The sequence below is a fragment of the Malaclemys terrapin genome, chromosome 6 (genome assembly GCF_027887155.1).
Source record: "Malaclemys terrapin pileata isolate rMalTer1 chromosome 6, rMalTer1.hap1, whole genome shotgun sequence".
Lineage (NCBI taxonomy): Eukaryota > Metazoa > Chordata > Testudines > Emydidae > Malaclemys > Malaclemys terrapin.
The window spans coordinates 80617832-80689920 of record NC_071510.1 but is presented as its reverse complement, the minus strand read 5'-3'; positions in this window follow the sequence as shown (position 1 = coordinate 80689920).

Here is a 72089-nt window from a genome sequence, read left to right as displayed (position 1 = left end):
TGCCAGTGAGCTCCTGGTTCTTGAATATATCATAATAATACCTCCTTATTAGGAACACCAGGTGGTTTCCTCATAAACTGTACAAAAAAATGGAAAGATAAGTAGTTAGGTGGCTAATAGAGAGAGAAAAATAAAGTTGAACCCGATTTGATGATGGGCTCATCCCAAACTTACTTTATACATTATACTACTGAGACATAGCTTGTGCTTTCCAGATACTTATCCTACAGTGGTACTCAATGAAGAATCCTAATTTAATATAAGAAGCCTCCTCCATGCTGTTTCAGTTTCCTCTCACAGCATGCTGGAAGCTGTACAAGAGAATCAAATGCAAAAAATAAAACTCTTAACAACTTTTACCTTCTCACTTCTGGGGATTTTTGTTGCAGGGGGAAACCTGCTTTTATGGCATTCATCCTGCATACTAGGCTGGGGGTTGTTGTTTGGACCCACAGAGGACTAGCTGATCAAACTGAGTACCAAATTGTGTTACTATAGTCTGTGGTATGCTAAATAACTATGCAGCCTCCCCTGCCCTTACAGAGTGGCTTTTTGTTCCTGACTCATGGCTAGTCCATATATACAAGTCTGCTACTGCTTCTGAGCTAACAGATCTAGTCCCTTAGCTCATGTGTTCAAATTCAGAGTCATGGGATCAAGCCTAGCTGACAGCATTGTTACCTGGGGTTTTCAGAACCCCCAACAGGGGCAACTTAACTATTTCATTCCAAGCGGTGCAAGGAATTAATCAACAGGAACTCAACAATCCTGTCTGATCAAGGAGAAATGCAAGTAAGCATGCTTTTGTCTAACACTGCAGTTTACTAGATTTAAGCACGCACAGACATAAGCAATAGGTTTAGAACATCCCGGATATTTCCCTATATTCTGAGACAGTATTGAGTAATCAATAACAAATCAGCGCTGGCCAAACACCTTCTTTCTGGGGAGTAAAGATGTCAGGAAAACATCTCTCCCAGGATAGCTCCTGAGGACTGCTCCCCAAAACACTCTATTAGCTGAACTTTTTATAACTAACTTCTACTAAACACACAGGTCATAATGACCCCTAGTAAGTCATCACTTTTGCTAACTTTCAATAAACTTACTATCAGAGGTGTCCATACTCAAGGCTGTCCATCCACATATTTTCTTTCACTCGCAGTTATTTACTCTTCTCCTCCCCTCCTCCCACACTGATTAGTAGTTATGACCTTACTTCTGAAGGCGTGTCTCCAAATTAACCCTCAACTATGTGGTGTTCTATTTCATTAATTCATAGTGGCTGAATACACATAATAAGATTGCAATTAGTTTGATCACATTCTGGGGTATATATACTCCTCAAATCCAGGGCAAAAGCATAACTAATGGTATGGCTCCCCTGCATATTGCTTTTAGTGGCATGTAGAGTACCTACACAGCTCAATCCCCCCAAACATGGGTATAAATAGTAGGGTAGATGGTAAGTCACTGCTTAGGTGAGTAAAGACAGTCCTGAACCCAGTGGATTTGCACTTGGGTAGGTACCCTACATGTCTTTCTCTTCTTGCCCAAGCTGTGCCTCCCGCACCTACACTGCTATTTTTAGCAGTGTACTGTCCCACTGCCTCACAGCTGCTGGAGCCTTTCCCCACTGCAGGGAAAGGCTCTAACAGCAGGGAAAGACTCCAGGAGCGGAGAGGTAGTTGGGAAAGGCTCCAGCAGCACCTTCCTGCCCAAGCTTTTTCTTGACGCAGTGAAAAGCTCTGGGAGCGGGGAGCTGCAGAAGCCTTTCCCCATTGCCACCCCTCTGCCAGAGCCTTTCACTGGACAGATGTAGCATGACACTGCACACCTGCATGAACACAGCCTGCTTTTTCACTGCGGCATGTAATTACACATACCCTAATACCACTGCAAGTGCAGTGGAGATGCATCTGAAGGGAGCTGTATACATAAGAAGAATCAAAAGTGCCTTAATAAAAACGGCTTTTTAACAGGCCATGTTTAAAATAATGCTGTACAATGAATGACTGTTCTGTAAATTAGATATGTTGACATTTAATCAAGATGACTTGTAATTCTTTATTCTCCCAATTCTTTTTCATTTTTTCCTGTTTCTTTTCTCACACACTGATTTTTTTTCAGTTAAATTGTGTTCCTTTTCAGTTGTCCCTTGTTTCACTTGATTTTTCATTTGCAGCACTGTTGTCTTATTAGTTCTCCTTTCATTGGAAATAATAAACATGGACAGTCTGTCTAAATCTGATATAAATTAGCCACTGAGAAGCTGTGCAGTTGTGTGCAGACCCGCATGTTAATTTATCTGTCATTGCTTTAAACAGAAGTGTGATAACTTTTAGGTGTGGCTTTAAGATACTGGATGAATGCCATTCTAAAGATCCACACATGAAAAAAGGGTTTGGCTGTATCCTCCGCTGTCACAAGTGGGAAGAGACCAGTAGAGTGCATGAAGGGTGGGATGCTATAGAAGAGGGGGAGCAGCATTCTACAACATGCTATATTTCTGAGATCCTGCAGAAATTCATCTACAGACTTGATTAGGGCTCTGTAGGACAGTGAGAATGCAGCTGGTGACAGGGCCAAGAAGATAGCTGTTTCCCAAAGCTGAGTACAACTGATGGAAACATTTTGGGGGACATATCTATGTGTAATTGATGAGTGTTGAGAAGGTTTTGTACATGTTTGCTACTTCTTTTCATGTAATCTGAAAAATTAGTCCCTCCGTCTGTTTTTCAGTCTACATATTCTCTGCTCCATTTTTCATCCAAACTTTTTTCTATTGATTTTTTTCTCTCTCACACAGTACCTTATATGCAGATCACCACCCAAAAGATCTTGAGGCAAACTTTCAAATCCATGATGCTTCAGTGGCTTTGAATTTAGGCAAAATGAGTTTGTCAATCCTTAAAATTGTGGGGGGGGTTGAAAATTTCAAAAATAGTGCTTAATTTGTGCCAGGGATTGCCGGGACTGATCCCCGGCATCTCTAGGCTTGGCAGTTCATAACATGAACACCTCTGTGCTTGCCAAGTCAGTTATGAAAGTAAAAACATTGCTTGAGCCCCGGCACCTCTTTCATTACAAATTAAACACAGAGGAAAAATGATATCTAGAAAGATGGACATAGGTCTACAGGTTAGCCTGGAGAAACGCAAACATTAGAAATTAAAAAGAACAGAAACAGTACCATTGGGGCCAAGAGAAACAACAGTAAGAAAGCAGGAATTCTTTCTCAGGTGCCTGGCCAGTGAGTCTTGCCCACATGCTAAGGGTCTAACTGATCACCATATATAGGATTGGTAAGGATTTTTCCTCCAGGTCAGATTGGCAAAGATGCTGGATTTTTGTCCCCCTGCTTCTGCAACATTGGCACAGGTCACTTCCCAGTTTGAAGTAGAGTAAATGGTGGATTATTCGTCACCTGAAGTCTTGAAATCTAGTTTTGAGGACTTCAATAACTCAGTCAGAGGTGATGGGCCTATTGCTGGAGTGGGTTGGTGGGGTTCTTTGGCCTGCAATGTGCCTTAAAATCCATGAGTCTAAGTCAGAAACTTAGATTGTGCCAGAAAATAAAGGTCAAAACTTTTTTGGATTCTCCTGTACAGTGCATTCAAGAACAAATTCAATAAAATCAATGTGACATGTATCTCATGTCTGAATATATTAAATTCTTCCTTACATGAGGGAATACACAACAAATTGTAAAAAAGGAATAATTTTTAATCAGATTGTACATGATCTATCACGACACATTTTCATCTGAGATATACAAAATAAATCCCAGTTTCTGCCAGAATCAATCAATTTGGAGTGTGCATGATGAATCATCGGATACATTCAATGACACGTAAACAAATTCTGGACTCTGTCAGTGTGCCAGTATACTGCTGTACACTGACGAAAATCAACAGCTGTTGAAGCAATTGATGCCAATGATCCAGAAATGGAAGTTGTTCAGTTGTTTCATTTGTAACTTATTAATACTAGGTTGGTCTTAACTCAGAGGGGAAAAGATCTTATAACAATTTTAGCTTCAGAGAGAATCTATGGCGATTAAGAATATCACACATTGTAAGGCACACCTGTACAGATCTTACACTTTTATGTGGCTAGATCATTCATTATAGACAGTGAAGTCAGTGATGGTAATAATTGCATTTATGCATGACCGTATCCTAGTGGTTTTGCATTCATGATCTCAGTATTTGCCTCTTTCAAATAATTGAAACACTGGTGCAAGCAATGCATGATTCATCTTCTACCTGTCCTCAAAGGACTGATAAATGTAGTTAAAATCCACAGACTATCACACATGTAAGTAGTGCCAACAGCCAACACTCCTTTGTCATGGTTAGACAAAAATAGGCTATGGAGAACTTTGCTGGTTCTGAAGGCAAGTTATACAATATTATTTGTGACTTCATTTGACCTCCATTGAGAGCCTATCTTTCAATCCTCTTAATATAAACATTAACAAAGTGTTTTAGAGGAGGGTCCAGTGACAAAACACGTTCTTCCTGTCAAACAGGTTATCAGGTGGTTTAATAAGGTAACTGAAAAAGCATTTCATTCTGTAGCTACAATGTCATTGTACTGCTTATTTTATCTGTGAACTATGTCTGCTGCTTTACATTGTATTCTCCATATGTAGGGTTATTTCTTCTCCAAATCATGCCTAAATAAACTATTAATTGTGTTTTTGTTCTGGTACAATATGCTTTATCAGCCTTATCCAAAACTAATTGAACTAGGATAGTGAAAAGGTCTCTTGTGGTCGGAAAGGGAAGAGGGCTTTGTTGTAATGAATACCAAGGTTATTATGTATTGAGGTTACCGGACACAGATAGACTGTCTTTTTCTTCTGGCTCCCCTGGCTTCCAGACTGACTAATACGGTATTGTCTAATGTCATCATGGATGATCTCCCTAAAGCCCTGCCTGGACTAAGCAATTTTGGTATGAATGTCTGTCTACACTAAACATGTAGTTTCATTTTCCATTCTTTTCTGAGGTTCCAATTTTCAGCCTGTTTGTATCAAAAGCATGATCTGGTTCTATGATGTTAGCCGAGCAATTGCTCCAGCACAAAAAAGAATGCTTTAAACAGTGTTGAAACATCTTGAATCAGACAATGCCAGGAAGCATTGTTTTCACATTGAAAACATCTCCAGTTATCATTGGTATTACTAACAGAACAAACATGAACAATTGGCATTTTGTTCTGGTGGCCACAGGCTTGCCTGTGCTAAATGGAGCTGAACAGATACGCTGCCTATAAATGATGTAGCTTTGTTTCCAAATTACTTTTGGGTCTGTGGTAGCGGCAGCATTTTGTGCCACTTTACGTGGCCTTTTGAACCAAGCACTTGTCCTAAAATAAGTGCTTGTGTGCATGTGCAGATATAAGTAATTTTTTTATATGTGGTTTTGTGAAGCCTTTGGGCTTCTTAAAACAAGCAAACTTGGGGCCTCATCTGATATTGTACTGAGTGCCCTCACCTTACATTGAAATCAATGAGAATAGAGGGTGCTCAGTCAGTTGTAGAATCAAATCCTTAGCCAGGTTTTCACCACATGCTTCTGTGAATATCTGTTTGTTACCCCTTCTTTTTTAACCCAATCTTCCTGCTCACTTTTTTCTTCTGTTATTTCTTTTCCTCTTTTTTTCATTTTCTCCTAATGTAAATACAGATTAGAACACTAAATCTATATTGTCAAGCCATGAGTGTGATGGTTTTAGTTATTCATCGGATTGTCTTAGATACTCATCACCACTGAGTACTACAGTTGGTGGGGAATTCTTCAACAAAGCAGTTTTTCATTGGGAAATGACAATTCCTCGAAACCAAAACAGTTCACATGAAAGGGTCAATTTCAATGAATTTCTCATGTTTGTAAGTATGTATTTATTTTATGTTTTGAAACTGTTGAAATGTTAAATGACTTGTGCAAGGCCAAATGGTCCATCCTTCTCTGATCAAATAACATGAGTCAGAACAAGAGTGAAAATACAGGCATCCACTAATTGTTTTTAGCTATTCAAAATAATTAGCAATACAGGACATGCACACTTAATAGCAACTACATTATTATTATTTGACATAGATGCAGAACATTCAATAAGCACATTTATTGTATTTGTAGGGGCACAGACATTAATCCTACCCTCCCGCACCAAAAAAATAACTCTGATCGTATAATAGGGATCTAGCTGTTTATTGACTTTAAGGCCAGAAGGGACCATCATAGTCTGACTTCCTGCACATTGCAGGCCACAGAAACTTGCCCACCCATTGTTTAGTATGCTGTGGGAGAGGGTTTTAGAGTCACAATGCTCAGACACATGGGGATAAATTCATCTATCATGTATTCGCTTCATTGGAATTACACAAAGGGGAAAACTGGCTTATGGTTGGTGTTCAACCAATTAGAATTCCATACCTTGGTTAAATTTTTTTGTGGTGCTAGTTCAAGGCACCGTGTTGAATGTGCCTAATACCCAACAGACACAATTATCCTTTAACATGAAGTCAGTGACATTTGAAGTACATTTATATTTCTGCTGGAAAGAACAGTCCAAACAAATAGACTGAAAGATGTTTCATGATGGATTATCACACACAATGTTTTTCACTAATGTCAAATATTCCATAAAGGACAAAACCATATAATGCAGGGTCAAGTGTCAAATCAATCTTACTATCACTAAGAATTTGGTTCCTTAAAGGGAAGCAGTAGGGAATGTAGCCCTTCTGAGGCTAGTGTATACATGAGAAGGAAATTAAAGATTTAACACACACTCATGAAGGGGTAACAACATGCCATCTAGGCTGTGCCATAGCACAATTTGAAGAATGTCACAGTCTATATTAGATGAGGTATGACAGTAAGAAAGTCCATGAAAGAAAAAGGCTGCTGCAACAGCATTCTTATCTAGATCTAATTCTAGATTCTGCCAATGAAAAGTCCTGGTTCAGATTTCATTCTAATCTCCACCAGTGATCATGGACTGAAGTGGGATGTGAACCTAAATATTCGAAATCTTAAAAGTACAAGTACTATAACACGATTTCATCAATGCCCAAATCTGCATATATCCCCCAGAGGAGGAGGAGTCTGTTTTTACATTGCATAGGTCCAACATCTTAGATCTTACCATGACACTCCCTAGCCACTTCTCCCTTCCCAAGGTATTGGTCTGGACAAAATGCTTCCTCCCTTTACACCCTGACAGATCAATTTTTTCTCAGTAACGATTGAAGCCATCTTTGCAAATGACATTTTCAGGTATACAAATGTGTTTTATTTAATATTTTTCCATTTTCAATGTATTTGATATTAGTTTGTTTTTGGAATTTATGAGAATAGATAGGATGAAATGACCTTAATATAAGATTAGTCACTGAACCTGCAAAAGGCAATACAATTTTAGACTTGGGTGTTGGTAAGTACTGAGGAAGGCTTAGAAGATACCAGATGTAGTTAATAAACTTGGATCAAGTGAACACAAGTTGATTTAGTTTAAATTAAATGGAAAGATAAAAAAAAATCAAGTATTTTTTTTTTTAAAGGCAGACTTTGGGAAATTAAGGAACGTAGAGAAATCAACTGGTCAGGAGAGCTCAAGTCTTCAATGTGGAAGAAGCTTGGGATTTCTTTAAATCAAGTGTACAAAAACTATCTGCAATTTGCATCCAAAACATTTAATTGTAGAGAGAGGCTCCAGACCCAGTAGGATGAATAACCCCCTCAAAAAGGTTGTTAGGACTAAGCAGAGAGCCTAGAGGAAATAGAAAAAAGGATTGATCAGCAAAGACAGCCAAATTTTGGAGGTCAGAAAATGTAGGAATAAACTGAGACTTGCTAATAGTCAAGTTGAATTAGATCTTGCCAAGGACATTAACATAAATAAGGAGAGGCTTTTTAATTGTTTAAATAAAAAGAGAATAAGGAAGAATGAGGTTGGACCACTATGCAGTAAGGATAGGGAGACCTTAAAGATAATCTAGGTCTGGCCCAAAATTAAATGAATACTTTGCTTCAATTTTTAGTAAGGTTGGTAATATAGAACGTGGGCATGAAGGCAGGATGGCTGATGGAAATGAGAGCATTGAAATGGAAATTCACATCTGACTGACATAGAAGAAAAATGTAGAGCTTAATCTGCTCAAATTGTAAGAACTAGATAAATCCCATCCCAGAATATTGAAAGCATATGTGATGGTTATTGCAGTGGCAAGGATTTTTAATCAATCTTTCTATATGGGAGTGGTACTATATGACTGAAGAATAGCTAAGATTGTACATTTATTTAAGAAAGGGAAAAAAGTGATCCGTGCAATTACAGACCTGTTTGGCTGACTTCAGCAGTATGCCAGGCTTTAGAACAAATTTTGAAGGAAACATAATTCAAACTCAAGAAAGAGATGTTGGAATCACCATGGATAGTTCTTTGAAATCTTCAGCTCAATGAGCAGCAGCAGTCAAAAAGGCTAACAGAACATTAGAAACTAATAGAAACAGGATAAAAATTAAGACAGAAAAATCATAATGAATCCATGGTGCTTACACATCTTGAACTCTGTGTGCAGTTATGGTCACCTGATTTCAGAAAGGATATAGTGGAACTGGAAAAGGTTCAGAGAAGGGTGGCAAAGGTGGCCAAACATATGGAATGGCTTCTGAGGAGCAACTAAAATGATTAGGGCTGTTCAGCTTAGAAAAGAGAGGACAAATGGGAGCTATGAATGAGGTTTTAAAATAATTAATTGTGAGGAAATAGTGAATAGAGAAGTGTTATTTACCCTTTTCCATATTACAAAAATCAGAGGTTACCCAATGAAATGAATAGGCAGCAAGTTTAATACTAACAAGAGAAAATGCTTTCACACAGAATGCACAATTAATCCGTGGAACCCATTGCCATGGGATGTTGTGATAGCCAGAAGTATAACTGGTTTAAAAAAAGAACTAGATAAGTTCATGGAGGATAGGTCCATCACTGGCTATTAGGCAAGATGATCAGGGATGCAACACAGTGCTTGGAGCAACGTTAAACCTCTGATTGCCAGAAGCCAGTAGGGGAAGATGGGATGGATCACTACAACTGCCCTATTATGTGCACTCCCGGTGAATTCTGTACTGGCCACTATTGGAGACAAGATCCTGGGCTAGATAGACCATTTGTCTGACCCAGTGTGGGAGTCTTTTATTGTGCTGAAAGTTGAACTATCAGACTAGAGGAGTTTCTCCAGGGTCAGTCTTGGGACTGATCTTATTTCACATTTTTATTATTGACCCTGGCAAAAAAGGTAGGAATGTGGTAAAGAAATTTGCTAATGATACAAAGTTGGAAGGCATTGTCAATACAGAGGAAGACTGGAATATTATATAGGAAGATCTGGATGACAGTGAAGACTGGAGTGTGAGAAATGGGATGAAATTTAATACAGTAACTCCTCACTTAAAGTCGTCCCGGTTAAAGTTGTTTCGTTGTTACGTTGCTGATCAATTAGAGAACATGCTCGTTTAAAGTTGTGCAATACTCCCTTCTAACGTCGTTTGGCAGCTTTGTCCACTGCTTGCAGGAAGAGCAGCCCGTTGCAGCTAGCTGCTAGGGGCTTGGAACCAGGGTGAACCGGCTGCCCCCTGTCAGCTCCCCACTCCCCTAAGTTCCCTGTGCAGCAGCTGCCCAGCAGGCTAGCAATTGCAGCTGTCCCTCTCCCCACTACCATGTGCTGCTCCTGCCCTTTGCCTTGGAGCTGCTCCCCAAGACTCCTGCTTGCTGTGCAGGGGGGAGGGGATGAAGAGGGGGGCTAATGTCAGGGTGTCCCCCTCCCCCCTGTTCCTGCTCCTCACTTACCCCATCTTCCATAGAGCAGGGGGACACATGACAGGGCTCAGGACAGAGGGAGCAGCAGCTGGGGTTTCAGCAAGCTGATCTAATTAACAAGGCAGTGTACTTAAAGGGGAAATGTTCATCTCTCTCTCACACACATACTAGGACTCTGAAGTAGTACAGAACATTCTTTCAGGTGCTTGGCTGGCTTACATGCTCAGGGTCTAACTGATACCTATAAGTGGGGTCAGGAAGGAATTTTGTCCCAGATTAGAATGATGGGGACCTTGTTTGTTTGTTTGTTTGTTTGCCTTCCTCTGCAGTGTGGGGGATGGGTCACTTGCCAGCATCAGCTGGGTATATCTCACTTAATCAATTCTCCGCCATAAAAGGAGTCTTGGGCATTGGTGTGCCTCGATCTCTCCTATTCTCTGCATGTGGCACATAATAGTTTAGTTTCCTGAGGGCTGTAATACCTTGATCTAATTTCAGTTGTGCAGTTTAGTATGTGTGCTGGATGGTCTTGGTGGTCTGTGATATACAGGAGGTCAGACTAAATGATCTGGTGGTCCTTGAATTCTATGACTCTGTGAGCTGATCTATTTAGTGATCTTTGAGATGACCCGAGCTTTTTGAATCTAAAAACCAGACATCTAAAATCAAATGTTCATATTCTCTCCCTAGAATATATTTCTGCTTTGAACAAAGAAGGAGGAATAATTCAATACAGCATTTCTCCTTAATCAACATAATGAAAACCAGAAACCCTCTTTGTTCTCCCTATCATTTGCTGTGGCAAACGCTGCACTGCTCATTTTTATCAGTGACTGTGTAAGTTGTGACTGAACAATTATGTACATAATTTCACACTGAAACTATCTTTTAGTGCCAGATCAAATAAACTTTTACCTTTTTTATACAGTGCACATTAAGAAGAATATGACCATTGTTTAAGAGTTTGGTTGTAAAAATAAAATGAACATTATTATTCAACGGGCTATACAAAGTGTACAGAGTAATAGAATGGTTTGTTATTAATAGAAAATGTATTAACACCGTGATTTATTTGTATATGAAAGCAATGCCTATTTTTTCCTAGTAATAGCTTCTTTTTATAATAGGCAAATGTGCATTGTATAGTTAGTGAATCCTCATAATTTAGGCTGGAATTTTCAAATTGGCCTAAGGAAGACAGGAACCCAGATCCAAGAGAGAGTCAATGATAAAGTTGAAATGAAATGTTCTGACCAACTCCACTTGAGGGTGTGGGTGTATTTTAAAAGGCAGACATTTCAGTTAGTATTTCCAAATCTTGAGTCAGACATTTTTCTGTCATCTTCTACAAATGAAAGTCCAACTTCTTGAAGGATTACTATACTAATTGTATTTACAGGTATGACAAACAATAATTATACTTACTTGTGCTTTGACACCAGTGTGAGACTTAGACTGAAATGCAGACCAGATAAAATATGTGTATTTATTTTATTTGAGAGCTATATAGTTTCGCAATAGGCCTGTATATGCCTGTGAGGCAGTTCTGATTTTTCCATAGAGGGAAATCTGTGTCTATATTCTAGTCTGGAAAAAAAGAAACCTATTTCTTTCTGTGTCCTCATTAGGAAAATCTCTGTTCTCTTGCACTTCACGTCTGTATCTAGTTGCCAAAGATGATATTATGGCCCCCAAAAACATAGGTTGTCACATAAATGACCTTTAAAAGCTCCTTCCAAAGTGCTCAATATTAAACCAAACATTTGCTGTTATAAGTCTTATCAAAGAAATCTAAATACTATTGAAAAGCTAATTCAAATCCTTAATTAAATCAGTTGAGATTCAGTTAAGTTGTCAGTCAACTGTGATGTCAGATACACACTGCACTGTTCCTATCAGCTCTTCTTGATTGAGGTACATCATTTATTTTATATCCAATTTGCCTCATCTTGCGTGCACAGCTGTTTCTCTGCTTACAGAAATCATTGTACGTGTAAAGAAAAGAGTGACCCAATTTCAAAGCAACCTCCTCTATCTTTGGTGTTGCACTTTTCCTTTTGGTTCTTTGTTATATGTGCAAATAGCCAGTGTCATTAAGTTTGTCCTTGAGAGTTTGGAAACTATGTTCAGGTAACTCCTTTAATCATCTGGACCAAAATCTGTGGAAGTCAGGAAATATACATTTGGAATAAAGGTGGTTATTCCTTTGATCAAAGAGACTTGATCCCATCTCTCATCACAAAACTATCTAGTTTATTTTTTTAGTTTTAATTAATTTTAGTTTTGTTCAGTTTAACGTCTGAAATGTATAATCTTAAAAAGAAATTACAGTGAAAAAATAAATTTAATTATTAAACTTTAGGAAACTTTTGCTGCAGTACAATGATGAACCAAAGAAGATGGCAGGAATACTTCACTTATTTCATTTGTCTCAACTTTATGTAAAACATGTAACTCACTCAGGCCCTAATCCTGTGAGGTTCTGAGTGCTGTGAAATGTTCAGCACACTCAAGTCTCAGTGGGAGTTTAGAGCCCACAACATTATCACAGAGGCTCTCCAGACCATGTAGGATTTGGCTTGTCTTACACTTCTATGAAAAAGCATTATCTTATTATAAGGCTATGCCTTGCTCAGAGTAGGAGTGAGTTCTAATGCTTTGCGAAAGCCGTTTCTTGCTCCTCCTTCTCACTAGCACATTTCTCTAATCTTTTTTTATTTATTCAGCTTTTAATAACAAGCACTAACCCAAAGCAGAAAAGCACATATCCATCATTTTGGACGGTAGTGAGGTAGAATGGCCTCCCTCCAGACTGGAGAGCGAGGGAGCACTACACTCCCCTTGGTGGGCAGAGCCGAACCTGCCCCATCACCCTCGTTGGAAGTACCAGGGCGGGGATGGAAGTATAAAGGAAGGGCTCTGCAGCTCAGTTGAGAAGGAGTCAGTAGAGGAGATGGACACCTCTGCCCTGCCACCGTACACAGGAGCTGAATCTATGCTCTGCCGCACTCTGCCATTGGAGGACACGGACCCAGATGAGGAGTTGCTGGGACTACCATCTGCTGTATACTCCGAGGACCGGTGGATGCCAGAGGTACCAAACCCTGGGGAGGTAGGAAGTAGTCCAGGGCATCTGATGACTGAATGGCTACAGGGCTGACCGCGTCTAAGTTGGAGCTGGATCCCCACCTACCCAGTGACAGACCATTCTGCCACTGTTAGGGCCCTGGGCTTGGACACGGTGGAGTAGGGTGGGCCCATGTAGCCCTGCCACACTAACTCCGGGGTGGCTGACTTCCCACCTTAGGCCAGGAGGCCTGTGCTCCATGAAACCCCTGCTAGCACCTTAGACTGCTTGCCAGGTGCACAAACCCCTTTCAGAGTCCCTAGACTGTGTAGGCGCTTCCTCTTACCTGAACCCCAAGACTGTGTGTATTTGCTGGCTGCCTGAGCCCACAAGCCCAGGCTGACGCCTGCCCCCTGCCCTGTCCCACCCAAGGGGCTAGAGCTTATTGACTGTGTTTGTTTGCTGGCTGCCTGAGCCCACAAGCCCAGCTAAAGCCTGCCCCCTGCTCTTCCCTGCCCAAAGAGCTAAAGCTAACTGATCACTGTATTTGCTGGCTGCCTGGGCCCGGAGGCTTAGACTACAGCCTGCTACCAGCCCGCCCCGCTCAAGGGCTAGGGCCCTAGACTGTTAAGTGCTCTCAGCCCCATTGAGGGGCTGTGAGCTAGAGACTACGCTGGATGCTACCCCACCCAGATGGAAGAGCCCCAGACTATTGTTGTCTACTTGCATCTGTCAGATGGGCCGAGAACTGCTTACGGCTCGGCCCCACCGATGCAACGCGAGCCTGAGGACTGAACCTGAACACAACGAGGCAGAGTGGCTTCCCTCCCCACTAGAGAGCAAGGGAGCACTACAAGCACTCATACAGGTGTTACATATCACTTTTTCTACTGTTAATTGTGTGTAGCCAGGCTATTCTCAAAGGGTGCCTAAGGGCTGATTTTTTTAAATTTTCTTCTTCTGTTAATCAACTGATATTCCCAAACTCAATTGTCCTATTCCATGATTGGGGGCCAATTCTTTTCTCTTACGATACATGCCTTCAATATAATGATCACTTTCCTATCCCGCTGCTCTTTGTCAAATTTCTTCACTTCACTCTCTCTTTCTTCATAGAGTTCAAGCTCTTCGTGCTCACTGCCCAGGTTCTACAACATTAGATCAATCCTTGCCTTGTTTCTGGTACAGTGCTTTGTGTGCTCTAAGTCAAATGTCTCCACCTTAACTCTTCCCAAAGTTGGGTTGAATCCTTCTTTAAGCCATGAGTGGTTTATATGCTTGCCCTCTTCTGTCAATCCTTAATGTATACATGAATCAATCCTGTTTGGTCATCACATTTTCCCTAGGCTAAAATCCATTCCCTAGTCCAGGTACTCTCCCTAACCAGTCTCTAGAAAGATGTGGGCATAGGGTAAGGCAAAGACAAATGTCTGAAGTACCCTTCATCATGCACTCCAGGCCAAATTCAACTCCAGGCTTTTCAGCTAGTTTAATGGAAGCTGGGTTTGGCCCTTATTCACTATCCTCACTTGGAGAAGGGATTAATGATAATATCATGGTCTCTGAATCCATGTAGTGGTGGCTCCCCAAATCCTTATAGGAGATACTCTTGCAGGGTTTATAATTCATCCCAAATACTGCAAATGGTAATATCTTATTAGAACTGCTTAAAACTCCATCTTTTCCATAGAAACAAATTTAAACTTTGACATAGAAATCTTCTGTTAGAATAATGTTACTTTAGAATAATTTTTGATGGCTCCTTGAGTAGTACAAAGTGTTGCACTGATTTTCAGTTTTATGCTGAACATTGCAATTTATTTCTGTTATTTAGGTTAAAATTACTCTAATATCTTATTTTTTAAAGTACTGGAATAATTTAGTTAATGGTAATCTATTGAACTTTAAGCTTACATTTTTAAATTATTAAAAATAAGAGGTGACATATATCCTACTGTACTGCATTTATATTTCTCGATGGATATGTTTTCCAGACATATACATATTTTTATATATTTGGTATACATTTTGGTGACTGGAATTCAGTGACTCAGTTTAAAGTAAATGCAAATTAATTTTGTCAGATCTCTTGAGTAAAAACAAATTGGGCCTGGTAAGTCCTTCATGGGAAAATTCCTACAAAAACCTAGATGCTTTTGGGAGTGCTATTCAAGTGCTTGCACCTCTTCTTGAATACTAGATTTACACTTGTTTTTTATGCCCAGACCTGCCTTATCTAAACCTGCTCTATAGAGCAAGAAATGAAGGATGAATGAATGAAGTAGCCTAAAATATAGCACCAAATATTATCCCTGTTGTGACATCTTCCCCTAAAAGATATCGCTATTATAGAATCATAGAGATATAGGACTGGAAGGGATCTCAAGAGGTCATCTAGTCCATCCACCTGTGCTGAGATAATACCAAGTATACTTAGACAATCCCTGACAGGTGTTTGCCTAACCTGGTTTTAAAAATTCTAATAATGGGGAATCTATAATCTCCCTTGGAAACCTATTCCAATACTTAAATATAGTTATAGAAAGTTTTTCTTAATATCTAATCCAGCTTGACTATATGGACCTTGGGTGTGGGCATGTAGGAGTAAGAGGTACAACCTGCCCATTTACTCTGTCCCCACAAATGGTGGGTAAGGAGGTGTGGGGGAATGGACAGAGCTTTGGTTCCATCCTTTCCCTTCTCAGTAGCCGGAGCTCAGCCAGTGCAGGAAAAAGAGAAATTTACTATTGATATAGTAAACTATACTATAGTAAACTTTACTATTGATATAAAGTAAACCTGTGGAGCAGGAGGGAATCTGTGATGGAATTGTGACTCAGAGAGATAGCTCAGAGTCACAGGATTTCTCAGGGTTACTTTTAGCATAGGCTCTGAGTTTCTAATCTGCCGTGGGTGCTCCAACCCCACTTCACCCCTTCTTCCCCCCCCCTCAATGCCCCACCCCCTGCCCTGCTTCTTCACGCCCCCACTCCTCCTCTTCCCCACCACTTCCTGCCCTGCCTTTTCCCCACCCAGTTCCTGCACCCTCGCTCCTCCCCTCCTTCCCCCCAGTGCTTCCTGATACTGTGAAACAGCTGATCCACAGCGGGTGCTAGGCGCTGAGAGGGAGCGGGAGAGGCTGATCGGTGGGGCCTGCCAGCGGGCAGGAGGCACTGGTGGGAGGGAGAGGTGTTGATGGGGGGCTGCTGGTGGGTGCTGAGCACCCACAATTTTTTTCCCGTGGGTGCTTCAGCCCTAGAGCACCCACAGAATTGGTGCCGATGACTTCTAGAGTGGTCACAGTTAGGCAGCACCCTTTGCTGAGGGCTCTGTATAAAGTCACAGTCTAGCCCTAAATGATTATATTATATCATTTCACTCACTCTATATACATTGGCTTCCTCTGAGGTCCACAGTAACACATTAGTAGGTTTCTATTGTTATATCTGTTTTCAGTTTCCTTATGGCTTTGATCTGAAAGGAGAGGGGTTGGAGAGGTGGGCATTTTATTTTCCTTGTTAATTAACTGAGGCCAAATCCTAAAAGTGGGAGCAAAGTCATAATAAAGGGGGTTTGTTCCAAGGCAACTGTACTGAAGCAGGATATAGGGAAGGAATGCTCAGTTTAATATGGACTCCAGGGCTGTTTAGCTGATTTACCCAGACAGCTACAATAACGTATGGAGAGGGAATAGCAAGTGAGATCCACTGCTCTCCTTGGACACATAATTTGACCTTTTGGACTCTCATCATGCATTAACCCACTGGATATGTGCTCTTATCCTCTTAATCCATGTCTTCAGTAAAGTATTTTATTCCTGTTTTCCCACAGTACTGCAGCTATACCAGGGCTAGCTATATGTCGATAGTAGGATAAACCAGGATCAGGTATTTTTACCCCATACTATGAAAATGCTTGAGCTACACTAGTGCTTACTCTGTTACTAGCACTAGTAAGCTATACGATTGCTAGAAAATAGGTACAACACTTTCAAATTTATACAGAGCCCTTTTGTAGGAAAAACCACCAGAGATTTCTCCTCCATGATGCACAGGAATATGTGAAGTCTCCCTCTATGTGCTTTCTTGTGTCTGGCTCTCAAGATGCACAGAAATATAACATTTTCATTGTGCTTGGGGCTTACGTCATACCACAGTCTTCTCAGAAGCTGGCCCAAAACACTGAATATCTCAGCAACAAACTCAGCTCAAACTAAAGTACATGTAAGGATGGCCAAGTATTTTTAGTAATGAGAACTTACAAAATGTGACTTCTGTCTGAAGACTAGCGCTAAAGAGATTGCCAGTTGGCCCATGCTGACAAACATGCCCGAAATTGAATCTCACTTAAATCAACAATTTTGAAATATTTTTTCCCAATTGCTCCAAAATATGAGCTGTGATATAAAAAAACCTCAATTTCTTAGTGCAGCAACTCAAGATCAGAACCAGTTCCCTGGGGCCAGTCCAGTTTGCAGTTATCCGTGATACAAATATGCACCATTACTCCTCTCTCTGTCTTCCTCTTCTATTCTACTGAGTACACAGAGAGTCAGAAATACAGATTAATTTATCCTTTATTATTATTATTATTATCATCATCATAATCCTTATTTATTAGTTGTATTGTGGTAGTTGTTTAGGGGCCTCAGCAGGTTTGAGGTCTCAACCTATCTGTGCATTGTAAAACAGGAAGGCAGACTAGATAGACAGTATAGCATATAAGCATGTATCTATACACCAAAACAAAGCTGTTTTTTGGGGGGACCAATTCTAGGTCTGCCAGCTCTAACAACATCCCATTAAGTAACAGGGCCGGCTGTAAAACAAGAATTCTGTTTCTTGAAAAAAAAAATTGAGGTTTTGGAATATGTTTTTGTTCTTCATCAGAATGAAATTAAGACCTTTTGAAATTTTTCATGGAGGTGGAGAGCACGATCCTCCCCACAATAGATCAGTGGTTAGGGCCACTAAGCTGACATGCGGGAGACATGGCTTCAACATTTAACTATTTTTATTTATTTATTTAAAAGGACTATGGCCCCAATTCCGCACTTAACTTGACTTCAGTAAACTTCAGTATATGTTTAAGTGCTTAGATTATCAGGGATGGATTTAGAAAGCCCTTTGCCTATATTTTCCACTCCTTTTCACCATGAAACCTATATTCATATAAGAGTGTTACTCTAATCTCTCCTGTGGGAACTGTTCCACTTTATATAAACAATAAAATATGTATTGGGTCACAGAGAGGAAGACAGCAACTCAATAGTCAGTATGGGATACTTAGGTTCAAGTTTGCTTGACTTAGAGCAGGAACTCGAACCTAGGTCTGCTGCATCTAGGGGAGTGCCCTAACTACTGGGCTATTCTGAACTTTCTCACTGTTGCTTTCTCATTCTGATCCCAAATTCCTTCCTGAACCTGAGAAATCTTTTCCAATGAAAGTTTTGTCAAAACCAGTTTGGTTGTGATGAAATTATTTCATCCTCTCCCTCCCACCCCAAAAAGAGCACCTCTAGAGTTGGTATTCGGATTTACTATGTATTGGTAGCATGTTGATTTCAAGAGTAGAAGAAAACTGGAAGTGTCTCTCTTTTTTTTTTTTTTTGACCTTACAGTAGTCATATGACACCATCTGGCACACTGGTCTCTGGCACAAGATGTCAAAAGTTCTTCTTATATAGATTGATTTGGCAACTGAGCTGATTCTCCAAGGCAGACATTTTCAGGTGTGTCTGGGCCACAAAACCAATACTTGGAGATTCCAGAAGAATGGAATTCTACAGAGCTTGATGCTGGCACTAACTTTATTTAATGTATTAACCAATGACCTGCTGAACAACATCTCTATGAATGCCAACCATATCTGCTTGGCATCAAGGGTCCGTGACTTCCAAAAGATTGAAGAGAACCTGAAGAGTGATAGTCATAGGTGACTACTGAAAGACATAGAGACTGAAACCAAATTCATCAAACACCATGTCAACATGCTTCCATTTATATACCATGCTCCAAGCCAAGTTGAGCTTAACATCTTTTTGAATGGTTAGTGATTGGCACACGATTCAAAGCCAAGGTATCTTGGGGTCACCCTAGATCACACACATATAAATGCCATCTTACTAAAGTAACTCAAAAGATCAAGAGCAGAAGCTGCCTCCTGAACAAACTAGTAGGTTTCACTTGATCAGGGATATATGGGATGCATCCCCCCACCAATCATGTTGCAGAAATCCTATGTGGATAGTGCTGCACAGTTTCCATCCATCTGATAACACGATCATTGTGGTGGACAGAACGGGAGACCTTCCGCCACTACTGGGAACACTCAGATCACCACCAGGCTGGTGTGATGCTGGCATGATCAAGTCAAGCATTATAAAAATGGAGGTTAGTTGTAAAGTTAATAAGAATGTGTTTAGTGTTTAGACTTTGTAAAAGTTTGTAGGATGCTGCATGTATTGATCTCACTTATAATCTCTGTAGCCCATGGTATATAGTTATATTCAGTATTTGCAATGTAAACCTCTGTAATTTTATAACTCAACAAACAGGTAGAAAGAAGCATTGATTAAGGTGCTCAAGATGGCCCATTGAAGGCAAATTATGATGTATTGTGTAGTATCAAAGGACAGAGACTTTGTTGAATGCATTCCTAACTTCCTCCAAGAATGAGACACCTACACATCCCATCAGTTTTGGACTGTGAAGTTGCATTGTTAAAAATCCCTGAGAAAGAGAAACTGAATCTTTTATGCTGTCTGGATTCTGAGGGCAAGGACTCCTACACGTAAGCATAGAGATCCACATGCGACTTGGCAGGGGTTAGTCCTGAAAATACATTCAGTACTCAGAGTGCTGTCATCTTTTGAAACTATAGACTGAACTCACTGCCGAGTACAGGTTGCCTGCTTTAACCTGTAAATAACTCTTATCTTTTTCCTAGTAAATAAACCTTTAGACTCATAGACTTTAAGGTCAGAAGGGACCATCATGATAATCTAATCTGACCTCCTGCACATTGCAGGGCTCAGAACTTTCACCTACCCAGTCCTGTAGTAGACCCCAAATCTCTGGCTGAGTTACTGAAGTCCTCAAATAATGATTTAAAGCCTTAAAGTTACAGAGAATCCACCATTTACGCTTCTTTAAACTTGCAAGTGTCCCATTACCCATGCTGCAGAGGAAAGCAAAATAAACCCAGGATCCCTGCAAATCTAACTTGGGGGGAAATTCCTTCCGGATCCCAAATATGGCGATCAATTTGACCCTGAGCTTGGTTACTAGAATTGTATTTGGTGTGAAATCTAAGGTACAAATTGATCTGAAGTAAGTGACTCTTGGGACTGGAAGCAACCTGAATATTTTGTGATTTTTTTGATGTAAGTGGTAATTTATCAAATAGTCCAGCTTGCCTGGGTGGCAAGACAGACTGGAGTGTCTAAAGGGAGTCTCTGAAATTCCATTACAAGACTACTCTAGTACTTTGGAAGTTCATATTTTTACTGGGTGGTGAAATCTAATTATGGAATATACCACCAGTTTGGTGTGTCTGGTCTGTTTTTTAACAATGTGCCCTGAGGTTGGCACTCTTGGTCATGAGCCACCCTGGACAGCATGACAGCTGGATGAATAGCTTCCTGGCTTTGGACACCATGCCTCCTCTGGAGCCAGCATACCAGGTTTAGGTTTGGCATGGTTCAGTGTGTCAAGTCTGATAAACAAATCTGACAGAAAATGTCTTGGAGGAAGCTGAGTTCATCTTTAAAAATACTGTATTATGTTGTATATAAAATTCTACTTCCCCTTGGAAATTAGAAGAATAATGTTGTCTTTATTTGATTAGCCATTTATTGGAGGGAGAAATACAAATAAAGACAGTCAAACTTTACAACAGATAAACAAGTCACAAATAGTTTTAGTGACCTAGTGGCAGCTTTGATATGGGGCACCTGCAGCACTGCCCCCTCCCAGAAGCAGTACAAAAATAACAATAAATGTACTTTCATCTGGGTTCATAAATATTCCAATTGTACAGGTGTAAGTTTCATTGTGAGGCAATTTCAGCAGTGTGGATATGTACATTCCAGTACAGGGCTCAAGGAAAAACACTTCAATATGAGAGCTGTGCTTAGTAAACACCCCTTACATTAAAGGCACTTTTTCAAAATATCTCTACACCTCCACAGAGACTTTCCTGCTTCATAGGCTGATGTTGCAGTTGTTACTGTGCATGTTGGGGAAGACTTGAGGGATTGTACAGCAGTGAGACTTCTAGGCTTTCTGAATGATTTAGCAGTGATCCCTTTGGCAGCCCTTAAAAAAAAAAGGATATATTAAATTATGAGCTACTTCACCTTTTAAATGTGCATCATGTGCCTCATGTGTTAGACCTCCTATCCTGGCCAGTTCCTAACTGAGTGAAGTCCCTAGGCACATGCTTGGTATGCTGACCTGCGGTATAGCAGTTGTGCTCAGTGTTAACCATTCAGACTCCCCCATACTTAAACACACCCAGCACTCGATCCCAAGGTATGAACCTTCTTGTTTATCATTTAATTCTCTCAGGGGGCATATGGCAGTGGTGAAGCATATAACACACATGGACACTTTGTGCAGAATCTAACACAACAGCTCTTTTCTTCACCACTCCAGAGCAGTATTTAGGCTGGGGTTTGATATCCAGATATCTTTTGCTCCAATGCGTAGAGTATCCTGAAACATGGAACCTTCTTCCCTTCAATTAACTTGCCTTCTTATTTGTCCTTGACCAATTTGACCCCTTCCTTCTTCCTGCCCAAACTTCCTATAGGGATCCTCTAGTGGATATGCCCCACTTCCAACACCTGGCTTTCTTTTTTTGTTCTATCCTTTTGGTGACATTCTACTCTCTCCATTTCCTCCAACCCTTCAGGTAAGACACAGATGCACCTTCTCGCTATTGAGCAAATCCACTTAGCATAGCTATGGATCAGATGTTAAGAGTTAAGTACCTTCCCATTGCCCTCAGTCTGGGGAAGATGTTCTTTCAGGCTGGTAGGGTCTGAAGATACACAGAACGCAGGGCATTGATGATACAGCACTTTCCTCCAACATTTCTCCAAATCATCATAACATGATGGTTAAGGTTCTAGCTTGACTTGGGAAACCTGGATTCAGTTCTCTGCTCCTCCAGGATTCCTGTGTAATGTTGCATAAGTCATTTAATCACTCTGTGCCGCATCTATATAATGGGAATAATAGTATTCCTTATCTCACAGCAGGGTTGTGAGGCTAAATAGGGATTGCAAGGTGCTTAGATATTTTGGAAATGAGGTACATAAGATGGATAGAATTTTCAAAGGTCATTGTAAACACATTTGTTTTGAAAGTCCAATCACATAGTTATGTCCTCAGATACAGACTGGAGGCTGTGTAGTAAGATAGTGAGTAAATAGGGTAATAGTGGTAGTTGTTGGATGTTTGGCTGCGGGTGTATGCCATCCTAGCTCTGCACAGGTAGCTGGCACAGCAGACCTTGAGTGAACCGCCCAATGACGACAAGATCCGTTAAGGTACAAAGGCACCTGGCCAGCTTATTGTCAACGAATCATGGTAATAGCACCTGGCAGACTCTACAAGGATGCTAAGAAATATATGCCTGTGACAATGGACGCTGCTCAATGAATTGTGGGACTTTCCATTCTCCCCTCGGCTGGCCAAGAACACTCCCTCTGAGATATCTTTTTAAACACTGATACAAACAAATTATGTATTGCCCCTCTAACATATCTAGGTGCCACCTCTGACATATTTGGGTGCCACCCATTGCCTTGTACCTGTTGGTTCGATCAAAACATTTCTATCCATCATGCTGTCAGCCTGACCTTATTGTTAGGATGGATCAGTGTGTTCCTGTTATCTTTGGAGAATGCTGGTATCAGGGTGTTCCGGTTCCACCCTTCTGGAATGTGTTTGCATGTATATTCTTATGCCTAGCACTCCTTAGGACTGTGTTTCTGCAATATCAACCCTGTTCTCACCAGATTCTATGAGCAGGCCCTGCCTGGTGCTCACAACTTAACTTTGCTTTATGGCAGCAAAGCTTTGACCACTACTTTAGTTCAAGCCTCAGGCCTCATATCAGGCCTCTGATACAAGGGCTTATGTATCAGGCTCTCTTCCTACTACAGTGGTTGTGGGCCTAATTGGGGAATTCAAAAGAATTTTGGGAATTGCTTTCTGCTACATAGGTTGATGTTAGAGTAAATTATTGCCACTCTGGCGTTTGTTGTTGTGTTGTTCCCTGAAATCAAGTTTGTTTGTTTTTTCTAATGGACACTGAATAAACTATAATGCCCTCTTATATTTAAAACTTGCTCTGTAGTACTGGAAAAATGTGTCTGTTTCTTTCAGAATACTGGCATCTGCTTATGGTACTGGTTCTGCAGCAACTGTCTTTTCAGACACAGACCAAAATATGAAGGCATATTGTACACCTGAGTGGGTCAAAATGTGACACAAATAGGTTGAGAGCAGTGCTTGTTTCTTCTAGCAGCTATTGAAATAATATTAGAATTCTGTACACTAGCACTGGATGAGGGTGGGTTTTTTTGTTTGTTTTTTGAAAATAAAAATATACCCTTTCTGGTCAGCTTGAATGTACACCAAACTGTACTAAATTATCCTCTGCTATAAACTATCACCGCTCTGTGGATATATATACACCAGCACAGAATTTGACCCAATCTATTTTTCATCACTCCACCATGAAAAATTCAAATGTTACTCAAAGCTTACTTTCTATGTTTTGTTTTATGCCATTCCAATGAGATTTTTACAAAAGACTGATTAAATCTCCTATTAAAATGAAGTCTGCAACCCAACCTTAACCATAGCAGAGCAACTACTCTACCATAATTTATTTACAGTATAACAAAGGAAAAGGGGGGGGGAGATAAATTTGAAAGTCTGAAATATAATGTATAGTAAATGCAGTGCTCAAAAGAAATTATAAGTGTAGTGCAGAAATAGTTATGGATAAATCATCCTACAGTGTGTGATCAATCTTATTTGAAAAAGTGGTCAAATAAAAGAATATGAAATTTCTATTAATGTTTTTAAAAGTAGTAGGCATTAATATGTACCAAGATAAAAGGACCATGTAGTATTAAAATGATCTAGAGAATCTGCTCTTACATACAGTATATAACACTTTCCAGTGCAGTACATTTACTCATTCTCATTACCTATGACTCATTCCTAGAGAATACAATAGTCTACCAGGCTTAACAAATTACTATTTTTCAATTAGTGATGCCTGGATCTGCCATCTACCCTGTAACTTTTTAATTTTATTAATTATTATTTACATTGCTAAACTTACAATTCTACTTATCACTGTAGCAGCAAGAGAATTTGACTTTTTTTTTTTTAACAGATCAAGCTTCAACAGGAGTATATCCTGAGTAAGGACAAAGGGCCAGATTTTTAAAGATATTTAGAAAGAAGAAAAAATACCAAATGAGTGGGAAGAGAGTCATATAGTGAAGCTACCAAAAGAAAGGAGATATTAGATAAAAGTTAGAGGAGCATGCCTTTGCTGTCTATCCCAAGTAAAGGGGTCACCTGTATTATTCTAGCCAGAATATAAAGAAAATGGTAGATTCAAGGTTATGACAAGAACAGGCAGGATTCAGATAGGATAAATCATATATAGATCAAACAGTAACTCTACATATCATCATACAACTGTCAATCGAATGGCAGTTCCTATTTTATATGAATTTTATATATTTTCAAAAAGCCTTTGATACAGTGGATAGAACAGTTCTATGGAAGTTGCTATGCCACTATAGATTCCCTCCGAAATTTGTGAACATTTATTCAGAGCATCTATGCAAATACGACATGACAAATAATACATAAAAGTGTACTGACTGAGCCATTCGAGGCTACTACAGTTGTCTGACAAAGATGTCTTATGTCACCCCGTGATTTTTTTATTGGTAGTAGACTGGGTGATTAGGAAGACCACAGAACAACTAATGGATAGACAATGGACTTTCACACAGAAGGTATCAAGTATCAGGGGGTAGCTGTGTTAGTCTGTATCTACAAAAACAACAAGGAGTCTGGTGGCACCTTAAAGACTAACAGATTTATTTGGGCATAAGCTTCCGTGAAGAAGTGAGGTTTTTACCCATGAAAGCTTATGCCCAAATAAATCTGTTAGTCTTTAAGGTGCCACCAGACTCCTTGTTGTTTTTACACAGAAGGTAGAGGACTTTGACTTTGCAGATGACATCAACTTGCTATCCCATCCCCACAGAGACATGCAAGCCAAAATAAATTATCTCCAAGCCTATGCATAGTTAGTAGAAATAAAAATTAATCACACAATAAGAAATATCAACAACACTTTGTAGGACTGATATAGAAGAGGTCCAATATTTCACACATCTTAGCAGCAATGTAAGTTCAACAGATAGGACAGACGAAAAGATAAAAGCTAGAATAGCAAAATACAGACATGCCTTTGTAACTCTAAAGCCAATCTAGAAAAACAGAAATCTTGCCTTCAGAATCAAACTCTGACTATTTAAAACTATTGTAAAGTCACTCCATATATGGCACTAAAACTTGGAGACTTATTAAGACCTTACTATCTAAACTCCAAGTTGGCATAAACATCTGCCTCCGATAAATCCTCAATATCAGATGGCCAGAAAAAAATCACAAATGAAGAACTCTGGAGGAGAAGAAAACAGATAGGACAGTATCAGAGGGGTAGCCGTGTTAGTCTGAATCTGTAAAAAGCAACAGAGGGTCCTTTGGCACCTTTGAGACTAACAGAAGTACTGGGAGCATAAGCTTTCGTGGGTAAGAACCTCACTTCTTCAGATGCAAGTAATGGAAATCTCCAGAGGCAGGTATATATCAGTGTGGAGTTAACGAGGTTAGTTCAATCAGGGAGGGTGAGGTGCTCTGCTAGCAGTTGAGGTGTGAACACCAAGGGAGGAGAAACTGTTTCTGTAGTTGGATAGCCATTCACAGTCTTTGTTTAATCCTGATCTGATGGTGTCAAATTTGCAAATGAACTGGAGCTCAGCAGTTTCTCTTTGGAGTCTGGTCCTGAAGTTTTTTACCGAAAACCCACCGACCGCTACGCCTACCTTCATGCCTCCAGCTTCCACCCCGGTCACACCACACGATCCATCGTCTACAGCCAAGCACTGAGGTACAATCGCATCTGCTCCAACCCCTCAGACAGAGACCAACACCTACAAGATCTTCACCAAGCATTCTCAAAACTACGATACCCACACAAGGAAATAAAGAAACAAATCAACAGAGCCAGACGTGTACCCAGAAGCCTCCTGCTACAAGACAGGCCCAGAAGAGAAACCAACAGAACTCCACTGGCCATCACCTACAGTCCTCAGCTTAAACCTCTCCAACGCATCATCAGTGATCTACAACCCATCCTGGACAATGATCCCTCACTTTCACAGACCTTGGGAGGCAGGCCAGTCCTCGCCCACAGACAACCTGCCAACCTTAAGCATATTCTCACCAGCAACCACGCACCGCACCATAACAACTCTAACTCAGGAACCAACCCATGCAACAAACCTCGATGCCAACTCTGCCCACATATCTACACCAGCAACACCATCACTGGACCTAACCAGATCAGCTACAACATCACCGGCTCATTCACCTGCATGTCCACCAATGTTATATATGCCATCATATGCCAGCAATGCCCCTCTGCTATGTACATTGGCCAAACTGGACAGTCACTACGCAAGAGGATAAATGGACACAAGTCAGATATCAGGAATGGCAATATACAAAAACCTGTAGGAGAACACTTCAACCTCCCTGGCCACACAATAGCAGATGTTAAGGTAGCCATCTTACAGCAAAAAAACTTCAGGACCAGACTCCAAAGAGAAACTGCTGAGCTCCAGTTCATTTGCAAATTTGACACCATCAGATCAGGATTAAACAAAGACTATGAATGGCTATCCAACTACAGAAACAGTTTCTCCTCCCTTGGTGTTCACACCTCAACTGCTAGCAGAGCACCTCACCCTCCCTGATTGAACTAACCTCGTTAACTCCACACTGATATATACCTGCCTCTGGAGATTTCCATTACTTGCATCTGAAGAAGTGAGGTTCTTACTCACGAAAGCTTATGCTCCCAGTACTTCTGTTAGTCTCAAAGGTGCCACAGGACCCTCTGTTGCTTTTTACAGATTCAGACTAACACGGCTACCCCTCTGATACTTGACACCATGCAGGGCACTGCATTTAGCCGTATGGAATGGAAATCTATCAACCTCATGAAGAAACTTGCACAAATACAGACAGATATCATCTTCCTTTCCAAATGCAAACGGATGGACATCATACCAAATGGACTGAAGGTGAAAAATCCATTGCTATCTACATACTGCACAGACCACAGTGAGAGATTATACCATACATTATCAAAGAAACTGAGGAACCACCTGATCAGCATCCTATACAGCAAACAGAAAAACATCAAGAAAGAGCTCTCCAACCTGGAGACTTCCATAAATAACCAACCCTCCACACAAATGGACTTTACTAAAATAAGACAGGAGATCTACATTACACACTTCACCTCTCTACAAAGGAAAAAGGACCGTAAGCTGTCTAAAATCCTACCTGCCACATGGGGCCACAACAGGGGTACCCCTAACTCACCCAGCAATATCGTCAATTTATCCAGCTACACACTCAACCCAGCAGAAGAGTCTGTCCTATCTCGGGGACTCTCCTTTTGCCCCAGCACCTCCACGAACATGATACAGTTCTGTGGTGATCTGGAAGCCTACTTTCGCCGTCTCCGACTCAAAGAATACTTTCGTGATAACACTGAACAGCGCACTGATACACAGATACCCTCCCACCAACAACACAGGAAGAAGAACTCCACATGGACTCCTCCTGAGGGTCGAAATGACAGTCTGGACCTATACATAGAATGCTTCCGCCGACGTGCACAGGCAGAAATTGTGAAAAAACAACATCGCTTGCCTCATAACCTAAGTCGTGCAGAACGCAATGCCATCCACAGCCTCAGAAACCACCCTGACATTATCATCAAAGAGGCTGATAAAGGAGGTGCTGTTGTCATCATGAACAGGTCTGACTACCAGAAGGAGGCTGCCAGACAACTCTCCAATACCAAATTCTACAGGCCACTTTCCTCAGATCCCACTGAGGAATACACTAAGAAACTGCACCATCTACTCAGGACACTCCCTACACTAACACAGGAACACTTCAACCTCCCTGGCCACACAATAGCAGATGTTAAGGTAGCCATCTTACAGCAAAAAAACTTCAGGACCAGACTCCAAAGAGAAACTGCTGAGCTCCAGTTCATTTGCAAATTTGACACCATCAGATCAGGATTAAACAAAGACTGTGAATGGCTATCCAACTACAGAAACAGTTTCTCCTCCCTTGGTGTTCACAACTCAACTGCTAGCAGAGCACCTCACCCTCCCTGATTGAACTAACCTCGTTAACTCCACACTGATATATACCTGCCTCTGGAGATTTCCATTACTTGCATCTGAAGAAGTGAGGTTCTTACCCACGAAAGCTTATGCTCCCAGTACTTCTGTTAGTTTCAAAGGTGCCACAGGACCCTCTGTTGCTTTTTACAGATAGGACAGGAAATTACGGGAAAAGAGAGGAGATGGCTAGGAGATACAAGGAGGAAAGACCTGAATAACAAAGCAAAGCAAGTATTGGACTAGAACCTCCACAATAAAAGGTGATAATATAGAATAACTATAGAATAGAAGAATAGAAGCAGAATTTAAAGCTATCAAAATGACATGGGAAGAAGATAGGACTGCAGTAGGAAATCAGCAAAGATGGGAGGCCATGGTGAGGGCCATGTTTTCTGCATGAAATTAAAAGGGATGAGAGAGATAGGTTGCTGTGCTCAGCATTACAATACTTAGCTGATTTAGCAGCCTAAATCTTATTTTTAAAAGGAATTTAGGCACTTAGGAACCAAAATCCCACAGATGGGAGCCTAAATCTAATTGACTATCTGTGGGATTTTAGGCACTTTCCCAAGTGCCTAAATCCTTTTTAAAAATAATCTTTGGGCTCTTAAATCAGTTAGGCATTGCCTGCAGCCACCTGCTACCCTTTATAGGAAATTACCTGATCCCATTTAGGTGGGGCTTATCCTGTAATCAGGGTGGCTTAGCCACATACTCTCCAGCCCAAGGGGCAAGCCACTCTGTTACATACTTATAAAAACAAGTTTCTTTGTTTTCTTATGTTAACAATGCAGAACCAAGATATAGTTGCGATAGAAGAGTAAAATATTATTCTGTTCAGCCTCATGAAATGTCAACAAAATTGTTAGCAAAGTTTTGATGTAAGAATCTTTATTATTGAGAATGTCATATGAAGCAGAAAGGAAACAACTTGATTTTCACATGCAGTGTTAACAGTTGGAAACATCTTAGCTGTCAGATGATTTAGTTTCTCATGAAAGTCATTGCTGGAGATTAAATGTGAGACCTAAAGATGTCACCTTTAAAGAGTCAATTTCTTGACAAATTTACATGGGAAGCCAGGGGCATTCAAACCTAGTTCATAGTCTCTGTTAAAATGTAGTTTATGCTACCTCATGGACCACCTTATTAACTATTCATGAACCATCTCTCATCCTACTGGCAATCAAATAACATCCATATCGGTAATTGACAATTGTGTTTGGGGAAAAAGTAATGTTAGGAGACTATTTAATATTCATTTTAACTTACTTTAATCAATTTTAGCAGCTGGAATCAGGAAATTAACATATGGCCAGCCAGTTCTCTGATGACCAACAAATGCTCCCCAGACCTCTCTTTGGTAGCCATTAAGACAGAACATCACTATCAATACAATCAGTACATTGTGTCATAGGCTCACTCCCTCCATTGCATAGAATAAATATTTTAACACCCTTTAAATATTCAAAATATTTAAAAGAAAAATTCCCAGTAGCAATATTCTGCCATTAACTGAGGAGATTATGGCTCCAGGGCTTATTCATCGTGAGTTCATGGACCTAAGAATGAGAGTTCTTTTCAGTATCTGTCTCCTTTAAAGCCTATATTAAAGCTATGAATACATGGGACTCCAAATGTTCTGAAATTAATGGTAGCTTTCTATCCCTTTGACAATGAAAAATAGTCTAATACCTGATCTAATAAAGAAAACAGAATAAGAACAGTGATTACAGCAGAAAGTCTAAATATTTGCTATTGCCACATTCTGAGGTGCAACCCAAACCAGTGAGAAGTTGTGTCACCACCTGGCCTGCAACCTTGGGTGCTTCACAATCCCTTGGTGTTGTAGCTCCCAACTTGGGCCACTCACAAACAGCCAAACATCATACAGGTCACATGCTAAGTGTATATGGATAACAATCGTATTGTTCCATCAACTCTGATCCCAGCAGCCTGTCAGCACCACACCAGCCACACTCCAGCTTCCAGCAACTTTGGTTACCACCTGCAGCATGACTGCAGAACACTCCCAGTCCCCAGTTTCCCCCAAAACATGTGTTCTTCAGAGTACCACCCTCTTCTGGACAGTTCAGACAATGGTCTGTTGCCCCTGTTAGGGGTCAGCATGTAACAGTTTGCTACTTTAACTGGAGTTACCCAAGCAGTTTGCTTTAAATACGATACTGGATTAGTTTTGATTAAAAATAAAAAGTTTATTTAACTACAAAGAGTTAGATTTTAAGTGAGTACAGGTATCAGGCATTGAAGTCAGAAATGGTTACAAGAGAAATAAAGATAAGTCTCAGTTACTAGAAAAGATTTTAACAAATTAGATTTGGTTCAAGGTAAAATCCTTACCAGTTCATAGCAACATTGCTGACCAAATTTTCAGGATAGAATCCCTCCCAAAGTCAAAGGACTGGTTCCTTTGGCTTCTTAGGTGAGAAAGAGAGAGAGAGAGTGCATGCTTGTGGTGTTTTTGCCCCTCACTTTTATAGTCCAGTCATCCTTTGAAATATATTTTCCTATCCATAGATAAAGTTCCTTCCCACTGTTAGGATGAAAACACAGAGTCTCATGGTGAAAGAAGTTTTTTGCTAAAATACTGATTGATGTGTTCCTGCCCCATTTCATTGCCACAGAATGGTCATTTGAATGATGATTGCCAATCAACTTTGATACCTGACTAGAGGCATCAGCTTGTCATTTGTCTTTCAGAAACTGTTTTACCCCTTCTTGCTGCCTCAAGGACCCTGTTTATTACTTATATGTAAATTGAGGTAAAAACACTTTTTTTGTGTGTTTAGAGCAGACCTGTTTAACAATGTCTACCTAGTCAGGGCTATATGGGTTTGAACATGTGCTAACAACATACAATCGTAGAACTGGAAGGGACCTCGAGAGGTCACCTAGTCCAGTTCCCTGCACTCATGACAGGACTAAATTTTATCTATACCATACCTGACAGGTTTTTGTCAAACCTGCTCTTAAAAATCCCCAATGATGGAGATTCTACAACCTCCCTAAGCAATTTATTCCAGTGCTTAACCACTCTGACAGCTAGAAAGTTTTTCCTAATGTTCAACTTAAACTGTCCTTGCTGCAATTTAAGCCCATTGTTTCTTGTCCTATCCTCAGATGTTAAAAAGAAGAATTTTTCTTCCTCCTCCTTGGAACAACCTTTTATGTACTTGAAAATTGTTATCAGGTCCCCTCTGTCGTCTCTTCTCCAGACTAAACAAACCCAATTTTTTCAATCTTCCCTCATAGCTCATGTTTTCTAGACCTTTAATCATTTTTGTTGCTTTTTTCTGGACTTTCTCCAATTTGTCCACATCTTTCCTGAAATGTGGCGCCCCAGGACTGGACACAATACTCCAGTTGAGGCCTAATCAGCACAGAGTAGAGTGGAAGAATTACTTCTCGTGTCTTGTTTACAATACTCCTGCTAATACATCTCAGAATGATGTTCGGGTTTTTTTGCCACAATGTTACACTGTTGACTCATAATCAGCTAGTCATTCACTATGATCCCCAGATCTCTTTCTGCAGTACTCTTTCCTAGGCCGTCATTCCCCATTTTGTATGTGTGCAACTGATTGTTCCTTCCTAAGTGGAGTACTTTACATTTGTCCTTATTGAAGTTCATCCTATTTACTTCAGACCATTTCTCCAGTTTGTCCTTTGAATTTTAATCCTATCCTGCAAATCTCTTGCTACCCCTCCTAGCTTTGTATTGTCCGCAGACTTTGTAAGTGTACTCTCTATGCTATTATCTAAATCATTGATGGAGATATTGAACAGAACTGAACCCAGAACTGATCCCTGCGGGACCCCACCTGTTATACCCTTCCAGCATGACTGTGAACCACTGATAACTACTCTATGGGAATGATTTTCCAACCAGTTATTCACCCACTGTATAGTAGCTCCATCTAGGTTGTATTTCCCTAGTTTGTTTATGAGAAGGTTATGCGAGACAGTATCAAAAGCCTTAGTAAAGTCAAGATACACCACATCTACTGCTTCCCCCCATTTCCATAAGGCTTGTTACCCTGTCAAAGAAATGTATCAGGTTGGTTTGACATGATTTTTTCTTGACAAATCCATGCTGACTGTTACTTATCACCTCATTATCTTCTAGGTGTTTGCAAATTGATTTCTTAATTATTTGCTCCATTATCTTTCTGGGTACAGAAGTTAAGCTGACTGGTCTGTAATTCCCCGGGTTGTCCTTATTTCCCTTTTTATTGATGGGCACTATATTTGCCCTTTTCCAGTCTTCTGGAATGTCTTCTGTCTTCCATGACTTTTCAAAGATAATTGCTAATGGCTCAGATATCTCCTCAGTCAGGACCTTGAGTATTCTAGGATGCATTTCATCAGGCCTTGGTGATTTGAAGACAGCAAACTTGTCTAAGTAATTTTTGACTTGTTCTTTCCCTATTTTAGACTCTGATCCTACCTCATTTTCACTGGCATTCACTATGTTAAACGTCCAATCACCACCAACCTTCTGGGTAAAAACTGAAACAATGAAGTCATTAAGCACCTCTGCCATTTCCACATTTTTTCTATTATTGTCTTTCCCCCTTCACTGAGTAATGGGCCTACTCTGTCCTTGGTCTTCCTCTTGCTTCTAATGTATTTGTAGAATGTTTTCTTGATACCCTTTATGTCCCTAGCTAGTTTGATCTCGTTTTATGCCTTGGGCTTTCTAATTTTGTCCCTACATACTTCTGTTATTTGTTTATATTCATCCTTTGTAATTTGATTGAGTTTCCACTTTTCGTAGGACTCTTTTTTTGAGTTTTAAATTATTGAAGATCTCCTGGTTAAGCCTGGGTGGTCTGTTGCCATACTTCCTATCTTTCCTACGCAGTGGGATAGTTTGTGGGGGTCCTAAGTAATGTCTCTTTGAAAAACTGCCAACTGTCTTCAATTGTTTTTTCCCCTTAGACTTGCTTCCACTGGAATTTTACCTACCAACTCCCAAAGTTTGCTAAAGTCTGCCTTCTTGAAATCCATTGTCTTTATTGTGCAGTTCTCCCTCCTACCATTCCTTAGAATCATGAATGCTACCATTTTACAATCACTTTCACCTAAGTTGCCTTCCACTTTCAAATTTTCAACCAGTTCCTCCCTATTTGTCAAAATCAAATCTAGAACAGCCCCCCCCCCCAGCAGCTTTCTCCACCTTCTGAAATAAAAAAATTATCTCCAAAACATTCCAAGAACTTGTTGGATAATATGTGCCCTGCTGTGTTATTTTCCCAGGGGGAAAATATCATACAAGGAGAATTCATAACTTTACATATAATGTTGCTACATACATTTCATCGTGATATTATTGACCAATGAATTATTCATTTTCAAATGATACCGCACAAAGCATATTTTGTACAAAAATTATTACAGCAGCATGTAGGGTGTGAATACGGAGGAGCATTTGGTGACAGCTATTCATATCTATAAATTGTTGAGGTGTGGAAAATGTTGTTGGGCTTTATCCTGGGTCAAAGTATGTTAAACTCAAAGATATTCTGCACCCACTAATGATATGTTCAATGCATGAAAATTTCATTTTCATCTTCACTCTCTTTTGAAAGCTTAAGATTTTGACCCATCTTTGATTTTGACCCATCTTAACAAGGAAATCTGAGAGATCTGGATCTACTTAGATTTGATAGAAGTTTTAAAACTATTTTTCTTACATTAAACATTAGAGTAGCACTCTTATATGAAGATAGGTTTCATGGTGAAAAGGAGTGGAAAATATAAGCAAAGGGCTTTCTAAATCCATCCCTGATAATCTAAGCACTTAAACATATACTGAAGTTTACTGAAGTCAAGTTAAGTGCAGAATTGGGGCCATAGTCCTTTTAAATAAATAAATAAAAATAGTTAAATGTTAAGGACATAACATGAAATACTAGATTATCAGGTTCTTTCAACAAGAAAAGTCAGAGAACTGTGACTACTATGTTTCAAACAATCATGACAACAATAAACCTCCGACAATAACCATTACATCAGAGAAGTGTCTCACATCTTTACCAATGCAAACAGCTTAAAAACTTATTTTATTCAAAAGATTTGCACATCCCACACTTTCAGGATATTGTATGTTTCTTTTTCATGTGCTCAAAATACTTGGTTAACCTTTTCATCCCTTACCATAGCTAAGTTTTCTACATAATGGTCTAGACAACTGCCAATGCAATGAAAACAACTAGCAGATTGCACAATAGTTTAAAAGATCTGTGACAAAATGGCCAATGTTGGTATGGTGGGTCCCATGCTTTTCTTGGCGGGGAGCTAAGACGCCAACCCTTGCCTCTGCTCTTGGGGCACCAAGGGCGCCACGAGTGGCCTGGGAAGGAGGTAAAGGAGGGAAGTGGGGGAGGGGTTTGGGTTTGCGCTTCACTCTGAGCTCCTGCCTCTCTCAACCCCTGCATGTTTCTTACCCTCTTCCCACTTGGGTAGGGTTACCCTCGGTCCTTGATGCTGGGGGAGGGAGTCTCCCTTCCTTTAGTTCTCTGGTCTTTCAAGTCTCAGCAACACACCTCCAAACTCTAGTCCTCTCTCCTTCCTCACACACCCTGACTGCCTGAAGCAAGGTGTTTTATTAAGTTCCAGACAGGGCCTTAATTGACAACAGGTGCTCCAATTAACCTGTAGCAACCCTCCCTAGTCTATAGGGAACCATACCTTCATTAGTTTAGGGCTTATATATCTCCCCTCTCCCACTGCTCCCTGGCCCTCCTGTATCACAGATCTAAAAATAAAGTTGTTTAATGTTAGGAGACTGAAATGGCATATTCATTTGACTGCGCTACAATACCAAAACATTTGCTTACACTGGATTAATTTAAAAACTGTCTATCCCAGAAGTAAAAATAGGTCATTCATTCATTATTGACATACTGTATTTCATCTTCCTTCCTTCCTATTATAATGCAGTATATCATTGTCACTTTAAGACAGAATCTCAGCTCATGTAAATTGGCTCCAGTGACTTTAATGAAGCTATGGAGATTTACTATGGAAGATGAATACAGGATGTACTACTGTTGAGCTACAGCAAGCAAATAAATAAACTGTAGATGGTCTGAGTCAAAAAGCTAGGATTCAGAAAAACAAACAGTAATTTTACCCTTCTCTGTGACTGAAGGAAAGTATCCATCATTATTTGGAAGATCTTGGCTTAAGGAGAACTGGACTGAGATCAAGATGATCATGAAGGCACCTTGAAACTTTTAAGAAATACTGGACAGACACTCCAAATTTTTGGATAAAGAATTTTGACAGATGAGCAATGTGTCAATGAAGTTCACTGTTAAGTCTGACAACAAACCAAAATATTGCAATCCTAGAGTTATCATGCTCTGAAGCCTCTGGTAGAAGCTGATTAAGACCAATTAGTAAACAGTGGAGTCTTGTCACTGGTTTCACACAGGGAGTGAGCTACAGATGACATACCAGTGATCAAGAAAGATGCCTGTGTACGGGGAGATTTTGGCAAACCAGTGAAGTGCCTGAAACCACTATGGCTTATTGTTAAAAGCAGCCTATTCAGCAGATCCGGAAGAGCCTGAATAGAGTTCAATGCTATTTGGACAACATCCTTGTTATAGGAAAGTATCAAAAGGATCATCTTCAAAATTTAGAAGCCATCCAAATTACACCATGGACTAAGAATATGTTGAGACAAATATGGGTTTTTCAAACCTTGACTTGAATATCTTGGCATGTTATTAATGTCATGGGCTTAAGGAAATCACCAGAGAAAGAGTAATGGACAGATGATGTGTCACTGGATTGCTTAACTACTATGGTAAATGGCAGAAGTATTGGCACTTTTACATGAACTGTTAAAAGCAAAGAAAAAATGGAAATGGCCTAAAGAGTATGAGCGTACATTTGAGGCAAAGAACCTGTTGACATCAATCAAAGTTCTTACGCACTTTGATGCCTCGCTGCCATTGCAATTGGCTTGTTATGCTTTACCATATGGAATGGATGCAGTTCTTTCCAACATTTTTTCTAATGGCATGGAGAAACAAATTGCCTTCATTTAATGAACACTCACCAACTCTGAGAAGAATTATGCACAAATGGAGAGAAAAACATTTGTATTATCTTCAGAATTCAGAAGTTCCATACCTATCTATAAGGTAGACAGTTAACCTTACTGATGGATCACTGCCTGTTAATTTCAATTTTTGGACTTAAACATGGAATTTCATCATTAACCGCTGCTTATCTGCATTGATGTGCATTCCTACTTTCAGCTCGTTCCTATATTAATCAATTCCTTAAAGGGACTCAGCATGGCAATTATGATGGGGTGTCATGCATGCTATGACCATGCTCCCGTAAACCCAAAGAAACTTCAGACAAAGTTTTTTATCTCCGTTTGATGGATAGGTTACCCATCACTAGCACAGGCATCAGAAAAGAAACTGCTAAGAATGTTGTGCTTTCTTTTATGAAGGGAATGGTACTATAGGATAAAGTGTTGGATCATAAGAATCCTCAATTTGCACAATTAGTGTTACGTCAACCTCAATTATCTGTGAATCAAGGTTTCATCTTATGGGGAATGCAAGTGATTGTTCTTAAATCACTTCTGTCTCCTGTTTTGGAACTCTTCACAGAGGTCACTTTGGTACTGTACAGATGAAGACCATAGTCAGGGTCATATCTGGTTTCTGGGGATTGATAAAGACATTGAGAGGAAGGCAAAGTGCTGTACTATGTGTCATCAAATTCAACATGATTCTGGCCCAGGTTGTCTATAATCTGGGTCATAGCCTCCAACTCTTTGGACACGTATTCACATTGATTTTGCCAGATCATTAGAGGGTTATTTGATTTTGGTCGTAGTTGCTGCCCATTCAAAATGACCAGAAGCTTTCAGAATGACTTCTACTATAGCTACCAAGGTCCTTGGACATCTTCGTCTCTTGTTTAGCCCATTTGGTTTGCTGTTACAGTTGCTGAGTGACAATGGATCTCAGTTCTGTTCTGAAGAATTTCAGAGGTTCCTACCTTTGATTCAGCACATACGTTCTTCTCCATGCCATTCTGCTACAAATGGTCTAAGAAAAGCTTTGTACAGCCACGTAAGCATGCCTTAAGAGCTAACAAGACTATTTGCAGTCATCAGCAGAAATTGGACAATTGCTTGCTTGTCTACAGGAACACACTACATGTTTCTACCCAGGAGTGACATGCAACTTCTTTTTAAATTGATCTTTGTGTACCTGCTGGTACCAGCTACATCCTGATGTTGCTTCACATGTAGCCATAGGTGCCGACTCCAGGGGTGCTCCAGACCTGGAGTATCCACTGGAAGCCTCCCTATCAGCTCCTCCCCCTACACCCAATGCCTCTCACCTGCCAGTGGCCCCGCCGGTCAGTGCCTCCCCCACCCTCCCAGCACTTCCCACGCACTACGATCAGCTGTTTCATGGCATGCAGGAGGCACTGGGGGGGGCGGAGGGGAAGGAGCAAGGGCAGGGCGCGCTCAGGAAGAGCGGAGTGGGGGTGGGGCCTGGGACAGAGCCGGGGTCAAGCACTCCCTGGCATGTTTGAAAGTTGGCATCTCTGCAGGTAGACAAATCCTAAACTATGCAAATTGATCAACAACATAAGAATCATAGTCTCCCACTTGAAAAGAATGATTAAGTGTGGACTCACAACCATGGTTATGGAGTGAAATTGGAGACCTTGTAAAATTTATGATATCTGTGTCATTCGTGATAAAACTATCTGATGATAATGTATGAAATGACATATGGATCAGTTGCAGCCTCAAAAAGTATTGGAGTCTGGAGATGTTCCAGTAGGATTTTCTGTTCCTCTGATCAAACTGCCTCCTCCTGTTACAACTCCTAATTTCAATGAGTTGTTGGAAAAAACTTTGGTACCAGATTGTGTTGATTTTGTACCACCGACTGTTGTTGTACTGGACAACACCATACCACTATCACCATGTTATCCCAAAAGAGTGTGAAAGCCAGTTGTGCTCCTGAATTTATAAATTCTTTAATTAGTAAATTGCTATTCTAGGGCAAAATAATCCCTTGCAATTTAAAAGTCTGTAGTAGTCCACCCGCAACTTTTTGTTAGGTTATATATTGTTTTGTGTTAGCCATGTAGATGATATATATATATTTGGAAAGTATTTTAAAGTATTTTAGATAAATGTGATGACCAGTGCCTTTATGTGGTTTGGCCACTCTGCATTCAGTTATGGAGACTCACTTTTGTTTCAGTTTCAATTTTACTACCAAAAACAATAAAGCCATCACAACAGACAGGTGTGTTTCTATCAGCTCCCCCTATGTCTATTTCCTTCATTGCTGTGTCCAAATATAAAAGGTACAGCTTCATCCATTCAGGCTGGAAATAAGGAATACATTTTAACATTGAGAGTAATAAACCATTTCAATCAAGATTGGATACTTTTTTCCCTAAAACATACTCTCTATAAATTATTTTGGGGAAGTTCTATGGCCTGTGTTATACAGGAGTTCAGATTAGATGATCATAATGGTCTCTTCTGTCTCTGGAATCTATGAATGTATGTCATCCATAAATTGTGCTAAGAGTACAAAGCAACAGTCATGAATTTGTATGTATGTGTTGTTCTGTAGTTCCATGACTCTTGTGCTTTCCTCTAGGTCTACACAGTATCTTTTCCTAAAAGTTGATGTAAGAAAACTGGAGCTCTAGTCATAAGACATTATCATGTCCTACATGTGTTTTAATACAATACTATCACAGAGAAATTAAATGGCGCATCCATTTTGAAAATCTAAAATTCTTCTAAATTTAAATAGTTCCAGTGGACTTTATTGAGTGGAAGCTTCAGAAACTGTATGAAGTGAAGAATGTGAGAAAAGAATTGCATGTATACGGCATGATGATAGTGGCAGAAAATTATAATTCTCTGTTCCATCAATCATTCATGATGATGGTATATTAAAGGTCAGAAATGGACTGAGGCCAGTATTGTAAATGTAATATTCCACTTTCAAACTGGCTAACTGCCACTGAAGGTCTACAGTACTGATAAGATCCAAGAGATTTGGGGTTTAAACTGCTGGACAGCAGGAAAACATTAAGTAAATTAATGTTCACTGACATTTTCCTGAGTATGATGAAAATATACTTGGATTCATCTCTTCCTTTATAGCTAAAATGTTAAAAGCTTTAAACAGCATTTAGCTTAACAAAGTTTTATATATTTTAACTCCTATCTGGTTAATGAAGTGATGTGACTTAAATGTAAAAGCTTTCCTAATAATTTTTTTCAAGACTTCTCTCCTAAACTTGTTTATGCTAGACCTTTTAAAAAATTATATTTAGCTTTTCAAATATACCTTAATAGTCCCCTTCATACTATTTATTGTGCTCCTTTCATGAGCAGAAAAATGATAACTTTCATTTAATATAACTGCTGGAGCTGCGTTGATGAGGCAGCACAAACCAACTAGGGCCAAGAATCTGCTGTAGGGTGCTTTATACATTATTCCTTGCCTCTGTCATCTTATTATTGTTCCCAGTTCATTCTCTCTTGTTCTTGACCTACTCTTATTTCTCAGCACTTTGGGCCAGATAGATTCTAATCTAACAAGTATTATACCACAGAAACCCAGGTACCTCAAAAAACGTGCTACTGGGCTTGTGCACGCAGTTACAGTAGTGGATTTTTCAAGATATGCAGTGATGTATGTCATGCAGTTGAGATTAAAATCTGTCCCTTTATATTGAGTCAGAAAGGTAAATAAGCCGCTCTTCCCAGAACATAAATGCAATTCCTGTACTATAGGCTGCAGTGAAAATTAAGTGGCCAGAAAGAGAGTGCTACAGAATGCATTTTAATATTGGCACATTTGATCTAAGTGAAATGGTGTGATTTAACTTTTCCTGTCAGTGAAAGAATATATTGAGAAAGTACCCAGGCCTTGTGATACAGCCAAAACACATCAGCAAGTAGGTTGGGAGGATTCTTAGACACACAAGGAATGCATGATCAAGTGGTGTCTGAGTAAAATTTATTATCAATCAGAAGCCTTACTTGCATTTATACTTTTCCTCCCAATGTTATTTTGATCTTAATATAGTCACCAGAGAGATTAACAGAAGTGCTAGGCTGTAATTTTCAAAAGAGCCTAAGGGATTTAGGAGCCCAACTTCTACTGAATTTCACAGAGAGTTGTATGCCTAGCTTCCTTAGGCTTTTTCTTTTCTTTTCTTTTTTTTGAAAATCCCAGCCTAAGTGTACAAGTATAAATTAAATTGAGACAAAGAGGATCTCGTGAGGTTTAATGCAGTATGCTGGAATGTAACCATGTTGTTCATATTGGTGTTAATGTGTGTGCCATAGCAGAGCCCCTCACCCTGATATGAAACCGTACCTCTTATGCACAGTTAGAAAATTACTATCCATTGCCCTTTTGCTCTTTCATCAACTAGTAGATGTGAGCTGTACAACAGCAGACATTTTTCTGACATCTTATCTATGAAACCTGATATTCTGAACTGATAGATGGGACATAGCCTTTTGCTATTTTTTTTTTAATTAGACATGATTAATGAAGACTGCAGCATATTGCTTCTTTTCTTTTAATAACCAGAGCTAATAGGTTCTGCCCCTGGAATTTTGACCAGAAGAGCATATCAGAAATTGAAAAAGGACTCAAGAAAGTCAGTTGCTTTTTTTTCCTTAAGAAGAAGGAAGAAAAGTTTTATTAAAGCTGGAAGCCCTGAAACCCCTACATAAAAAGCAAGCACTCCTCCTCTTCCCCTTCTCTCTCTCTTGCTTTCCCTCTCTCCTCAGAACTTGAGCATGCTTAATTATATTCAGTGAAAAAAAACCCTGATTTTTACTAATATACAACAATTAAAAAGGACGTAAAATAAACTCTGTGGTGACAGGGTCTAAAAACGCAAGTATAATGCATTTAATTAAGACTGCTTTTTTAAATCTTAATGTATCCTGATGCCTAGTTTTCTTCCTTCCTTTTTTTAAATTTCAGTTTTATAAAATAGATTCCCTACTATTAGTCAAATGTATAAGCACATATATGGGAATAAATACTGGTATTCCAAATTAACTATGAATCTTGCAGTTTTATAGTGCAATCAACAAGCCATAATGGACACTTCATGAGTAAGTGTATGTAATAATTACATATATGTCCATATTATAGTTCTCAAGTTGCATACAGTGATGTTATTGATTGAGTTAAACCTCCTTGAAACTAGCAGTGTCACAGCTGCCCTTCAGTACTGATAAATGTAAAATACAACTAAGCTCCTTTGTGGAACTAGATAGCTGAAACAATATCAAAGTCCACCCCAAACACAGGCAAATGTCACAACCTAAGCAAAAGCACATGCAAGGCACATATGTGCAGAGGGGTTTCTCAAGGTAATGTTTGGTGGAGGCATATGTTTGACTGTGAGCAGGGGTGAAAGTAGCTTAAAGGACTTACCGTTATGCAGAGTGGTCGGGGTCCTGGGCAAGGTGGGGGGAGCAGCTCTGGGCTCCTGGAAGGGGCGGGACTGGGGCCAGACTCCCCCAGCCAGTCCTTCAGAGCTGCCCAGCTCATACCATCTGTGGCTCCGGCAGCGATTTAAAGGGCCTGGGGCTCCAGCCGCTGCCAGGAGCCCCAGGCCCTTTTAAAAAGCTGGGCCCTGGGGTAGCTGCCCCTTCCCCCCCCCCCATCAGTGGCCCTGACGGTACAGTGCTTAAAGCTCTGCCACGGCAGTGCTTTAACATCGGCTGCGTACCAGCCCGTACCAGCGGTCACTTTCTTACCGGTATGCCGTACTGGCCCGTACCAGCTTATTTTCACCTCTGACTGTGAGAGAAGTAGGAGAAACAGCAGAGAAGCAGAGAAAGAAGCAGTAGAAAGCCAAGAACACAGCCAGGACAAGCACTGGGGGAATTTGTTCCTTGAGAGGGAGCTTTTCGGTTAAGTGCTGGCCGGATAGGGACTGTGAGCAAAGAAACTATTTCCTGCTGTTTAAGTCCTGCTGTGATCAGGGAAACAGGACTTTGTATATTCTTTGTAAATAAAGAGGATTGCATCAAAGAACCATTTGACTCCAACATCAATTTCTCCTCCTTTCTCAAACAACCTGGTAGGCTCCATATTTTGGTTAATTGCTCCAGTCAGAAAGGGGTAACAGTATATATACACCTCTTCATATGTGTAAACATTCATTTTTTTACATAGTCATGTGAGATAAATTATCATTAGCAATATATGTTATATATCCAAAGTATTTAGCAAATACATACAAATAACAAAAATGTTTGCATAAATCATCAGTAATATTTTTTTTAAAAAAAGAGCCTATATATGTTGAATTGGAGAAGTACTAGGGTCATAGAGCATTTTTCAATAACAATATTGAGATGTATTGAAGTATTTCCACCCAACATTCAAAAGCATCACTGACTTCAGTAGCCTTTGGATCAGTCCCTAAACAACCAGACACAGGAACAGTTTAAACAGAAATTCAACATGAGTTCTTTACTCAGAAAGTCAAGTTTCTAAAAGCCTTAGCTCCCAGAATGAAGTCTCTCTTTCTTGTCTCTTTTTTTGTCCCATTCATGATCGACTGAAAGTGTAATTGTTAGCTTTAATTATTCTGCAGCTCGAATGCAAGCAGTGATAAGTAGTTATTTAATCTGTTGTCAGCTTTAACTAACCTCAAATGTGACAAAAGGATAGATAGCATTGTTGTTTTCAGTACCATTACCGGATCACAGTGGCTGCTGCCTACACGGATGGCACACCAATTGTTCAGGCGTGATATTCTCTCCACATAATCGGCACTTATACTAAAACCTGACATCTCCATGTCAAGGTGGATAAACAACCACCCTGTTGCTGTTGTAAATGTGCCAGTATGGAACTGCAGCAGGATGCTTTAGTTTCCCTCTCTGTAGGACTTCTTGCATGGCACCATTTTGGTTGGACGCAGTTTTCTGTTTGAAGTGTTAAGAAAGTAAAACATTCCAGATGTAATTTCTTTGCTGTGTTGTATGTATCATGCATGCATGAGTATGTAAGGGGAGTGGTGATGAGGGCTGACTGAAATTTCTGAAAATGTGGATACATTTTTATTGAAATATTTCTTAATCTCTCCCTCACCCTCCGTTTTTTTAGCCCATTGTAGTTGAGGGACAGATTCTAGTTGTCACTCTGTTGCAAGTGAGTGTAGTCAGCTCTACTATGCTATGTGACAGCACAAAAGATCTCACTATTATGATTATAAGTATCCATTCACATTCTCATTTTTTAAAGTGGAAGAATTCAGTGAGAGAGTTCAGCTTGTTCATTAACATAACTTTTTAAAACATCGAGACAGATGTTGGTTTTGGATTGTTTGGTTTTTTTTTCCTGTTCCTAGACTTTGCATGGCAACTTCTAAACGAGAGATATATTTGTGGTTAACTAATATCCCTCCATTTCAATCAATGCACTCACTTGAAAAAAAAAATTGTTCTTGATCCTTTAGTTCTGACTCAATGAAATCTCCCATTGAATTCAATGGGAACTTTTCCTAAGTAAGTATGTCATAACGCTGGACCCTAAACTACAACACTGACGCTATCCCTGATCCAGATACCATATCCATATAAGTGGAGCCCTCCATCCACCTGAGGACCACTGATTTCAATGGGTCTCTACACCTGTGCAGGGGAACCTCTCACAAATGCAGTTGCAGAACTGCAGCTTAACTAAGAGAATGCCTTGATCCTGTAAAGATTTAAGAACTCATTTTCAATACATAGCTAGTCCCATTACTTCAATATTCTTATTGAATAGGATCTAGCCCTCACCTGCTTAAAGATAAGCCTATGTGCAAGACTTTGCAGTATCAGAGTTTAAGGGAAAATGTATACAGAAATGAAATGGTCAAACCTTTGGACAAAAGCCTCAAGGACAGTAAAAGATTATAAAGAAGATTTCTAATAGGAATGGTAATAGACCTTTATATTTTATGGTGACCAGGGGTTACAATGTAATGTAGAATTTTATTTTAAAATAATAGAAAATCTTGCCTACATTGTTTCATTAGTTTTTATACTTCAAAGCTTCAGGATACTATTTATAATGAGATATTAGTCTGTTTTACATTCTATATGGAAACAACATATCAACGCATTTTAGACTACTTGATCTTACCACAAATTTTAATGGCATGCCACGCTGCTTGATAAAGTAATGCAGTCATCTCACTGTGGTTCATTAAATCAAGTTATAAATATTATGGCAAATGGAAAAAATACAATGATTAGAACAACCTATTTACAAATAAATAATTCCAAACAATTCCATATTGCCACTATGTAATCTAAGCATCAGACAATCTTTTTTGTACTCTCTGCAGGAGGGAGAAATAAGAAATGAAAGTGAATAAATTGGGTCAACAACAGCAAGGTTTCCAATGGAGAAAGGAAAGGGAGAGAAAAAAAAATCTTTTGTATACCTACATATTTCCATAGCAAGTTTCACTGCAAGTAGTGATTGTCAAAAATGTCATATTGAAAGGTTTTTGTTTTAAGTGGGTGAGAGTTTCCAAAACTACTTTCCCCTTCTGTCAGTAGCTTAACTTCAAATTGCAGGTTTATCATCATCACAAGTGAGGCATGTCAGCTAAATGTATCTGAAGCAAATTTTTGCTATATCATTATGCGTATGTGAAATTCATCTTTATGGATTCAGGTGCAGGTTAATAATATTGTATTGTACGCTGGGTATGACTGACATCTACAGTACTAGATAAAGTAATCACCTCAAATGTCTATTACTCTAGTTATTCAAGGTAGGCAGTAGTTAGACCTGCTTTTTTAACATTTGCTGAGGGCAAGTCAGAGAATGTAAAGAGGTTACTGAGCATTTTACATGAAAACCTGGAGCTATTGGGAGCTTTCAATGTGTGCCTTTAATTTTTGGGATGAAATTATGATATTAATAACATTTATGTGGTGCTGTGAATTTTCACAATGCTTTACAAATTCAGATTAATATAAACTTTGCCCTAAGGAGTTTACCTTTTAAAGGGTCAGCTTCTGCCATCCTTACTCACAAGGAGAAGTAACTTACTCTTCAAATACTTCTATTGGTTTCAAGGGGACAATTTGTGGAGTAAGGTACTATTTAATATGAGTAAAAGTGTCAGGATCTAAATTAAACACAACTAACAAACGCAAGGCAAGACATTAAACAATGAGTCAGGAAAGGCAAGGTTGTGAAGAGAGCATTGGGAAGGAGGCAAAGGTAGGTAGCATTCTTTATGAGGTCCATAGCAAATGAGTTTTTCACTTAAAATAAACAAGCTAGCTAATAAAACCACAAAGTCCTCTTTGGCTCCGCATTTCTCAGGATGTCCTAACTGCTGCACAGTTATCTTTTAGATTGCCAGCTCTTGTAAGTAGGAATTGGCTTTGTTTTGCTGTCAGGAACTGGCTTTGTTGTGCCATTGTCAGTGACAACCAACTAATAAACTCCACTCCTTTCAAGAATTATTATTTAAGGAGGGATCTGAAGAGAATGACAGAAGATGATCTCCAGAAAAATAGTATGAGATTGCTTCAGATGTTGAAGGTGTGAAAATTTGAGAGCGCCAAATAGACACACTAAGTCAGTCTCCTGAGAACAGTAAAATTTTGATCTAGTTTTCGTTGGTGGACTTGGTGTAGGAGTGTCTGAATGGTGTTTGTGGCCTGTGATATACGGGAGCAGAGATTAAATGATCTGATGTTCCTTTCTGGCCTTAAACTCTATGACTATCACACAAAGAGAACAGGACGGTAAAATGACCTGGAGTAATATAAGGTGAGTGTGAGGGTAGGTGGAGATGAGGGAAGAATGTGTATAACATGTCCAGAGCAATGAGAGAAAAAGACAACTTGAATAATTATCTTTTGGTAGACTTGATGTTCTGGTATGTAAGAAAAGGGGAATCCAGACAGATGTTGCCATAGTGAGGAACATGGAAAAATGGAAGCATTTAGTAATCCATTACATTTAGTAGAAAGAAGATTTCAGTGCTGACTCAGGCACCTTTAGGAGGTCTTATTTAACTAAAACCAAGAAAAAACTTGTATAAGAAATAAAACAATTTTATGCTGTCTGGAGCTGGCCTGACTATATTTTGTCTCAGCTTCCACAACTGGTTCTTGTCTCTTTGTGTGAAAGTTTGAAAATTGTGGCATTATGTGTGGAAACTATAACCTAACAGTATAGTGAAGGATGCATATAATGAAGGATACATGGCAACTTTAATCTAAGTGATGTTTAACCCTTTATAGCATAAAAGAATCAAAGGTAGCACCAAGACTGAATAGCCAGAGGGATGGGAAGAATATTGGAAGTGTTAATGGTGATGGGGAAGAGCAGCATGGAAGAAAGATTAGGTAGGACTCTAAGTAGTACAGTTTTGGAAAGAATGAATTTGAGATCATATCTCCTCTAAGAGTAGACATCAGACAGACATTTTTGCATACATAACTGGACAGAAGGGGAGATTGAAATGTCTTAATAGTTACTAGACAAATCATTTGTTACATCACCTCTGCTAGACATCAAGTCCACTTAACTTTATGACCCATGCAAACAAATTCACTTTTTAATTGAACCCACTGAGCATTAGTGTTCTATGAGGTTATGCTAACTGGAACGTTTACAGCATCTGACTTTGAAATCTGGTCTGCTGGTGTTAGCTACCATAGCTCTCAAAAGGTTTAGGTAGCACAATACATAGGACCATTTCTCATATTAGATTAAAGTTCTGCCCTCAGATCTATATAATGACCTATTGATTTAATTTGGAAATGAATGTGTGTACCTGGGGACAGAACTGGACTCAAGAGCAGCTGGTTACAAATAGGAATTAAATCCTTCCATTCCTTGTTCACGTATATCATGTTTCTAAACTGTTTAGAGGAGGACATAGAAAATCATGGGGAAAAAAGGGTTGTTTTGAAAGGAAAGCAAAACAAAATACAATGTGCCAGATAGATTTGATTGTTTTTTTCCCCCTACAATCAGAGTACACTTGTAATTTAGATCTTCTTCTGATACCAATCCATGAGACAACAAGCAGACGCCAGTACAGGGGTTTCAATACGTAATTTATTTGTGCTGATTAAGTTATAAATATTTGTTATAGATCAGTGCATCCATGATGTATGTGAAATTAAAGCTCCTAGTGAAAGTGACTCAGTCAGCTGGCACTGATAGTCTGATAAAGTCATTGTGCTTCATTTGGAATCCATGACTGCTATTTCAGCTAATTTAAAAGTACACATGTGAACTAGACTGTCTTTAATCTGATAAAGGCAACAGATGTGCTCAGAAAACCAGAAGGCTCATTTACAATCTGTCTGGATGGTTGGCAGAGTCTTTTTAATTATGGGCAATGGTGGCTCAATTGACCAACATGATGGTGAACTGATTCTCATCTAATGGATTGGCAGAACACCAAGAGAAATGGATGTACACAACAGAGCAATCTGCAAAATATTTTACAACTCAGAATAGTGAGGTCACTTTGGTCCTAGGGACCTTATAAAACAAGTATGAAAAAAAATGTGAACACAGTTACCGTATTATTTTAATAGCTGATGTGTGGGAAAGAATCCTTAAAACTATTTCAGAAGCATTTCAGAACATTTTGGTACTAGTGAGTACCTGTAGTGGTGTATGCAGGAGTTTTAATAGTATGGTGGAAAGTTAATTAGCAAACAGTTCTGTCAGCGATTAGTATTTGCTTCTCTGCTTTTTCTTTATCTTCTATTTTTCTCTCTTTTTTTACATATTCCCCCTTTCTTATAGCAACTTTCATTTCAGTGACTCATCATTATCCATTTGCTCTGTTTTACTTTTTCAGTGTTTCCCTTTTCTTTTATGTTACTGCTCGTGTTTCCTCTTTAAAAACAAAACAAAAAACCTCACTGTCATATGCTGACAGTTTTAGCAAACATATTTCTAACAAAGCCCTATAAAACTGTGCTGAACTACTTCTACATTTTTCTCTCAATTTACTTACAAAGCTGTATGGCATATGAGGTCTGGGAAAATGCAAAAAATGGCAAAATATACAGCATGAATTAGTTTATTATGGGGAAGAGGTCGTATCTTAATAATTAAGGACCCACATCTGCAGCTACCCTAAACCAATATGGACAAAATATGTTTGGTGGCCACAGCCAACAAATGAGAAACTTGATTAGGAAAGTATCTTTGGGGATGACTTTAGCAACAGGGCCAAAATTGGATTAATAATGGAAAGCAACATTATTTCCAAACCTTGCAAACATTTATCTATGTCTTAACTGTACTCACATGAGTAGTTCCATACTTGTCTTTTTACTACATTTATTTTCACCAATAACCATATAAACTAAGATTGAAGAGACACTACCAAAAAATAGGAGTGACTATATTAAAAAAAAAAGTATTTGAGAGGAAGAATAAACCAATGATTAGAGCACTATCCTGCAATTTGGGACACCCAGCTTCAGTTCCCGGCCCTGCTGCAGAGTTTCTGTTTGTCATTAAAAAAGTCACTTAGGGTAACATTTTCAAATTCTTGAGTAATTTAGGAGCCTGAGACTCATTTTCAAAAGTCACTTAGGCTTCTAAGTTGCATTGACTTTGAAGCCTAAGGCCCAGATCCACAAAGGTGTTTAGGTGCCTAAGTCTCAGTTTAAAGCTCTACTGCGATCCACAGAACTCCCACTTAGCTGCTGACAAACCCTGTAGGTGCTTAAATTCACTCAGTGCCCATATTTCATGGTAAAAGTTCCCAAGATGCTTAAGGTTTCTGCCTCTGGACACGTACACTATTTCCTTAGACATCTCTATGCCTCTCTCCTGCCTAAGCCCTGGTGCTACCTACAAGTTAGAGGAACATAGGTGTTCACCTGCTTATCTTATGTGTGGGGCCTGATCTGGTAGGCATACTCAGAGGCCACCTGCAGCGTGGGGTTCCATTCAAAATCTGGCCAGAAGAGGAGGTGCCCAACTTATAACTTTCAACCCAAAGTGTCGAGAACTCACCTGGGATTTGGGAGACCTAGCTTCAGTTCTCCCACTTCTCAAGGTGATGCTCTAACCACTGAGCCATGGGACCTTCAGATGTGGCACTTCCTCAGTCTCTCCTGTTGAAGCTGTTCCACTTTGGAACGAAGCATTTAAAGAATCATTAGGCCAGAGAGATTAAGAGTGTCTCTGTAGCGTGGTGGTTAGGGCACCCACCTGTGAGGTAGAAATTTGGGGATTCTGTCCCCTGATCCAATGACTCTTTTAATTATTTATCCTAAGTGAAACTGTTTCAACTGAAGAGACTGAGGGCATTTCACTTCGGAATATTCTGTAGCTCAGTGGCTAGAGCCCTTTCCTGAAGAGTGGGAAACCTCTGTTCAAATCTTTTCTCCTCCCATCTGCTTGAGGGGCATGGGGAATTGAACCTAGGTCTCACACATCTCAAGTGAGTTCTCTACATGTTGGTTTGAAAGTTATAAGTTGGGCACCTCCTCCTCTGGCCAGATTTTGAAGGGGACCCATCTGGTAGGCAGTCTTTGAGCACGTCCACCGGATCAGTTCCCACACAAGTCAGGTGGACAAATGCCTATCTTCCCCCAATTTATGGATCGCTCTGGGGCTTAGGAAAGAGATAGGCACTTGGACACCTAAAGCGAGGCAGCAGTGCACATGCCCAGAGATAAAAACTTAGGTGCCTAGGAAACTTTTACCCTGAAAACATAGGTGCTGAGTGAGTTTAGGTCACTGCAGTGTTCAGTGGCAGCCAAGAGAGAGTTCTGCAGATTGCAGAAGAGTCTAAAAGTGGGATACAGGTGCCTAAGTACATTTATGGACCTGGGTCCAAGTATGTAGAGGAACTGTAGGTCCATGTAGTCTTAACCAAGTGGTGTGGCCAGTTTGTTCCACAGACTAATGTGTAGAGCCTTTTGAGGCCCTGTATGCTTTTTAAAGAGGTTACCAAGAGAGAAATTCCTGAATTTCTTGTGAGGGCAAGGACTGTGATTGTGACAGCCCCTTTTATGAGCTATAAAAGATAGGATAGGGAGAGACTCCGTACCTGTTTCCCCCATGCAAACCACTGTAAGGCCTGGTGTACACTACAAAATTAGGTCGAGTCAAGGCAGCTTGTATTGACCTAGTTGTGCATGTACCTTCTCTTAAATTTTGCATCCACCAACATAAGTGCCGACTTACTAATACCACCTTCCTCCTGCTCAGGCAGCATAGAAACAAGGTTGATGTATTTAGGTTGACACAGTGTAAGTGTAGATACTGCATTAGTTATGTCAACTATTACGGTCCTCCAACAGATATCCCACACTGACCACTCTGATCACCCTTGTGAACTCTGCTGCGCAGGGGTTATAGAGACCTAAAGCTTCTTCCCCCTTTAAAGTTTCGCACATTTTTGAAATTCCATTTCCTGGCTTCATGAGCACACCTAGCAGCTTTACATTTTTCAGTGCAACTGCCCAGCTGACCATCCTGGCTACACGCTCCAGATGTGCTCGTGGCTGGAGTAGACAGGAGATATTGGATCTCCTGGGCCTCTGGGGAGAAGAGGCTGTGCAGGCACAGCTCTGAACCAGATGTAGTCATGTGGACATTTACAAGCTGATTGCTCGATTGGATGCAGGAAAGAGGCTACAACAGGGACCAGCAGCAGTGACACTTGAAAGCCAAAGAGCTGCAGCAGGCATACCGGAAGGCCAGGGAGGCCACCAACCAATCCAGTGCAGAGCCTCAGACCTTCTGCATTTACAAAGAGCTGCATGTGGAGATCCCCCCATCACCCCCAACAGCACTGTTGATGCCTCTGAGGGGCTCAAGTCACATGCCCCTGCCATAAACATAGAGGAGGAGGAGTATGGAGGACAGGTGACCAGGGGATCCAGCTTTGCAGTGAGCCAGGACCTATTTTTGACTCCACTTCAGTCCAGCCAGTCCCACCAGTTGAACACAGGCAAGCCCAGTGCAGGGGAAGTAACCTGGAGTTAGTGTATAGTTTAATTTTCAATAACAGGGATGCCCCCCTCCCAAATTAGCAGAACATCTATTTTTGATTCATCATTAATTTATTTGTGTTAAAAGATGTAGTGGTACAACCAAGAGAGGTAGAGTTACTATCTGATTTTGCAACAGAGGGTCCTGTGGCACCTCTGAGACTAACAGAAGTATTGGGAGCATAAGCTTTCGTGGGTAAGAACCTCACTTCTTCAGATGCAAGTAATGGAAATCTCCAGAGGCAGGTATAAATCAGTGTGGAGATAACGAGGTTAGTTCAATCAGGGAGGGTGTGGTGCTCTGCTAGCAGTAGAGGTGTGAACACCAAGGGAGGAGAAACTGCTTCTGTAGTTGGATAGCCATTCACAGTCTTTGTTTAATCCTGAACTGATGGTGTCAAATTTGCAAATGAACTGGAGCTCAGCAGTTTCTCTTTGGAGTCTGGTCCTGAAGTTTTTTTGCTGTAAAATGGCTACCTTTACATCTGCTATTGTGTGGCCAGGGATCTGATTTTCATTCCCCTCTAAAGTTAGGTAGGGAGGGTGATGCTGAGCAGTTCATGCACAGGGATGCCCTTTGAATCCTCCTAGGAGATCTTGATGAAACTTTCATGGAGGTTCTCTGCAATCCCCTGCCAAAGGTTTCTAGGAAGGACTGCCTTATTTCTTTTGCTGTGGTAGGATGCTTTCCCATACCACTAAGCAATAACTTTAGCAGGCACCATTGTACTACACAGCCTAGCAGCACGCAGACTTGGGTGGCTTCAAGACAGCAGCAGCAACTGTGTTCGCTCTGCCTTTGTTACCTCCAGGAGTGAGATATCAGCTAAAATCACCACTGCCTCTGGAAAATGGTGCCAATATTCAGTGCTATTGCCTTATACTACTAGAATCATGCAACTGAGCAATTCCCTCCTCATTTCCCTAACCCCTGAAGGTCCATAATCACCATGGTGCTGTGCACAAGCAATCCCAAGCAGAAGTGATAATGTAGTGCTTAAAACTTTCAGGGAGCAAGGGGAGTGAGTTCAGCATCTTAAATTTTGCTTTCCATTTTGAACACACTGACAATGGTACCTCTGTGTGTTTTATCTGCAGCTGATGCTATTGCAGATGTCAGTGTCTCCCCCTGTACAACTACAGTATGTCTGAACCAAATAAGGAGGAGAAAGAATATGACTCAGGATGACATGTTCCAAGAGATCCTGCAAACCAGTGCTGCATCCGACAATGAGCACAGGGCCCAGAGAAGGATAAAGGGGAGAGGAGAAAGACAAAGGAAAAGGAGAGGGACATGCACCAGGACATAATGAGTCTTCTCAGGCAGCAAAGAAAGATGCTGAAAACTTTGCAGTTTCAACAATCCTGAGCTTGCCTCACTCTGCAGCCCATTGATAACTCAGATATCAGAATCTCTTTATACCACCCCCATAACATTCCACATGGCATCAGGGGTCACAGCACAACCTCTACCATCCCACCCTGGTATGTGTAGCTGAAATGTTCTTTCCAATTCAAAGGTCCTGTTCTCTTAATTTATTAAGTTTTAAATGTATTTGGTTTTGATTTGCCTGTTTTGTTTGTTTCTGCACAGATTTTGTTACAAAATAATTGTTTATTATTTGGAACTTTAATTCATCTTTATTAGTTCACAGCACATGCTAGCTGGCACTCAGCAGTTCTCAAAGTGGCTAATTACCTATTACTGCAGAGTATCACACAACTCATAAGATTATTCAGAGACAAAATTAATAGGTGCATTAACAATGTTATATTCCTACATAGACAGCAATCACCACATGATTCATACTGGACTGCAAAAGAGCAGGGCCAGGTACAACATGCTACTACAACTAACACTAGTGTGGCTCACTATTAAAATGGTCTTTCAAAGCCTCCTTGCACTGTATAGCTCTGCACTGAGCTCTTTTAATAGACCTTGTATCTGGGAGCTCAAACTGAGCACACAGCTACTCCATCTCTGCTCTCCAACACAGCGGAAACTTCTCCCTTTGCTTCACAGATATTATTCAGGACACAGCAGGCACCTGTAGCTATTGGGATATTTTTCTCACTGATGTCGAATCTTGTGAATAAATGCCACCAGCAACCCTTTAAATGATGAAAGGCACATTCCTTGGTGCTGTTGCAGTGGCTGGTGTACAGTTTTATGAGCCAGGGAGCAAGGGATAGGACAATGCTAACCTGGTGGTCAAGAAATAAGATCCTTGCTTGCAGCTTCCTGAATAGTCCTGTGTTCTTAAACTAAAATGAATGTTCTTTCATGGGGGTCCTAAATATTCTAATTGTACAGGTGTAAGATTCATTGTGAGGCAATTTCAGCAGTGTGCTTATTTACATTCCAGTACAGGGCTCAAGGAAAAAACATTTCAATATGAGAGCTGCAATTAGTAAACACCCATTACATTAAAGGCACTTTTAAAAATTGTCTCTAGGACCTCCAAAGAGACTTTCCTGCTTCATAGGCTGGTGTTGCAGCTATTGTGCATGTTGGGGAAGACTTGAGGGGTTGTACAGCAGTGAAACTTCTGGGCCCTTTGAATGATTTAGCAGTGATCCCTCTGGCAGACCTTTAAAAAAGGGGGGCATACTAAATTATGAGCTACTTCAGCCTTTAAATATGCATCATGTGCCCCATGTGTTAGACCTCCTATTCCTGCCAGTTCCTAACTGGATGAAGCCATGTCTTTAGCCAGCCCTTCCACCTCATGTCAGTGGTGTCTTGCACGAGGGCATAAGAATAGCCATACTTGGTCCATCTAGCCCAGTATCTGTCTTCTGTCAGTGGCCAATGCCAGGTGCTTCAGAGAAAGTGAACAGAACAGGTAATGATCAAGTGATCCATCCCCTTTGCCCATTCCCAGCTTCTGGCCAACAGAGGCTAGGGGCAGAGCAAGGACTGCTATTATGTCTGGCCTATCCTCTCCACAGGGATGTAAGGGATAGAGAAGGATCCTTGCACCCTAGAACAGGTCATTATCTGGCAGGGGGGGGAGTGAAATAAATTTATTCTTCTAGAGAAACGCTAGTAAATGAAATTGCTCTAGCCAGTTATTGGTACTGTTGCAAGAGGAGCTAGTAACTTGAGGATTGAAATGTATTCTGTTCTGCTGCAGGAAGGGGCAGGGTTGGCTCTGGCTTTTTTGCTGCACTAAGCAAAAAAAAAAAAAAAAAGCCTGTCGGGTGGCCGGAGCGGCAAAGCAAAAAAAACGTGCGGGGTGGCCGGAGCCAGGGTGCAGGGGGACATCCTGTGCTGCAGACGTGCCCCGGCTAGCAGGGGAAAGGGGGAGGGCGGGGAGGAGAGAGAAAAGGGGGGCGGCCAGGGCTTCCTTCAGTGGAGCGCTCGCCACACGGACCCTCCCACCGCACCGCCTGCCGGCAGGGCTCCACACCACTCCGGTCGGCAGGCAGGGAAGGACGCGGGCTGCCCTGCCAGGCTTGCTGCAGACCCGGCACTGGCTGGGATAGATAGAGTGCGCAGCCCGCTCCCAGCAGGGCGCTCCCCTCCTCTGCGCCACTGGCCCCTACAGGGCAGCCGGAGCGGCGAAGCAAAAAGAAAAAAACCCTGCAGAGCGGCAAAGTGCAAAAAAAAAAAAAATAACCCCCCCCTGCGGGGCGGCCGGAGCGATGAAGCAAAAAAAAGGATTGGAGGGAAGCCGCCCTGTAGAATCTGCCGCCCCAAGCACGAGCTTGCTCGGCTGGTGCCTGGAGCTGGCCCTGGGAAGGGGATACAAAAATGGATCCCACTGCTCAATCTTCAGTCTGTATTTCATAACACCCTTCTGAACTTGATTTTTTTATTCAAAGCTATTGAAAAGGGGGGAAGGGGAAATAACATTTGTTTCTGAGTAGACCTAAAATGGCTCAATGAAGCAGCAAACAGGTAAAAGTATTTTTCACTAACAAGGATACACACACACACGCACTTTAGTCCAATGGTAGATGATATGTTTTGAAGCATGAGGAGTAAAATATCTTAATCCTCATGCTTCAGAACATATCATCTACCATTAGACTAAAGTTAGTTCACTATTGGAGCATGGATGCAGGAGCGCATCAACCACTGTTTTGATTCATATGGCTGGAAGTACCTGTTTGAGTCTTGCACTGGGCTCTGCCAGTGTAGATCCTGTTGCAGGATTTCTGGCAGTGGGAAGATTGTAATGGCTGAAGGCAGCTATAGTGGTAGCAGGGTTTAATTAAATAATTGAGGTATGGGTCCAGGATGGATTTATTTTACCTTTAAATAGGTTGTTTTCACACACTGACATTCTGAGAGATAAATCAGTCCAGTATACTTTTTATGTATTTTATTAAAAGAATAAGCAAACAAGTGTGAAGCTAAATAAATATCACTAATTAATTTACTTCAGGTTTATCTAAACTAACAATTACACAATTCAATGATCAAATCTAGGTTACAATTAAAGCTGAATCAATATGTCAGTGATTTAATTTATCTGGCTCACTAATTACTAAAAAAAGTAATTCAACTTATAAAGTAAACAAAAAAAAAGAGAAAAAAATTACTTCAATATTTCACAGGAAAGTTAAGGGGCAAAGTCATTCCTTCAGTCTAATCAACTGAACTAAGGCTAGGTCTACTCTGCAACGTGTTACTGACATAGTTATGTTGGTCAGAGTGTGAAAAAATCACATCTAACCAACATAGTTATGCCTACCAAATCTCCAGTGTAAACACAACTATGGCAACAGAAGACTGCTTCTGTTGTCATAGCTAATGTCATTTGGGGAGGTGGTGTTACTATGCCAGCAGAAAACTCCTTCTGTCAGTTTACACAGTATCTACACTAGGGGGCTTTGATGGTATAGATATACCAGCAAAGCATTTGTAACCGAGACAAGGTCAAAGAGTCTGCTAAAAGCAGAAGCTAACTCTTGCCTTTCTTTTAAAGAAATACAACTCTTAGATTTTTTAATAGCTTCCCACTTTATCATTTCACTTTTTTTTCTGAACATACAACCTATGTTAAGCGTTATTTACTTAGTTTATTTCCCCTTCCCACACTAACACAGTGTCTGCATCTTTCACAACTTTACACAGAAGCAGAAGTGATTTTCAAGTCAAGCAGTTTTGGAATAACATATTTTAACCCAAAATAATCCCTTTCTCATCAGAAGACAGACTTGGAGGTTTTTAATGTCTACCCATTGAAAAAGTTAGTGACACAATGACATGCACACACTAACGGTGCAGAACAATTCAGGTCCCCCATAATTCTATACTAAAGACCTTTTGCTTCTTTTTCTTCAGAGAGTCTTCCTAAAATTATTAGTCTTAGTTGAAAAATGTTGCCTGTCGGTAGGGTTCGTCTCTTCCTCCTCTTAGTTGCAGACTTCAAGTTGCTTAGCTGATAGTCATTGTCTTTCACCTCTCCTCTGGGACGTCCTGTCTAGGGAAAAGAGATATCATTGATGTGAAAGAGTTTCCTTTTTGTTCTCCACAGTTAGAAGCTTTTGTACAGATCAGTGTCCCCTTACATTGCCTCAGGGACTACCCTTATATCTTCAAAGGCCAGTTATGGGTTCCAGCATGTTGGGTATAATTCAGCATGGATCGGTAATTTGGTATCTTGATCTGAGATCATAGTAGAAGATTCCAGCCTGAAGATTTTGTTTTGTTGTGAAATCTATTAGTGACCACAAGTAGCTGTCTTCTTCATAAACAGGACATGTGAGAGTCCCATGTGAGGAGATGACAACAGAATTCTGTCTAACCATATAAGCGTGTTCTTACATTGCTCAATATATTTAATGGTACATCAGCTACCCCTGCGCCCATTTCAACTCATTCCTTGTGACAATTGATAAGCATGACATTAGGAAAGTGATTCTTGGGGTGGGTTGGGACCCATGGTGAATGCCTGGCTGCTTCAAAGCATTCTCACCTAAAGAGTAACATTTCTTATCAATGTTAAACTTACTTAGCATTTGACAAAATAAAGCTATCCAGACCAGACTCAAATACAACCCACGTTCTTCCACTGTGGGGGGCTACAGGCAGATGTGCAGAATATCTGATGCTTCTAGAGAAGAGGAAGACTTCCTATTCCTGGCAGACTGCCTCAGGAAGGGCAGCCATAAAAATGCCATTGCTCTCTTGTAGGCATGAATCCTCCCCTCTGAGCAACATCCCTCACAGACCCAGGGAGATGCAATTCCTCAGTTCAGTGAGACGCTTGCCTGAGGAAGGAGTCACAGGGTGAAATCTAAACTGGGTTTTCCTGCACCACAATACTTTTACTTTGGTTTAGGGAATAATGAATGTGGCTGGTGGAGTGGGGGTAGGAGAAGGAATAAAGAGGGAAACATACATTTTTGAAGGGGGTTATTCCTTTCAGTAATATTATGCCACAAATGACCCAACATGCTCTTTCTATATATTCTGATGTTAGAAAATGACTGTATATACCCCTGGTTCTATCAGCTCCCTACAGAGCTGCTTCCAGAAGACATTCTCCATCCTTGACACATTCCAGTCTTCCAACTTAATGATTATTCTCATTAGGTCTAATCTAGTATTTTACTTGTAATATTATTACTGTATTTTTTTTTATCATTTTAACATTTTTCATTGACTTCAAGGTGGCCTGAGGCTCAAGAACCTCGCAAACATGGAAATGATTTATTTTAAAATGAGCTTCTCTGAATTCTATCTCTAATACTGATGAGCTTTCTCTTGTATCAGACGGGTAGCCGTGTTAGTCTGAATCTTTCTCTTGTTATCCACTAGGGAATAAAAGTTCATGTGTTGCATGGAGAGTTTTATGTGTGACTCACATTAATGTAAATGGTTGTCATGAAGCTAAATTCATGTTCACGCTGCTGATCAAGACCCTTTTGAGCCGTTCATCTCTTTGTCCATTAAAAGCAAATATACACACCACTAATTATTTAAACTGGTGATTGTGACAGAATAACTTTAATCTAGCAAAAATCATATTTGCTATAGAGTATAAATAAGTTAAGGGGGACTTTTGGCAAGTATGAGTTCTATGTCTATACATTCAGATTAAAGACTGATATTGAACTTTAACTTTGGGTTAACACTTCCAGCCAGGGACAACTATCATTAATCTGCTCGGAAACTGTAGTGATGATCTTGAAAGTACCTAAATAGATTAGATTTGTATATCTTCCTCCACGTTTAGGAGGCATCTAGCACTTTTGGGGAAATCCTGTAATCTAATTAATTAATAACAATAATAATTAGAGAGTTAGAACATTCAAAACAGTGAGCATTAGTAGACAACCCTTGGAAAAGAGGGAGCTAATTTGGAAATGTGACTGGGTAACAAGAAACCAGGAACTAAAGAGTTTGGCCAAGATAGAGAATAAAATACTGAATGACTTTGGAAAACATATAAAGGACATTGAATGAGACAGTATGTCATATCCCCCTCTCAGAGGACACTCTAATACTAGGTCTGACTGGAAAACAAGAATTCCATTTGGAAAAAATAAAGGAGGTTTCAGAATAGGTTGTTTTGGTTTTGCCTGGAATCCTAACCAAGCACCTTTGATTTTTTTTTAAATGAAAAAATCAGAATGATACCCAAGGATAGCCAATAGACCCATTGTAATGGGCCCTTACCTGGGATGTGGAAGATACAGATTTGAGTCCCTGTTCTGCTTGAATCAGAGCAGGGATTTCAACCTAGGTTTCCCATATCTCACGTGAGTGCTCAAACCACTGGGATATTAGGGAGGGGCTTTGACTAGAAAGTCCATGCTGGACCTGAAAAAAGATTCCTGATGAAAATTTCATCAAAATGGATACATTTGTGCAAAAAGTTTTGGTTTTGACAAAATGGCATTTTCCAATGAAAATATTTAATCGGAAGAATCCAAACCAGCACTAATAAATATTTTTGTGGGTATAATGGTGAATACTATTAGAGCAGGCCACATCAGAGAAACAAGGAGATTGTATCAAGGCTGACTGCAGAGAGACACTTGAGACAACAGTACTGGATTGCAAAGAGACTGTCATGCTAACAATCAGGAAGAGACACTTAAATGATAGCTGAAGTTTTTTGCCTCAGAATTAAATTAAAGGGAAGCTTTACAAAGTACAATTTTATTAGTAACACAAGAAAGCATTGTACCTATCCAACCTAGCCAAGTATGAAGTCATCATAGAGTGAGGAATGATGGCTTGTGAGTTACTATTATTTGAACTGATATCTTCACTTTATTCATAATTTGGTTTTTCATTATGCTTTCATACATTGTGTTGGGCTCTTGAACACCTAAATACTTTTGTCTTCTTATGAGAGACAAATGGTACCTAGTGCATTTGGTCAATGGAACACCAAAACAAGTGCATGCCGTACATTGATTCTGGTCAGCAAATGTGGGGAAAAGCCAGATGACAACATGGAATAGCAGGAATAGAGGACTGAAGGTCATAGTGATGCTGTGTTTTGGTTAAGGTTATGCAATATATAAAGATCAGCGAGAGATGGCAGAATGACATGCAAGCATTTAATGCAGGAACTTTGCAAGGTCCAGGAAAGATCATATAGTCTATTTCTATTATTTTTCCCCCCTGCAATCTTAAGGAATGAGATTTATGCTGTACAATATTATCACTAAGGTTAAGATTTTGTCACAGTTATTTTTAGTAAAAGTCTCAGATAGGTAGTGGGCAATAAACAAAAATTCACGTAAGCCCGTGACCTACCTGCGGTCGCCTAGGGCACCAGGATTTGGGGGGGCGGCAATTCGGTGGCGGGGGGGTCCTTGCGAGCTCTGGGTCTTCGGCGGCAATTCTGCAGCATGTCCTTCACTCGCTCCAGGACCCACTGCCAAAGTGCCCGGAAGACCGGGAGCGCGGAAGGACCCCCCCGCCGCAGAATTGCCAATGACGACCGGGAGCATGGAAGGACCCCTGCCTAGGGCACGAAAAACCCTGGCGCCACTCCTGTCTACCTGTGACTTTTACTAAATGCAATGTGGGTGGGGGGCAGGCCGCTTGTGGGAGGGAAATTTACAGCTCCATCCCCCACTGCCCGTGGTGGTGGCTCACAGCTCCATGCCACACTGCCCATGTTGGCAGCTGACACCTCTGGCCTTTGCTGCCTGCGGTAGCATCTGACAGCTGGGGGGCCTCAATCGCCTGCAGAGGCTCAAAGTTCTGGGGCCGGTGGCTCAGAGCTCCTGACCTCCCCACCGTTGGCAGCTCAGAGCTCTGGGTCCCCCACCTCTTGTGGCAGCTCAATACTCCAGGGCCTCCACTGTCCACGGAGGCTGACAGTTCCCGGGGGCCCTATCACCTGTAGTGGCTCAGAGCTCTGGGGCCAGCAGCTCAGAGCTCCAGGACATCCCCCCCACTATGCTGGCTCAGACCCCTTGATGCCCCTAGCGGCTGGGGGCTGAATCTGAAGTGAAAAATGTCACGGAATCAGTGACTTTGGGGACAAAATCTTATCCTTAATTATCACTCATCATTTTAATTCCTCAAAGCTGTTTGATTTCTGTATCCTTCAGTTCCATTCATGTTAAAACAGCGTATAAAATATCCTTTACTAATTTCTGTTTCTTAACTCTGTAGCAAATTATTTCTATATATCTATGTGAAAGGATGGTCTGACCCTTTAAGGGTCAGGAGGCCAAGGGATAGCCAGCCCTGTTCAATCAGTTCACCTGGATCTTAGTAAGTTGCCTCCAAGCCTAAAGTGGCTAGACTAATTAGGGTCAGATGACAGCCTGAAACACTTGTGAGTCATAAAAGAGCTGAGACCAGAGCTTGCTGTAGATTCGCAGGAAACAAACTGGGCTCTGGGGGAAGGCTTTCAAATATGGCTTGAAGGACTCCATTGAAGAAGCCTAGGAATCAGTGCTCTATCCCAGAAGCAGAGCGATTGAAAGGTAGACTAGAGGGCCTGGGATTGTGAGGGGACTCTAAAGAAGCAGTCTAGGAGTCAGTGACTAATTCCTTCCTTCTCTTTATATCCTCTTATTTATGAATAAATTCAATGGAATCAAATAATCTCATTCATTCTAATATTTTATATACAGTACCTAATCCTCATTTGAACTTTTCTTGATATAAACCCATTCCTGGTCCTTCTTACTCATAGTAACATACTCCAAAACCCCAAAGTTTTTTTGTTGAAACCTAAAGCAATGCTTTTGTATTGAATAAACTGGGGGTGGTTTCACTATGATAGTACCAAATAAATTTCATTCTAGTCTGTAATAACATTCTCTTATTCAGTAATGAAAGGAAGTAATTATGAAAAGGAAGAGCATACTACTGTAAAATTGCTAGGGAATATAAGTCTCTGTTGGGAGTATTTTAGGTTGTAGAGGTAAAGTGTACTAAAGTATAAAGAGGCATCTTTTTTTAGTTCAAAACAGATAATTTACCTAATAGATTTTAATTCTTAGGAATAAGCATTCACCAGAAATGATCAGTGTAAGTCTTCCAGAGTATACAAAAAGGAAAAATTAATAGTGGTCTTGAAGACCATATGTTTGTATAAGGTCAGAACAATAACATATTTCCATAAAGTACATTGTATATAGATTGCATCTGTTCTTAAATTCACATATAAAAAGAAAGCTACATGAGAAAAAAAAGTATTCAGACATCTGAAGGTGTCTAAATAGCTATAACAGAGGTCGGCAACCTCTGGCACGCGGCTCACCAGGGTAAGCACACTGGCGGGCCGGGCCAGTTTGTTTACCTGCTGAGTTGGCAGGTTCGGCCGATCATGGCCCCCACTGGCCGAGTTTCGCCGCTCCAGGCCAATGAGGGCTGTGGGAAGCCGCAGCCAGCACATCCCTCGGCCCACGCTGCTTCCCATGGCCCCCATTGGCCTGGGATGGCAAACCGTGGCCAGTGGGAGCCGCGATCGGCCGAACCAGCCGACGCGGCAGGTAAACAAACTGGCCCAGCCCGCCAGGGTGCTTACCTTGGTGAGCCGCGTGCCAGAGGTTGCCGACCCCTGAGCTATAATATCAGCACTGCTTGAAAAAAGATAGTGTTAGCATGCTCAAGCTATGGATTATTTCTTTAGATTGTGGAGTTTCTTAAAAGTTTATTGATTTATGTTATTTATATTATGATGCACACAGAGTTCTAGGGTAAATGAATTAAAGTTTAGTGTGAGGAGACAGACACTTCAAAGTACAAAACAGGTAGGCTCGAGTCAAAACTTTCATCTGACTGCTCCCAAAACATTGGGAAAATCCTGATCTAGACCCTCTAAAAATGTGGTCCTATACTGCATAGCTGATCGTTATTCTCTGTATAATTTGTGTACCATAAGGCCTAGCATCTCTTCCCCAAAACGCACAGTGATTCTAGTTTCCTTTACTGGTCTGTTAAGATCAGTTAAGTTTATTGATTAATTCAGTGGTTATAATAAAGAGGTAGTATGGTCTAGTTGCCAGGACAAAGGCTTGCGAGTCAGAAGACCTGGTTTCTATTCTTGGCTCTGATGCTGACCTGCTATATGTGATCACATCACAGTCAATTCATCTGTTTTCCCCTCCCATTTTTTGTCAGGCTTTATCTATTTAGACTCTAAACTCTTTGGGAAAGGGACAATCTTTCACTGAGGCCCCTTTCAGGAATGTATCTTTATTCAGGACAGCATTTAAGAATTAGCCTATGTGTCTTCCTAAATTGTGGCCTCTGTTAGTTAGTACAGCACCTAGCACTATGGAGTGCCTTAGGCTGCTAGGCAGTACTTTAATACAAATGAAAATGACTTGATTTTTCTCTGAGTACCTCAGAAGACACCCTGCCCAGTTAATGCTGCAGCGTGGCAGCTTTCACTTATGTTACCTCTTAAGGATGTGCTGTCAGAGGATAATTAGCAGAGGCTCACCCAGTCATGCCTCCACCCCTTTCCCCTGTCTCTGACTCTTTGATATGCTCCTTTCTTCCCCCTATGTGGTGGGAATGGTTTCTAATGCAGGATGCAGCTCTCTGCTGCTTCCACCATACTGGCAGAGAATTCACCTATTATCATGTGCAAACCCCTTTTTCTCAAAATTTGGCTCTTTTGATTTAAACGGCTTGGCATTCAGTATGTTCTTTTGATGATAGAAATCCCACAGTGCCTCCAATCTGGAATATTTTTTGGATTAATCTCTGCTTTCTAATCAGATCTGATTAGACTGGAAAGCAGAGTTTAAACTGGGATATGAGTTGTTGCTGAGTCCACATGTTTATTTCATTAAGCTTGCCAGAGTTGTAAATTAAGACTGGAAAATGCATAGCAAAAATTCAAAATAAATTACCAGAACACTATGTTTCAAACAAATACCAGATTTCAGTCACAATCTTTATAAATCCATCCAAAAGAAAACTGTTATTATCTTTCTGGTATCTGATATATACCTAAGCAAACCAATTACTTTAGATCCTGTGGCATAAGGAATTAATTAAAAACTTTAAATCAGAGATTGTTAAAGACCCCATGGTAAAACTTATTTCCTAAGTGCATCCTCTTGCGATATAATTGGCTTTTTCTCTCCACTGCCTCCCCACACTATCTCATGTCCTTTCTCCTATGTGGTAATTGATGCTTCCATGGTTGTCTGTAATGAAGCTCTAAATCAGGTGTCGGCAACCTCTGGCACACAGCTCTCCAGGGTAAGCACCCTGGCGGGCCAGGCCAGTTTGTTTACCTGCTGCGTCGGCAGGTTCGGCCGATCATGGCTCCCACTGGCCGCTGTTCGCTGCTCCAGGCCAATGGGGGCTGCCGAAAGCTGCAGCCAGCACATCCCTTGGTCTGCACCACTTCCTGCAGCCCCCATTGGCCCGGGACGGCGAACCACAGCCAGTGGGAGCCGCAATCGGCCGAACCTGCCAACATGGCAAGTAAACAAACTGGCCCGGCCCGCCAGGGTGCGTACCTGGCAAGCCGTGTGCCAGAGGTTGCCGACCCCTGCTCTAAATTCTTTCTTCACCCTCAAAATCAACAACACAAATCCCTCATCTGTTTTCTTTCCATTTATTTTCATACCCTTCACTGTTTCTTCTTCCTTTCCCCAAGTTACTGTCTCTTGTAGCTCTGTCCCTTTTCTATCCTGTACACTGTTTCCTATCCCCCACTTTCCTAACCATCTCCTCTTGTCCTTCACTAAAGTGGAAAACTTTTCTTCTGGCTAGTCTCCCACCTCCTACATCCTGAAATGTATAGACGGTTCATGAAAAAGGGCACTCTTCAGAAGATAGTTCCCCTTGCAGAGACCTAGCTAGCTTATGTTTAAAGTCAGCCAGATGGCTGTGCTCCTTACTACTTTTTCAGATTCCTTCCTATGGTGGTCTTGAGGAAAAGGGTGAATGTTAGTAATAATAAATGTAATCAAATTCACATGGCTGTACTCATCTAATGAGTCTGATAAATAGGATAGCAATACATTTCATGAAACTATCTCCTGAAAGCATGTTCTTCTTTTCCTGCTAGTTTTTCTGTATCATGTAATTCTACATATGGCAGTAGAATGTTATGTCCATGCTAATTATTGACAATTTGACTGTAATTATGAGATTTTGCAGACCTGTTAAAGGCCACCACAGTCACAGGCTGTGTTTTTGGCTAAACTTACTGTTGATAAAACATTGCAGTTTCTGTGATTCCTAATTTGTCCAAATAGAACCTTGTGCGCTCACTCTCTCTCACTCACACCCAACTAAGGTAACATTTAAAAGAAATGAATCTTGATTTCACGCTCTTCCACTCCCAAGAAAAGCCAGAGATGCAGACCAAGCTTCGATATTCAGGAGACTGCAAATCCACTTTTGCATCCATCTCTCTATAAATTCAGACTGTACAGTAATCTCTTTTTTCAGCTGTGAAAATCCTCTCTTTAAACTGACTGGTCAGATCTAGATTCAGGAGTGAAAAACACAGGAATGGAATGCATCATAAGCTTTTATCTCAGTTGCTAAGATTTATGCTGGAGGCGAAGCTGCAGGTAAAAAAAAAAAAAAAAAAAATCTAGTGGCCTAAATGATACATGTCCAACTTCATGTTTACTATGGGAATCATCTTGCAGTTTTTCTAATGTCCCAAAAAATAGCCACTTCTTAATACTTTCTCAACAAAAAGATACTTATAGATTTAGTTGAGTTGGTCCTTGTGTAAACACATACAGGATTAAATATACATAATGAGCCTGCACTTCTGCCTATTTGAAGGTATAAAATCTATTATCTCATTTACTGTAACTCCATTTATTCCTAATTTGAGTTTTGATTAATGGAAATCTATTATTTATTTTTCATGATTAGTACTTTTAGCATATAACACTGGTCCGTATCCTTTATAAGCTTCTTGCAGATGTGAATTTCTGCTAGCAACAACCTGTTGGCCTAGTTCTGCAACTCTTTCTCACAAGCATAATCCTTACTTGTGTGAGTAGGACTGCTAAATGGGACTGCTACCTGGAGATAGGACTATTTGCGTGAGTAAGAATGGCAGGACCAGACTTTAAGCTAGTTGACGTACATTTTAATGTTAAAATTCTTGAAAATGTGAAGATGGAAAAACTGCTCAGATCTAAAACATGACTTTGACAGATATGGCAATTGCCTGCAATATTCTTGGAAAACCTTGTTGAATTAAGTTTAAGTATCTTTGGAGTCCACTGTACTAAATGCAAAGTTTGTGTATTACTATGAGCCTGGGAAGTGTTATAAATTTCACATGACTATATAGAACAAATTGGCAGAATTGACTTTTTCCTGGGAAACTCTATGAGGAGGTGAATACAAAATCCCACCTCAGTTATGCAAAAGCACAGCCTTTTAAAGATACACCCTGAGAAGGGAAAAATTGTCTACTGATTACCCGTTCCTGAAATCCGAAGATCAAAGACCCAGGCTGTGTAAAGGAAAGAGTGAACTATGCATGGGTGTTTTTTCTGAGCTAAAGCAGTTGTGAATTTGTAACCAAAGAAAACTCCTGTTGTGGGGTTTGAAGGACTGCTGAGCCCCTGCTTGAGGTGGGAGATGGAGTCGATCACTGATAAGCAAATTAGCATGCATGTGCATTCTTTTATTGTTTTTACTCTGTTTCACTTTAAGAATAAATGTGCTTGCTTAGAAAGAGCAGTTTGGTATTTTAAAGCTGTGGGCAATTACATTCTTTGTAGCCTCTGAAGAGAAAGCAAATTTAGACAGTTTGGCTTGCTGGAAATAATGTAGTGTAGGTATGGAAAAGTGCAGACTGGAAAAGCCCCAGCCAGGAGGGAGAGAGATGTGGGTCTCTGCCCAAGAACTGTGATGGTTGTGAGCCATAAGCCTAAAAATGTGTTTCCTTTCTGGACCGCAGAGGGGGTTACAGGTGCAGTTGCCTGACCTGTGACAATGGAGTCATCAAACCAGAAGTTGATCTTTATAACGTAATATAAAAGACAAAGAGCTAATAATTTTATTACATATAGTGCTTGAATGGCTTTCATTTAACAAATCCATGCATTTCAATGGGACTGTTCCAACAAGCAAAGACCATCTATGTGAGTAACAATTTGTGGGAATCACTGAAATTGTTAGGTCATAAATTCCCGGTGTAACTGAGACACTTTGGATATTTGCAAAGATGAAAACTAGAAGTCAAGATGTTTCATTCAGAAAAGCACAGGAAGTATACAATGAAGACATTTTACTACGCGGTCATTGCAGTTGTAACTTACAGTGTGCCTGATAGTGCCCTGTTGCTGTGTAGGGGATGCCCCACTTTCACACTCATCCACAGCAATCAAGCACAATTTCAAAACTCTCTCTGCCCTTCATAAGTACATAAGAACGGCTGTACTGGGCCAGACCAGTGGTCCATGTAGCCCAGTGTCCACTCCTGTCTTCTGACAGTGGCCAGTGCCAGATGCTTGAGAGGGCAATTATCAAGTAAGCCAGCCCCTGTCATCTAGTCCCAGCATCTGGCAGTCAGAGACATGAGGAGCATGGGGTTGCATGCCTATCCATCTTGGCTAATAGCCATTGTTGGACCTATTCTCCAGGAACGTATCTATTTTTTTAACAGAGTTATATTTTTGGCTTTCACAACAGGGCTTTGGAACTGTGCTCCGGCTCCGCTCCAGCTCCAGGCAAAAACCTGCAGCTCCACTGCTCTGGAGCTGCTCCACGTTCCAGCTCTGGACTCCGCTCCAAAGCCCTGCTTCACAACATCTTCTGGCAATGAGTTCCACAGGCGTTGTGTGAAGAAGTGCATCCTTATGTTTGTTTTAAACCTGCTGCCAATTAATTTCATTGGGTGACTCCGGTTCTTGTGTTATGTGAAGAAGTAAATAACATTTCCTTGTTCACTTTCTCCACACCATTCATGATTTTATAGACCTCTCTCATGTCTCCCCTTATTCTCCAATTTTCCAAACTGAAAAATCAGTCTTTTAAATCTCTCCTCGTATGGAAGCTGTTCCATACTCTTAATTATTTTTGATACCATTCTTGGTATTTTTTCAATTCTAATATCTATATTTATATAGATATATGAGAAAGAGGGAGAGAGAGATGCCTCCTAGGAGCAAGGCACCCCAAAGGAGACAGGAGGCAGAGCTATGCACTGACCAGCAGAGATGAGCACCTTTACGGGGGAGGAGGATACTGTGATATTGTGCCCCTGAAGTGGTGGAACACAATCCCATTTCTCACCACACTGAAGAATTAAGGTAAAAATTCTCTGCCTTCTGCTGTGGGATAGTGCAGTGCCACACCACCTTCAGCTAGAGACATTGCTTGAAAGGCAAAATTGAACCTCAAAGAGGTAGATACTTATAGCGGGCAGATAAAGGTCCTTTCCCCCCTGTCTTGTGCACTATGCAGGACCTGCCACAATCTAAGTTTATGGCTATTACATGTAACAAAAGAAAATGTTAACTAATTATTAAAAATTGTTGCTTGCAAAATTCTGTTGCATGGTTTTGAAAACAACTCAGTGCTTGATTCTGAATGTTATCCATACAAATTCAGATAATATAAATATTTTTGTATAATATGGATTTGTGTACTAAACTGGCAAAGTGACTATGGATTGGATTGCCCAGCCCTAGGCTTTAGGGGCTCTCTTTTATTAATAAATATAATAATACATTTATAAATAAGAACATAGGCATCACCAACTTTGGATCAATCAGTAAATCTTTTTAGTAAATACCACCTTATTTCTGTTATTGTATTTATTTGTTTTATTGTAGCATCTAGAAGCCCCAGTCACAGACTAGGACCCCATTGTGCTAGGTGCTGTACAAACACAGAACAAAAAGACAGCCCTTACCATAGAGGGGTATCTGAGCAATCCAAGTATCTGAGCATCTCACAGGCATCAGCAAATTTAGATTGAGTCAAAAAACAGGTCCACATTGCTGTGAAAAACTTCACAATTTAGTCTTTTTTTTTCATTAAAAAAATTACATTTTGAACGTTTTCAACCTGCTCTACTTATCAAACCCATTCAGCAGATAAGGAACTGAAACACAGATCTTTTGAATCCCCTTCCAATGCCTTATCTACTAAAAAACATCCTTCCTTCCTGAATCATGGGGGCATGTCTATCCTTATTGTTGTCAGAAGGTAATATTTTCAAAAGTACCTACGGCACTCAAGGTATTTAGGTGACTAACTCCCATTGATTAAAATAAGGGTTAGGCACCTAAATATCTGTGATCTGGGCCTGAGTGATTTAGGGGCCTAATCCCATTTTCAAAAGTGGCTTAGACACTTTTAGTGGAATTTTCAAAATGCCTAACCATATAAAATAAATGGGACTTAGGAGCCTAAATCACATAGGCATGTTTGAAAATCCCATTAGGCTCCTAAATCTCTCTGAAAGTTAGTTGAACTTAGGATCCTAAGTGATTTAGGTGCTTTTGAAAAATGTATCTGTAGTCTGTCTATAGTAGCTAGAAACATAAATGGCTATGCAATTATCCAGACCTTATAAAAATCCAGCTGGATAATTTATTTTTATGACCCTCATTAGCAGCAAATTCAAGAGGGACTGACTATGCCTTTTTTGGAGGATAGAAGCATAACAGTGGATATTCAATTAGGTATAAAACCTCCTTTCACAGTATACTAATAAAGCCAAGTTTCTTAGAACAACAATATAAAAGAAAGTTGTTTATAGCCATAAATATTGCTATAACATAGTGTGTTTTAATATGCTTTTTAGAGCAAAAAGAATATACTATACAAAAATGGCGATATCAGAAAAATGGTGATAGCCACCAGAATCCATACTCTCTCTCTCTCTCTCTCTCTCTCTCTCTCTCTCTCCCTCTTTCTTTGAAGCAACCAGGGAAATACCTATCTTAATATATTTCTTCTTCTAATAGGTACAATTTTAAAGAAGTAACGCAGTTGTCTGAATATTAACTTCAGTGAGTCAGGACATGACTTTTTTGCCCCCTTTGAGTAATTAAGAATTCTTAAAATAGGGATGACCTATCATTTTACAGCTTCTGTGTAGGATTAGTATATCATTTTAGAACTGCTTTGATGTGCTAGAGCATTGAATATAACTATTAAACTGACTAGTTGCATATTATCTTATATAGCCTTCACTGACATATGAATTCATGAATGAAATTGTTACAATAAAAATAGGGAGTTCAGAAAATAATTTTTGTGAGTCATCATTCTCTTACTGTGGTTACACACCAGTGGAGAAGCACAGTACTTTTAAAAATCAGACAATTTCACATGAATATCAGGGCCACTGAGATCAGGAGAAAAGGCATAAAAATAGACTATTATTAATTTTTATTAAAAATATGTCCTGTCTGCCTGGCAAGTTACAGAATATCTCTGTTATTCCTAAACCCCACAGTTGTCATTACCGGAAAGCTCTTTTTACTGTTATAAACATGCCCTGCAGTATATTCTTTTGGAAAAGGTTCATGGAGTCTCTACCTTTGGGCTGGACTGTGTGATAACAATTAGAATTTTAAAATAATTTTACAAGGTTTAAATAATTTTTGACGAGCTATACTTGAAAACCTAGCAGTATAGGATTATACTTGAATGAACCAATACATTTGTATCAATTGAGCAGTTCATTTCGTTTTTTAAATTTAAATAAAACTAGTGAGAGATGAGATTCCTACCTGGAGCATTCTGTATTACTGTTAAAAGGACACCACGGAGCAGATCCTCAGCTGATGTAAACTATTTTAGGCCCACTGAAAGTAGTTTATACCATCCGAGAATCTGCTTCCATCTGTTTTAAAGTCACAATTGTGTCTTAAAATTGTATCTACTGGTGTTTCTTGCCCTACAGTAATATAAATGAAAGAGCAAAGAGGGGGGAAATCTGTAATTTTACATTTTGTTTACTTTTTGATTTGCACAGCAATTTGAACGGTCAGTTCTACTGTTTTCCCATAAACTTAATCAGTTTTCCTCCTTGTTTCTCTGGGTCTGTCTTACATCTTTAAAAGGTAGGAAAATGTGGTTATAAAAACACAGATGGCCACATATTATATGAATACTATGCATGCCACAGTGTTTGTTTATGATGGGTTACTTGCTATGGAGTTAGCACAAAAGGGGTTGCTAAAAAAACCAAGCCGGAAAGGTAGAACAGTGGCCTAGATAAGGAGCATCACAACAAACATTTAAATGTCACAACCAGGTCTATAGCAGTGAATAGGTGATTCTTTGGACCCAAACTGGTAATGTATCTCTTTTGCCTGGAGATGAACAGACACCAATCCCTTAAAAAGGGGTGGGAAAGTTGTCAACTGTGGCAGGGTGCCACAGGCTAACTAAAAGTAAGAGTCTGTAGCAAGCAAGCTGCATCTTGTCCCCGAAACAGGGATACCAAGGCCAAGCCATGTTTACCTAGGGGTTTGAGGGTAATGCTAAGTGTAGGTAAGACAGTATTCATAGGTATCTCTTGGTTATTATAAATCCATTTCTCCAAGTGCTGTGCATCTTTTGGGCAAATAAATCTTATTTTGTTTTGAAGAAGTTGCTTATGTGTCACTTGTATACTGTTACAGTCCACTGTCTCTCAAAGGAGAAATTCAGCAGATGCCAAGCCCATTAGATCCATTAGGTAACATGACTGGTAACCAGGGATATAACCCAGTGCCCCAGTCAGATAGTGGGAGACATGGGCCTGAAGCTTGAAAGGGGCACATGTAGGAGACTGAAAAAGGGTTGTCAGAAGGGTCAGCCAACCCAGGGACTATGACACTATGACTATCTCCCCACTGAGAAGGCAGACACCAAGGAGAGTGTCAAGTGTCCAGGATGAGGGCAGTCTACCTCGTAGTCAGAGCAGGCATCAGGCCTAGTGATCAGAGATAGCATTGGAAATCAATAACTAGGGTCAGAGCCAAAGTGAGTAGTCAGAAGCTGGAGCTAAGGGTCAAACCAGAGGACAGGAACTGGATGCCAGAAACAAGGGTCAAGCCAGAGTCAGAAGCTAGAGCCTTGGGTCAAGCCAGAGACCAAGCAGGAACAATCAATGCAGCAGGCAAGGAGGGTTAAACATTAAAGGCAGGAGCAGCAGGAACAA